The sequence below is a fragment of the Copidosoma floridanum genome, unplaced genomic scaffold, assembly GCF_036245765.1.
Source record: "Copidosoma floridanum isolate Cflo_tuat_1 unplaced genomic scaffold, Cflo_Japanese_pri ptg000013l, whole genome shotgun sequence".
Classification (NCBI taxonomy): Eukaryota; Metazoa; Arthropoda; class Insecta; order Hymenoptera; family Encyrtidae; genus Copidosoma; species Copidosoma floridanum.
The window spans coordinates 30,257,373-30,318,320 of NW_028321890.1; the positions used below are offsets into that span (position 1 = coordinate 30,257,373).

At 41.7% G+C, this 60,948-nt stretch overlaps 4 protein-coding genes and 1 long non-coding RNA gene across 5 annotated transcripts; all 5 read right to left on the bottom strand.

Moving 5' to 3' along the window:
* Window positions 1-30,547: 30,547 nt before the first annotated feature.
* LOC106640757 (uncharacterized) lies at window positions 30,548-37,710 on the bottom strand. Its single transcript, XM_089590801.1, has 8 exons — window positions 37,668-37,710; window positions 37,085-37,352; window positions 32,756-33,041; window positions 32,505-32,682; window positions 31,894-32,041; window positions 31,469-31,794; window positions 31,118-31,221; window positions 30,548-30,957 (listed from the first exon to the last, which is right to left on the bottom strand). Exons 1-8 carry the CDS (start codon window positions 37,708-37,710, stop codon window positions 30,727-30,729), a joined length of 1,584 nt encoding a protein of 527 aa, XP_089446927.1. The 3' UTR covers window positions 30,548-30,726.
* A 1,714-nt stretch (window positions 37,711-39,424) lies between these two features.
* On the bottom strand, window positions 39,425-45,203 carry LOC106640759 (cilia- and flagella-associated protein 43). The gene is made up of 9 exons (XM_089590802.1): window positions 44,983-45,203; window positions 44,458-44,752; window positions 43,558-44,372; window positions 42,049-43,460; window positions 41,567-41,946; window positions 41,173-41,508; window positions 40,588-41,106; window positions 39,978-40,532; window positions 39,425-39,754 (listed from the first exon to the last, which is right to left on the bottom strand). Exons 1-9 carry the CDS (start codon window positions 45,201-45,203, stop codon window positions 39,425-39,427), a joined length of 4,863 nt encoding a protein of 1,620 aa, XP_089446928.1.
* Window positions 45,204-51,611: 6,408 nt separating this feature from the next.
* On the bottom strand, window positions 51,612-52,182 carry LOC149375003 (uncharacterized). The gene is made up of 3 exons (XR_016292975.1): window positions 52,089-52,182; window positions 51,798-51,984; window positions 51,612-51,710 (listed from the first exon to the last, which is right to left on the bottom strand). It is a non-coding gene; the product is annotated as an uncharacterized LOC149375003 (long non-coding RNA).
* Window positions 52,183-52,538: 356 nt separating this feature from the next.
* On the bottom strand, window positions 52,539-53,558 carry LOC149375004 (uncharacterized). Its single transcript, XM_089590803.1, has 4 exons — window positions 53,456-53,558; window positions 52,964-53,100; window positions 52,712-52,867; window positions 52,539-52,592 (listed from the first exon to the last, which is right to left on the bottom strand). Exons 1-4 carry the CDS (start codon window positions 53,532-53,534, stop codon window positions 52,539-52,541), a joined length of 426 nt encoding a protein of 141 aa, XP_089446929.1. The 5' UTR covers window positions 53,535-53,558.
* A 2,005-nt stretch (window positions 53,559-55,563) lies between these two features.
* On the bottom strand, window positions 55,564-59,608 carry LOC149375005 (vascular endothelial growth factor receptor 1-like). The gene is made up of 10 exons (XM_089590804.1): window positions 59,527-59,608; window positions 59,276-59,431; window positions 58,901-59,200; window positions 57,694-57,794; window positions 57,459-57,609; window positions 57,118-57,342; window positions 56,911-57,049; window positions 56,332-56,479; window positions 55,923-56,254; window positions 55,564-55,855 (listed from the first exon to the last, which is right to left on the bottom strand). Exons 1-10 carry the CDS (start codon window positions 59,606-59,608, stop codon window positions 55,564-55,566), a joined length of 1,926 nt encoding a protein of 641 aa, XP_089446930.1.
* Window positions 59,609-60,948: the final 1,340 nt, after the last annotated feature.

Sequence of the window (60,948 nt, forward strand, 5' to 3'; positions counted from 1 at the left end):
CTCGCGGTTAATTGCCTCCTCTTACTTTTTTTTGCCACTGAGCTTCTAATGCCTGTGTACGCTTTTTACAACCGGAGACGGTGGAAAGTAAAAGAGAGGGCTGTACTATATTAAAAGAAAAACAAAAATTGTCTCGTTTTTATGGGGATTCGAGAGCAAAGTTATTATAAATCCAGTGTAACCCTGAACGCACGACCGTCCCTCACATGATGCAAATGCGCATTGCAACAAAGGACCTCGAGTTCATACCTAGTTGATCAAATAAATTTCATTCAAGATCTCGGAGGTGGCAATCACTCACTCGCGGTGAAATCGGATGCGGAAGAAAAGCCATCGGCCGTCGGCTTCCTCGTGCACGAGACAATACAAATACCAGGCGCGACTCAACCATCCGAGTCGCACAAGCGCCGAGCATTTTTTTCTCTCAACCTTCTTTTACGAAACGTCGGCCATCAGTAGCGTCGCGACCGACAAAAGCGAAAACAAATGAACTGCCGCCCAAACGAGGAAGCCGCGGGATTCCCGAGTCGCGATATGCCGTGGGGGGGAGGAAAAAAAAGGTTGGCACGGTAATGGGGGCGAACAATGGGGGTGTACGCACGCGCGCATCGGAGAGGCCCACCGAGGCGAGCGAGAGCGAAAGGAGGGAAAAAAAAAGGAGGAACAATTAAATTAAGCCGAGTAATCCACGCGCCCGTGCATTGGCTTTTCCCACGAACGAGGAGACTCTGTCCGTCACACGCGGCGGTCTCTTCCGTTTCCGCTTCCTAAATATATACATATATACCTACGCGTTCTCGCTGCGCGTGTGTATTTAAGTAGCGTTACGAGCACGCTTGAGCAAAAAAAAAAAAAAAAAAAAGGGAATGCGAGCGATTCTTGGACGCGATTGTACGCCCTGGATTAGCATCTTTGCTCTGTGTATGGTGCGGCGATGTCGCGGCCCCCCCCTTTTTCGACAGAGGGGGAGAGCGCACCGTGACACTTGGGAAATACATAAATACTCGTGTCGCTGTAATTAGATGGATTTTTGAATTTCAAATGCGACACCTGCACCTTCGTAACGTGGGGAACAGTCGGTAGCCAGAGTGTCTCCAACTGCGTGAAATAACCTTTTCGAAGTGGAAAAAATTAAGTAGACGCGTTCATTCAACTCATCGGAGGATGAAAATTCCTTTTTCAGCCTCGGAATAAGAAAAAAGTCCACGTTGGTTGACGCAACGAATTTTATTCGAGGACACGCCGGCAGCACCGAGTACAAAAGAAATGTAAACACGGCAAGGCCCCGCGGCTATCGGATCCAAGGATCGCATTGTCCCTCGGCGTTCTATCGCATAATACGTGAAGAAGACACGCTCGAGCGTAAAGTGAAGTGTCTTTTTACGGGGATTTCGAAGGGAGAGGATGACCGATGGCACCGGGAGCCGGGAGATACAATACCTCGTGCACACCCAAAGTGAAAGAGGAGTCACAGTCCGCGTGATGCGTGGGGAAGGGTGGGGGGGGGGGGTAAATAGAAAAGACCTGGTGTGCGGGTATGTGTCTGCAATCCAATTTAAAAGCGGATATCCAGGCGAGATCTTCACGATTTCTACACACGGCCGCAAGACACCGGAGCCCGCCGTGCGTGAAATCATATGCAATGTCCAGTCACGGGCGGCACCGTTGCATCGTTGTAAATATATACCGCTACCGTTCGTCGCGTATATACATAATATATTATACATATAATGTACAAGGGGGGAAAAGAGAGATAGTTTGCTGGTGTACTGCTTGGCTATCTCGCCTGTAGGTGGCGCCACGTGCTGGAACGCTCTTGGTTCCCCTTCACTTCTAATGTGCCGCTACTATTATATACCCGCGGTATATAAGTACTTACTTATTATAGGTAGCGATGCCGTCGGGAAAGTTTACTTTGTAGACGGTATACCTCTAATGGCGTTGTTTAAAAAGGAAAATTGGATTATACAACGTTTTCGCCTTCGCTCTTGCACCTCTTAGTGTTTTGATACTATTGTCACAATAATTTCAATTTTCTCGCGTTCTTTTAGTCTCCTTTTTTACTCCAGCGCACATTACAAACGTATTCCATGGACTTTTCCGCACAAAATGTTTCATCGGAGGAAAAGTCTCCTCCACTCCTTTGTGTGTGTATCATGACGTACAAGGTACAGAGAAAAAACAAATGAATTGTTTTATTTTCCTACCCCTTTCGCATAAGTATATGTATTTACCTACATTATAGTCCGACAAGTCCATCCTGTCGCCGCAAAACCGTTACCTCCGTGTAAGTACATGGATATATACTTATTGATGCATCTCTCGATGCCGGTGAAGGCGCGTGCCGTTTATACACAGCATATTATGTTTTTCGCAATGCATATATGCACACACACACATACGTGCGCACGACCGCACGCACGTGAGTGGCGGCCGAACTGTTTGTAAATTTCGCGCGTCTCTTTCGCAAGGGGAGAAGGAAGGGGAGATAGGCAGAGATTAGATTTGGTTGCGCGAGGCTTTGCTGCTACTTATAACTGCTACTGTTTCTACCTACATGTACTACGTGTTTCGCGTGTACACGTATACATTGTACACCATCTACGTGGTGTCCGAGCGTTTTGTCAGATAACCGCACCGATCCAAGTGGACAATGATTTTTCGAAATTTCCGCGCGGCACGAATTAACGAGCGCCGCTGTGCTGCTTGAGATATAATATCGAGATTGTTATATACGATACATGTACATTATGTCCAGACCAATATGCAAATGTGTATCAGTCATATTTATAGCCTTACAATGGGTGAGATCGGTATTTCGCGATTCCCCACATTTTTGTTCTTTTTTTTTTTTTCGAACAAACCGAGCGAACAACAGGTTTTTTGGAAAATCCTCCATTTTCATTTCTTTGATTCCGAATCGATTGCAGCCCCAACCGCTTGGACACGTATATACGCAACCGCAGAGTGCGGTGGCAAACAGCTGTCATTTAAATTTCCGTTGCCTACACGCGCGCTAATAACACCTGACGGGGGCTTCAATAATTAACCGCGTAATGTTCGCGCTTGGCAATTCAAAACCGAACTTTCACGTCCCTCCACACGAGTGCGTGTGTGTACGTGCAATGCAAGCGTCTCTCCTCGCGACCCGAATTCCACTAATATCGCTTCAGCCGCGGTGATCCTCTTGTCGCGCGCGTGACGAACCTACACACCCGAGCCCCATTGCGAGATTGAAAATTTAGAGTCCCGTGTATCGTGTCTTTATGCGGAGGGGACTATGTGGACCATCGCTATGCTCGTTTACGTAACGAAAACAGTGGCGTAGCGGAGTTTACTCGTTTCGCGGAATTTTTCAGCTAGTCCGTGTGTTGCTCCCGAAACGCGTTACGCGTCCCATAGAAAAAAAAAAAAAAGACGAGCTTGGGGGATCCTCTTTGGGTAGCCCGACGATATTCATGTACGGAGAGCCACGGGAGGCGGGTCCCTTTTTGTGTCTCGAAACTTTTTCTTTTCTCTTTCTTTTTTTCCCTTCGTTTTGTTTCTTTCGCGTTGGCTGTGTGCGACGCCGCTGTCTTTCGGGACGAATGAAGGATCGGTGCTTTTTTGACTCGCTGCCGCTCCCGATTTCATCTCAGTCCCCGAAAATAGGTCAATTTCGACATATCTCCATACCTCGTGGCTCATGTCTCGGATCTTGATCTCGCGATCGGAAATAAAATCATTCGTTTTTTTTTTTTTTCAAACACATCAGTTTGTAAACGCATAACCGTTTGAAATTGAAAAGTATCATCCGTCACGATCGAGAAAATAACAATCACACGCGGAATAATCAAAGGCTACTTTTTTTTTTTTTTTTTTTTTTGTAAGGTATATCGGGAAAAATCTCCACTCAGCATTAATAGACGCGTTGCGTAAGCTCGCTCATCGATTTCAAAATCCGACGCGTGTAACTCCTGCGAAGAAAAACTGGCGAATTTATTTTTCTTGCACCGGGGGGAAAAAAAAAACCGCCGTTTCTCCGGAGTTTTTGATCGGGAAACGCGGGAGAAGTACCCGGAGAGATAATATACAAAAAATCGTCGGCGCGATACGGCGCGTCCCGCGTCGAAAAAGCTCGGTGGTATGCGTAAACATTCACGAGAATGGAGAGGAGCGCGCGAGAGACAAACTTTCTGTTACACTTTATCGTGTATAATGTATACACTCGCGCTGTTCTGGCATCACAATCTAGTTTCTCCGTGTGTCGAGCTTCTGGCGCCCGATGACGTCTTCCTCTTTAAGCATCGGATGCCTCACCCACCCCTTCGCTGTACACGTGTTATACACGAAAGATTGCGCCTCGGTGTATTTTGGATTTCTCATTTTTTTTCTCTCCCCTTCCACTCAAAGACCCTCTTACAATTTACTTCTCTGTAGCCTCTCGTGCCGGATAAAAATAAGCCGCGTAATCGCGGCGTGCGTGTATCCAGCCTTTTTTTTCTTTTCTTTTTTCCGATGCCGTCAAAACGTTAGCACACGCCGAGGACATTCAAGTTAAATATTTACCGGAAAGTACGCCCGAGTGCCTGCCGAGGCTGAAAATAAATGCCGCCTGCGGGGGCCGGCCGTCAAACAAATTTACAATTTTTCATTCGACCGCAGATCTCCCCTATAAACACTTACACGCTCTTCCCACCATGTATATATATATTTTTTTTTTTTACAATTTGTTCGCAATTTTAACGCTTCCCAAGTATCTGAAGTGAATCCAACGCTTTAGTTGAACGCCGTGGTTAATGAGGGCTCTTTGTTCAATGTGTTTCAGGACTCGCAAAACGGCCTGGTGCTGGACCGATGGAGCATCTGCTCGGCTGAGGAGGAGCCGCTGGTGCTGCAGCAGTTCCTCAGATTCGCCGAGACGCGTCCGTTCGTGCAGCAGCTCCTGCTAGCCGCAGGTGGCGGCCCGGCCAACAACAACAACAGCACCAGCAACAACAACACCAACAACAGCAACGCGGATGTTATGTCACCGAGCAGGCGACCGTCGCCCCCGACGATGCCGCTAGCTCACCTGCCCCCGCCGCTGCACCTGTTGCACTGTGGCCTCCCACCCCCGGGCTCCCGACTCCCGCCACCCTTGCCCCCGCACTCCCTGGCGGCCCACCACCCGCTGCTCTCGCCGCCCAGTCCCGTCCACCACAAGCACCATCACCACCACAACCCCCACCACTACCCGCCGTCGTCCTCCTCCTCCTCGAGCGGTGGTGGTTCGGCCGTTGCCGCCAGCAGGGCCAGCTCACCGCCCCGTGGACTCGAGGCCGCCGTGAGTTTCACCTCGCCCCTCAATCGCCTGCAAAGCATGCAGCCCTTTGACTTCCGGAAGCTCGGCACCCTCGGATTGCCGGCTTTTCCCCCGATGCCGGCCTTGCCCCCGTCTACCGTAGCCGACTCACTGCTGTCCGCCTCCTCGCGCAAGCCCACCGGGGGCTCGTCGTCGCTCACCAACAGCAACCGGGGCAGCCACCAGCAACCTCAGAGCCCGCACAGCCCGACCGCGCTGAGGCCCGCTCCGCCCGTGGCCCCCGTCTCCTCGTCCTCGCTGGGCTTTGGCCACCCCCTCTCCTCGGGTGCTCTGCCTCCGAGCTTCCCGGGCCACTACCCGGCCTCCGTCATGACCAAGGCTGCCTCGGGTTTCGGCCCATCGAGCGCCGACGCGCGCAGCACGGGCGAAAAGAGCAGCGACTTTGGCTCGGAGGAGGACGACAACGGGGACGACGACGACGAGAACTCGGGCAGCGCCCTCAACCTCAGCCGGAAGGACAACTCGACGGCCAACTCCCACCACCACCACCACCACCACCACGCGAAATTAAGTGGCCAACAACAACAACAACAACAACAACAACAGCATCATCAGCGACACGTGGCGGTGGCTCAGCTGTCGCTGCAGCAGCACGCGTCTTTGGGCCGACCCCCGGGGGTTCCCGGGCGCAAGCCCAACTCGCCGACGAAGCGCCACCAGTGGGGCGCCTCGGCCAACATACCCCCCAACTTGGGGACGCCCTTCATCAACCCCGCGACTGGCAAGAAACGCGTCCAGTGCAACGTCTGCCTAAAGACCTTTTGCGACAAGGGCGCCCTCAAGATCCACTTTAGCGCGGTGCACTTGCGCGAGATGCACCAGTGCACGGTCAAAGGCTGCAGCATGATGTTCAGCTCGCGGCGTAGCCGCAACCGACACAGCGCCAATCCGAACCCGAAGCTCCATTCGCCCCACCTCAGGCGAAAGATCTCGCCCCACGACGGCCGCTCGTCCATGGCCCACGGCCTGGTCTTGCCCACCCCCTCCGGCCTACCCTTGCCCCCCACCGGGCTGAACCACTTGTCCTTCGGCACCTTCCCCCTGTTGACGCCACCGCCCGACCTACGCTCGCCGGCGTCGCTCTGCACCATGGACTTTAAGCATCTGGACCTCTCGGGCGCGCCTGTGCCCAGGTCCTACGAGGAGGCGCTTGCCCAGCAGAGGCAAGCGGTGGCTCCGTCGGTGCCGAGCTCCACGGCGGCCACGACAGTGTCCACTGGTGGGCCGCCTGCATACTCCACCTCAGTGGCCAACTCCAACAGTCAATTGACGGCGAGGGCGTCGAGTGGGTCGAATGCTTCGGCCGTCTCGCCCTCGTCGCAGAATCGATCGCTGACCCTGGACGGGGAGGATGACGATGACGACGACGAGGACGACGACGATGGGGGTATCGTGGTGGTTGGTGACGACGACGACGAGGACGACGGGATCCTGCCGACGCAGCTGGCGAGTCTGCAGCGGGGCAATGGTGCCGACCAGCCGGCGGATTTCAGTCTGGCCAAGCGGCCCAAGTTGTTCCTGAGCGATCACGGGGACGACGAGGTGGGCAGCAACGCCGACAGCAACGAGGACAACGAGGAGTCGGTCGTGGCGGAGCACCACTCGTTCGCGGGCAACTCGCACTCGATAAGCGCGGTGTTGAACAACCGGGGGGTCAGGAAGCGAAAGTCCCAGCACCCCACGAGGTGCGCCATGCCAGCCGAGGTGCACTCGTCCTCGACGGACGGCGACTCGTCCAATGAAGCGGTATTCCAAGACCAACCGGAGGACATGTCGATGTCGAGACTCGAGGCCAGGAAGAGCAGCCTCTCCTCGCCACTCCTCGCCCACAACGACTCTGGATCGCGATCGCCCGACTCGATGAGGGACGTAGCAATGGGAAACCATACGGAAAACAGCGACGCGCAACAGGACGAGCCGAGGGACCTGAGCTCACGAGCCAGCAGATCGCCGAGGAGCATAGCGAGTCCTGAGCCCAGGCTTGGGTCTTCGCAAGATCTGTCGGTCAAAAGGTCGGATAGCGTGCCACGGGAGTCGGACGGTTCGGATGGAAGGCGGAAAAACTCTGAGAAGGACTTTGACGAAGAAGCCAATGAGACGGACAAGTCGAAGGATGCATCAGAGCCAAAGGAAGGGGAGAACGAGGCTGGTGGCGAGGAGGAACGTGGCAACGTCAGGCACGCGAGCGAAGTACGCGAGGATACGGAGTCCGAGGCGGTGGTGGCGAAATCGTCACCGGCCGAGACAGAGGCCGAAAGGACGCAGCGTCAGCGTCAAGAAGGTGAGCCCCCTCTGGTTAGCTCCCGTGCCCCGAGCTTGGTCGGCGACCTATCCCTCGACTCCTCGAATGCTTTGCGTCAACTCGAGTCCTTGTCGCAGGGTCACACCACGTACGGCTCGGCGCGGGAGGAGCCAGCGGAGGCGGAGAAAAGGAGGATAAGGAGTGTATCGGAGACGGCGGAGGGAGAGGGGCAGGGGGAGGAGGAGGGGAGGCCGGCTTCGAGGTCTGGCCGTCGCTCTACCAGCCCCGCCAGCCGCACCAGTTCCCCCCCGACGGGGCAGCAGCTGGACAGCATCCCGGACAACTGCTCTCGTGGCTCACGCTCATCCAGCGCCTCGCCCTCCACAGCGGCCACGGATACGGACAATAGTCTCATAGCGTACGCCCGCTACGAGAACGGGGGCTTTGTCGCTGTGAGTAGTGGCCAGGAGGTGCCCCTCGACAAGGAAAACCCGCGACGCTGCTCCGCCTGTGGCAAGCTCTTCGGCAACGTGTTCGGGGTGAAAACCCACTACCAGAACGTCCACTTGAAGCTCATGCACCGCTGCAGCATCGAGGGCTGCAACGCGGCCTTCCCCTCGAAGCGCAGCCGGGATAGGCACGCCGTCAACACCAACCTCCACCGCAAGCTCCTGTCCACCTCGCCGACACCTCCGCCACCACCAGTTCACCTTCTGTTGCCCAACAACCCGATAACCTCCGAGGAGCCGGCCGGTCAGCAGCTGCCCACCAATCCCGTGCACGGCAGCCTGCACAACGAGTTCCTGGCACGGCTGTACGCGGACGCGGGTCCTCTGGCGGCCGTGTACGGTCCACTGCCCGGGATGGAGATGTCGGCGAGGATTCCACCGCCCCACCCGCTGATGATGGGTCCCGGTCAGCTGGGCTCTGGCTTTCCTGGGCTGTCCGCCTCGGCGTTCGCCAGCCACCTGGCTGGTCTGAACGGCCTGACCCACCAACACCTCAGCCAACTGAGCCAGCTGTCGAGGCTGGGCCACGAGCAGGACGGGAGGCGCGCCGACTCGCCGGATTCGCCGTCGAGTCTCGGGGACAGGGATGAGATCAGTGGAGGCAGCAACAGGTGCACGGTACCGGGCTGCGAGAGAATCTTCTCGTCGAGGGTCGTCAGGGACGCGCACTCGCGCGACCTCCAGGCACACCGGGATCTCCCGTCCGTCATGTCCTCGTCGAGCGGCGGCTCGTGACCTTACTTCCCGGGGCTGCTCCGGCCGCTCGGCCGGGACGACTATCCTGCACTGCTGTGATGCCAAAACCGTGAGATAGAGTTACGCCGATTTCATAACGACTAGTGAATCTTTCCTACTTCTTTTTTTTTTCTCTCTCTCTCTCTCTCTTTCTTTTTGTTTAAACTGATTCGTGCAATAAATCGTGTGATGTATGAGTGTCGCTGTATCTTGCGTGTGGATGAGAGTTCGATGATTGGTCGCGCTGGCCCCTGGCTTACCGGGCGGTCAGTTGTTCTGTACATATACACCATATGACACAATATATAATTATTATCGGTGTGTTTTTTATTTCGCGGCTGACACCCGATGGTAGTCTAATGAAAATTGTATAAACGATGTTAAAATTACGCTGTATCATATACACGAATGATCCTATATCGGTATGTCCGATTGCGCCCAGCTCGTTGTGTTGTATATGCAAATTTTGTTGGTTTTGCAAGCTTTGCGCGATCACTCGATGGATTTTAACGAGGCGGGGAAGATCGATGAGTATAAAAATAACACGAGTATCTCCAAAACGAGCGAGAGGGAGGGCCCCTTGTCTCCTTTTGTCGTCATTGTGATAACGTGAATCGTCTGTAGCAAATGGTGCGAACAAAAAAAAAAAAAACAAAAACAAAAAAAAGAATCAAATTATTCACTGTGTCTACTTAACCCATTGACTATACGTCATGATATATACATAAATATAAATTAGCATCATTCATTGTACATACTATACCTACACCTAATCGATGTATATCGCGTATTAAGATTGTTAACATTGTGTATTTGAATATATATATATATATATATGAAATAAACAACAAGTAAAAGATATCTCAGCGCAAAAAAAAGAAAATGAAAAACACGAGTGTCCGAGGCGACGAATCGACGCAACTCGCGGCGCATAATATAAATTAAATACAAAAAGGTCGTTCGAATCGAGCGATCGGTCGCGCGAGATAAACGCCGTGACGAAGCGCGCGGGCAAAGGCTATTTCGACGAACACGGCGCGTCTCCGGCCGCTCTCTCTCTCTACACCAACACAGGTACACACATTTATATGCATACATAAATATATATATATATATATATATATATATATATATGTATGTATGGAATGCACGCGAGAATAGATTGATTTTATTTATTGTTTCCATTATTGGGAACGCCCCCCTATATCGCTGCGCACCAGCGGATTAAAAGCCGAGTTAATCGAAACGAGAAAATTTTCTTCCTTGGCTCGACCGTATGTATCACATGCCCGTACCGATCGATCAATCGCTTTTTAATGCATCGCTATATACTGACGTTTTTCACTCCGTGTTTTCTTTCCTTTGGAATCCGCGAGGCGTTGCATATAATATATATATACGTATGTGGTGTTTGAAATTTATTTATTTATTTATTTATTGCGCGCAGCCAATGATTGAAAAAAAAAAAAAAAAGATGTTATTACTGTTTGTCGCGTTTACGTAGGATTATAGATTCGAGCGGATTTTCTCGTTTCGGTGAACCGTGTGTCATGTACTTTGACAAAACCAGTGCACAAAATACTCAAAGTGATGATGACGAAGAAGGACGAGTTGTAGTTAGTAGTATTAGTACATAAAAAAAAAAAAAAAAAAAAATATTTAAAGCGGCCAGTAGCGGGCGACTGCAGCCGCGAGCACGACAAAGCTTCCTCCTCGTTTTCACTCTACAAGTATATGTATACAATATACATGTATACACTATACAAATATATACTTACGTGATGTAAGGTTAAATCGAATCGGAAGGAAATCATATATATATGCACGCGTTGCTTGGAATCGCGCCCGATTTCCGAGCGCCAGAGCTACTTCGTCGCGTATATTATATACATGCGTATAGGGAAAAAAAGAAACTTTATAATATTATATCATCGACAACGTATTGATTGTAATCGATAATAATTAATAATGTTAACGATAACGAGTAATCATTGTAAATATGAAATCATTGCGCCTAGTTTTTATCCCCCCAAAACTCACTCAATAAGCGCACAAGGTCGCTCGAGCGAACGGGACGACCCTCTCTTTGATATACGTCATCCCGGTGACACAGGATTTTTCGCTCCTCTCGCGCTTTCTCGCTTAGATCGGCTGCACAGGCACCCGCACAAAAAAGTTCACGTATAATAGGGTCGGCGTGAAAAAGATGAGTGTGCCGAGATACGGAGGAAGCGAAAGGGTGGCCAGGGAGAGAGAAAACGAGAAAGATGAGTCTCGCGAGATGGCGTCTATAGGTATAGCGAGCGTATATAGAAATTGGAAGTCGCGAGAAGATCGATTTCACAACTATTAAGCGTTAAGGAGGATAGAGAGAGAGAGAGAGAGAGAGAGCGAAGCGAGCGAGAGTGGTATATATATATATATGTATAACATAATATCTGTGTACGATTGTAATTATGTATAAATTGAAACGCTACGATGTATTATATATCATAGATCGATTATAAAATGAACTTTCATCATTTATGAGAGAGATAAACGAAAAAGCAAATAAAATAAATCCTATGAAAATTGAACTTCTCTTCGTGTCCGTGTACTTGTTTGTTTCTTTTCATTTCCTTTTTTTTCCCTTTCATTCGTCCCGATAAAACACATTGCTGGGTATACGCGCGCACCTCCTTTTTTTTCCCTCCTCCTGCCCTACATGTAATTACAACCGGGGCACAAATTATCACCAGCCGTGCATCTCTCGTGTGCCATCACGAGACACCCTCTCTGCCTTTTTTTTTTTTTTTTTTTTTTTTCCTCCGGAATCCAATAGCCAGAGTTTTTTTTACTTCCCCTCCTGCCTCGAGATTTTTCTCCTCCCAGTGGCGATGTTTTTTCCCTCCGATTCCTCGCGAGACACTGAAATTGCGGAAAAAAGAGAGAAGCAGCGGAATACAAGAGCTGGAGGTAAAGAAGAAAACAAAAAGAACAGAGAGAAATGGCTGCCACGGCCACGCCTACGATCGACCCCGACGGTGCCCTCGTTTTTGCGCGTGCGAACAGCAGCGGCGGGGCCAATTCGGAGAGGTGCCCAATGATTTCTGAAACGGAAGGTTGCCGTTTGTTAATCGGACGGTCTGGCTTTTTTTCGCGGACGAGAGTAAGTATAATCTGTACATCTCCTCCATCATCCTACAGGAGTAGGTAAGTGAGTATAGGTATTATACTTTTGCAAAAACACACGTCAACCTCGAACAACTATTTCACCGACCCATCTGGACTGTGCGCTGTACTTAAATTGACAAAAAAAGTAGCTCATATTCAGATGTTTTAACGAACATCGACATAGATTTAAGTCAACGTAGGTTTGTGATTCAGGTATAATATAGCTAATGATTCGAAACTCAGGTCTTTGCAGCAATTGGGCTTTGACGCTCACATTCTGCTCTACCCAATCGAGCTATTCGCTAACCCACTTCTTGGGCCTAAATTGACTCAAGGATGATGATCGTTTCGAAAATACGTACCCTTACACGCAGAGTCGCATACCATATGAATCTTTCCACGTCGGAAGAATGTAAAAGAAAAAAAAAAAAGAGAGGGAACAAAAAAAAAAAAAAAAAAAAAAAAAAAAACACACATCTTCGACAATTATTTCGGCAGACAGTTGATGGCGACGTAACCTTAGGAAGGGAGCAGCAGGCCACGGTTACCCGGTAAATCACTTAATTGCACGTAACCTCGGCCTCTACCGCGACAAGCAGCTCCTGCGGCCCCCTCAACCTTTTATCTTGCGCGGCTTGCCGGCTGACTGCTTACGTGGGCTCCGGTGTGATGGCTCGCGCGACCGCACAGCCTTGATATCGACCCCCATCGGCCTCTTCTCCTCTCGTCGTTACTCGTTTGACCCCCTTTGTTTTTTCTTTCCTTCTTTTCGCGAAAGATATACGTAGTCCTGGTTTGAAGCATCAATAATACCTATACTTACGGGGCTCACCCGTCAATGGAGCAACAACAGCGATTCGTGCGAGAATGTCATGCAGTATAGCGTAGACGTACATTTGAGGGAAACCAGAGGATTCATTGGTGCTTTCGCGACAACAGCACTTTCTACAGCGAGAGGTACACTGAGCTCTGCAATTACGTTTAGTGAAAAAAAAAAGTTTTGTTACAATTACGGCATTAAACTGTTCATTGCGGACGAGCAGTGAAAAGAAAATCGGTATCGCGGCATAACGATTTTTTTCCGACTTTTTAGCATTATAATTTTTTAAATTCCGATTACACGATACAAAATAAATACTTATGATCGGTAATGATCGGTATGGATATTAGTTGCATGTAGCACCAATCGTCATCGGTACGAAAAAGTTTCACGTTCAAAATCCATGCTCCGAGCGAGAAAAAAAGAAAACGATCTCTTGTGCATACACATCCTCGTACACACTCGAATCGTACATCCATACAAGTAGGTACGAATGTCGTGTGGAAGCAAGAACTGCAAGACGGACGTATATATGTGTGTACGTATAGTTTTACGCCTCCCGGTGGTTGCACGCACGCACACACATGTTACGTAAGTATACACCAACCGGGCAACTGCAGCCAACGTTGAGGCAAACGGCGCAGATGACAGGTGCGCGCTGGCGTGGGAGAGAAGAGAAAGAGAATGAAAGACAGGTAGGCGCGCTTGATCGGCAGTGGCTGGTGGAAAGAAAGAGTGGAGGGAAAGAATGACGCACGGACAAGAAGAGATAAAAAGACAAGTGCTCGTACGCGAGAGACGAGGAGGAGGAGGAGAACGAGGGAAGGCGGTCTCTGGTTATCGTTGGCCGCCCATCGACTCCCCCGTATGTATATATACCTATACGCGCGCGCCTCTGGCACCTTTTAGCTCTCCTCGGTATTTTTACCTGCACGTTCGCTATACCCCGTGGTCTTTGCCTCTGTTGCAGCTGCCGTACCTGTAGAAAAACATATAGTGCTGAGTAACTGGAAATAGACAAACTTTTCCACAACACGTCTTATACTCATGACACCTCGAAAATACAATTTTTCGGTTTGTCGTACACGATCTTTGCAATAAATCGTTGGTACATTCTTGCAGTAACACAGGTTCACACAGTTCGATAGGTATAGAATCGTTTAGTGAATAACTCGTCTCCACTAATATAGACCATTCGTGGCTCAGGACCGAAACTGTTGTTGATATGTGTGTACAGCGATAGTAATGGTTGCTAAAATTACTCAAACACAAAAACAATAAGAAAAATTGATAAGTTTTTATTAGATAGGCATTTTTTTGTTCTTTCATTTTAAAACACGTTTGAGAAGATTAAATGACTATTTATACTCATTCGCAAATAAAAACAAAAAACCTCATTGGCGAGCGATGTCTTATTTGCAAACAGCATCGATGGACATTAAATTTCCATAATTATTCGACGACAGCAGACGCATCGTATACCCTAGAAAAAGAGTCTTAAGTATAGCAGTTGGCTCTCTACGCCAAGCTCTGAAAATCTCAACGCATCATGGTATATATATATATAATAAAATGCGATGAAACGTGTTATACGCACGGCTACAGTTGTGAGCCGTCAAGTTCGCCAATACCGAGCCCCATCATCATCAAGAGCTACCACTCGCGGTCCACAATGACTCCTCTGTCACTCTCCACCTCTTTAGCATTTTACCTGCCCTCTCCCTCTTACCCCTTTTAAATCATCAATTAACTGCCTCTCTCTCGGCGAGCGGCGAGCAATTCTCGCCGCTTTCTAAACTTTCCGAGAGCACCTTGGTATGTAGACACGCGCGAGATCACTTAAAGTGCGACATGCTCGATGGCTTCTTGCACGTAGCAGCTGCATCGTTACAATAAGCCATGGTGGGTTATGTACAGTTATTTTTTTTTTTTTTTTCATCAGCAATATGTATTACAATTATAGAGATCGGTAACTTTAGTTTAGAGAGACGAGACGAACGCAGATTAACTGATTGTTCACCAAAAAGATTGAAAAAAAAAAAAAAAAACGCAGAGAGCAAACAGTGTCCAATAAAACATCATCAACACGTACCTTTACCTCCACCTATATTTTAGCTCCTCCCCTTGTGTTTCGCCAATTTTACCTTATAGCGCGCCAGTCGCCCCTTAGTTAATACAGCAGCACGTAATAGTCGGGGTTCGTAAAAATCGCGCATAAAAACACACACACGAGCTATTTCTCCACCCGTGTGTGTGAGTTACACGCGCCGCCGTCGAAATTCGGATACAATTTCAAGGTGGAGACGCAGCCACACGTTCTCTGTTTTTCAGAGGCGTGTCCCCACCGTCTGTACACAAATAAAATAATAGTTGCACGGCCATAAAACTGCGTTTCACGCGTGTCTCGCGAGCTCTCCTGTATTTATCTATACGGCCATCGTTGAGAAGTTAAGAGCGACTATGCCCAATGGCGATTTCGAGCGAATGCGTTGCCACGTGATGCCCATTTTTTGACGATTTTTCGACAACTCGTTCAATTTTAAAAGTGAACAATCGTACGTAGATGATTGTCGATGCAGCGCCGAGACAATCAAAGTGAAATCAGTTCTATCAAACGCGCGCACGCACAAGCAAACGTGTAAGATCGGTTTGTTCTCAAATTAGCAATTTGCCGAACGATGCATCGCTATCGCACAAATTGGACTTTCTTATCGGCAACGCTGCGTGTTATACTACCAAGCGAGCGAGAGAAGAAAAAAAAAATTAGCGTATCACCGCGGCATCTGCCCACCTCCCGGCAACTCGAGTCGTTTCCAAAACTCGCGCCCAACAAATCGACAACCCCGAAATATCTCCCCCCCCCGTGACCTTATCGCCCGTAGCCCGATCTAAATCGAAGCGCCGCACGTATACACGCGTTATCTTTACCACTTGGTGTTGTATGGGTGTACACGGCTAAACCACTGGCGTCACTTCCTAATAGAATGTCGATGAGCGGGGCTTTTCAATTAGTGTATATACATACATCCGAATGAGTACTTACACCCAAGTTTGATCGATCCCCATCACGTATCGTTCGCTCATCCGCACTTTACGTGCACGTTTGTAAGAATAACACACATACAGAGACTCATTTACCACGAAGACAAGGGCCATAGCGTGCGAGTTATATTACAATGTGTACAGTAACACGGATAATAGTGGAGAAAAGAGCGAAAGGCCAGCCGGCCGCCGTCCATTTAATCAGCGGGATGAGGGCCCTACCGGCCGGCCTACACATATATATATACAACGGGTACACACAGGCTATACCCGTGAATATCGGCTTCTCGTATCTGCACCCGCTCGTCCCGCACCGCACGTATACATATATACCTACCCACACAGTGTCGGAGATGATAAAAATCTCTCACGGCAATTTCGGCGTCGCGCACATGTCACGCCAAGCTGGCTCCCCCTTTGCCGTTGGTTAGTTGCAGGTAAGGGAAAGTAAAAAAAAAAAAAAAAAAAAAAAAAAAAAAAAGAAAATAAGAGGGGCAGGATCGCGCGCTCCAGCAAATTAAGCACGAGATAGCTCGAGTGTGCGAGAGAGGGGGGATGGGAGTCACACGCGAGAAACGAGCAAACTGCCCCCGAGACGGGATCGGACGACACGCTAGTTGCTGCCGTTTTGCGGGAATCCTCGATGACGAATAAAAAAACACTCCTCCTTCTCTCTCTCTCTCTCTCGTCATCCTTTTTTTTTCCTTTCGTGATTTTCTCCCTGGGCTGGATGAATCGGGGATTTTCGCTGGCTAATTTATCGTTGCTCGGCGCTCCGTGATGGATCGAGGGCCGTTGTTTATGTTTTGTTTCATCAAAATACGTCTGATGCCCGATCACGAACATGCGTATCAAGTAGATAATGTGAAAAAAAAAAAAAAAATTCAAGTGTAATCCGTACGATTATATACCGATTTTTAAAAATCTTTCCGTCAAACCACTGACGATACCGATCACGCGATCGGTCGTCCCCGCGATTTTGAATGATCCAACGACGGCGATGACCGCAAGTTTTCCGCTCACGAGAACGAGTTGGTCCGCACGAAATCATGGGCGAGGTGACACACCGCAACGTTGGCCGATTTGCCATCTGTCCTTGCCTCGCAAAGGAGCGACGACGCATTGTCCGGGCGCGACAAGTTACGGCCATTGTGATCGTATCCCGTTCCATCGACCGCCGATATAATAATTTCACCCCTCTCGCGTGGACTCGTCCGTTCTTTTTCAGCTAGACTCCACGTGTGGGCCGCAGAGTCATCCCCGCTGGATTATACCGATCACGCGATCGGCTCGTCCTTCCGCTCCCGAGCGACGACGGGAGAGCAGAGCCCCTCCGGAACAAGTTCCCAGGATATACGTGCACACACACACACACATATGTACGAGGGGGGGGAGGGGGGCAGGAGTTGTGGAAAAGGATGAACGACGTGGCTTAGCGCTGAGGAGGATATCGGTTGCTTGTCCTGCAGATGGGCCTATAATTGGGGGCTGCACAATGAACCTCCTCGTCGTCCTTTCGCTCGGGATAATGTTGTGACTTTTTTGTTCTCGCGATCGAGGAGGACTTTGCGGTGGAATGTGGTTTTGTCCGGTAGCCGAATCTTTCGTGAGTCATATACTTCTTTTGACTTTTTTCTTTCAGCCGATCTTTCGCGCTTGTGACGGAGAAATGACGATCTTGCACGGTTGAAACCCTTGTGTTTCCCCCCCCCCCCAATTATTTTGTATTTTAGGAAACGAATGAGTACTCCTCGATGCAGGAGTTGCAAAGGATAATTAAAAAACAATCATCCCTCCGTGCTCGTCAACCGGCTACCAGTGTATAGTCGGATTACCCCCCGAACCAGCAAAATCTCGCAATGGCAATTAAAAGTAATCGCACTATCGAGTAAGGCACTTATTCGACACGAGCGAAAAAATCCTTCCACGGCTCTTTCACGCCGATTAAAAATATACAGGGGAAAGGACAAATTATCAAGAGCCCGCGCTCTGCACTCTGGTGGTCGTATAGATATATGCAACAGAGTCCCGACGAGAGGGTCAAGTATGTATACGTATTATACTTACGGCGGAGGGAAAAGCCCCGAGATATCTGCCGTGCTACAAATTGAGGTCCCCTAATCGGCCTAATGCATCAACAACCGGGGCTTTGACAGTAAAATTGCGGCGTGCGAGCGGTAGTCCTTTGGGTCCTCCCCTCCATCTCGTGCACTTTGGAAAAGGATAGCTGTACACGTCCGACGAAGGCCGATCCTTATCTCTCGCCACTGCACCGCATCGTCCATCTGTGTGTATACATCGTCCATATACATGGGGCCGTGCACGGAACTGACATCGGTTACAGTACAATACAGGTCTGTGCACTCCATTTATTATTTACATTTATTTACCAGAAGCACCCGAGAAATTAGGCTTTTTTTTCCACCGTTAGGAGGCAAGAGGGTTAATAAATCGACTCGCGTTGCTGTTTTTATTGCCCATCCGGGAGGAAGCTAAATATGCATGAGGAGCTCGAGCGCTGGGGAAAAATCGGACGAAGCCTCGTTCACTGTCAAAACTGTGGGCATTATGTCATACATACATTATTTATCCAAGAGTTTGCATTCTTCCGTGGGAGCAGACTCTTGAGGTATGCTTTTTTTTGCTCGAAGAATCGTTTGCTGTAAAGTTTAAGTATATTCACCGAGCCCGCGATCGGTATTGTTTCTCTCTCTTTTTTTCCGTTGCATTTTTTTCTTCCCTGGATCTTTGTTTTATGCTAAATTTTTGGCTCCGCGCTTTATTTTGCGAAAAGCAAGAAGAATCGTACGAGACAAGTGTCCATCCGGGCTGCACCTGCGTGATTTCTACCCGATGCGCTTCGCTGCAATTCAAATAATTATTAATTTACTTTGCAAACACCGGTACTACAAGCCTTACAGTAGGTAGTATAATTACCGCAATCGTGAAGGTGCATGCAACCTTGTGCCCGGGAGGAGCGTTTTTGGTTCATCGCGCGAGAAAGAGCCAGTCACCGTGGTGCAGCTCCCGTGGAAAAAAAAAGCTCCCGAGGAATGTCACTCACACTGCAAGGGGTGGGAAAAAGTTATTGGTGTATACATGTACGGGGTATAAGTAATTCCTCCGACAATCACGTAATTGGCTCGACTACGCGGTTATACGTATACTCATGTATATACATTGTACGGTAACTCTTGGAAGGCCCTCGGTCCACGAGTTGTTACCGGTATTTACTACTTTGTAATGGTTGGGCTCCGGTCAGTTCTCCCGACTCCGAGCAAGTGGATGGGCCTCCGCTGTACAGGTATACGGAAGATGAAGGGGAACAAAAAAACATGCCAAACGATGACAACGACGGTAACTCCTCTTGCTCCGCTCTACCCTCTTTTTATTTTCTAAAACTAGCAGAGCTCGTTGCGTGATTGCGCGTTTCACTTTAAATATCATCGTTCTCTCTATTTGTAAGCTGGAATATTATTAAATAGTGTGCTCATGGCTTTACTTATACATACACTTGTACTGCAACGAGAACGAGACCGGAGGACAAGATTGAAAAGAAAAAAAAAAAGAGTGCAAAAATCCTCGTGGAATCCGGTCGGCGTAAATAATTTCACGCCAAGGTCGTCCCCCGCACACCTGTCCCTTCGACCTCCGAACGTGTACCCCTGAAGTATATGTACCATAATATAAGGAGGGGTCAAACTTTCCCTCTCCTTTTCACTCTCACCTTTACCCCCCCCCCCTTCCTTAGGTATACGAGCACACAACATACGTGCGAGTTGTTTTGTACCTCCTCCTCCTCCTCTCTCTCCTTGATCTCTGTGCTCGATTCTTTTTCATACACGCGAGGAGCTGCACGTGCGATGCTCGATATGCCCGCCGGTTAAACCCAACGACGGCGACGACCAAGGGACGACTGGCTGCTATACCTCCGGAGGTGCGCAAAATTAACGCCCTACAACGAGCAGCTCCGTCGAAGGACGTGAGCCTCGTTTGCAGGTGTGTCCACCCTATACTCTCTACGTTGAATGTCGTTTCGCGTGGCCGTGCGACCTGAAATTGTTTGACGAGCCTTTTTTTTTTTTTTGCCGATTTTACTCGTGTCACGTGTAATTTTATCGTCAATAATTATTGATTCAAAATTTTTAACACGAATCGTCCTAAAATGGCACAAAAACGAGCATACCGATCTTCCGTACTCCACGACGATTTCCGTCATCCCGACTCCGTCCACTTACCTGTACGCTATTACAAATCTAAATATTTCCAGAGAGAGTCGCGAACTCGAGAGGGAGGCGGGCGTTGGTAATGCCCGAAAATTGAGATGGGCCGCCAAGACGACGACGACGACGTCGTAGACAAGCACAGAGGAGGGGAAGAGAGCGGCGCTCGCCCACCGATGTATATGCCTGCGCCCATATAATTTCCCCGGACTCTCGCAATCTTCGGAGCCACACAGAGCTGACCCTCCGCGCATGGACACCTAATCTCGTTTTAATGACGGGGTCACGTATACCCGACCCACCTGGCGTAATGAAGTGTCAAATCGCTTATTCCCGGTGGGCGGCGCTCCCCCCCCTATTCCTCCTTAAACGTGTGTATACGTATATACCTCTGCACTCGGGTGGATTTTAATTAACAACTCGCTGGTTTTGACCGCAGCGCCGGCAACAACGGCATGAAAAAAAGACCCGAGTCCCCCAGCAACCAGTGTACAATAATCATTATTATACCTGACGGAGGGACGCTCGCGTCGTCTTTTACGCGCATTGGCGAAAGGAGGGTGAGAGGAGAGACCTCCCGAGTGAGAGTAGCTTTCGTGTGCTCATCGTATGATGGGCGCGTGGAGGCGGACTGCGTTTGTCATCCCTCTCTTTTCTGGTCTGCGCCCACCGTTTGACGGCTCGGCCGTGTTTGGACCTCAGAGGGAGAGGGCGGAAACGCACCGGGGTACCCTTGGCTATTATTCCCTCCAAGTGAAAAATGCATTCACCCTCCCTCCCACCTTTTTTTCTTCATGCGCTTTCGTATTTTGTTGTTGCTGCAATTTCATGGTGTACGCGTACATAAATACTATACACAGCAAACGGCTTTTGTACTTGGTCCACTGTCATACGGATCGCGTTGTTCCACGGTTACTCGCTATCGGTCAAGCAATGGTTTTTCATTATTTTTCCCTTCTTGTCTTCCTGCACTCGCCATCATCATGATCTGTCCGGCCATGAAAAACGTCATATCTCAAAGCTCGCGCGAAACTGCAGGATTTTGCTCTGCTCTTTTTCAAAATTCAATCCCACACGTAACGATACGTGTATCCTGAAAACTGCACAGGGCGTTTACGGTTGATCCCTGTAGCTCTTTTGTTGCAAAACAAAAAAAAAGAAAAAAAGAAAAAGAGATACGTACATACACAAGACCCTTCCATTGCAAATCACACAGCCATGGGTAATCACGTGCAAATAACACCGGCAAAGCTGCATTCCTGTGGTGAAAAAGCAGTAAAAGGATAAGTTTTGTGATACGACCTCTTTTACCACCTTTTCTTTATATTATATTGATGTCTAGTCTAACGCGGGATAGACATATGATGGAGCAACGATGAGTAAAGGGGTACGATTGTCAACTTCAATTTCAGAGGCTATACTTTTTGGATTTGAGAATTTCCTTTTTTTCACGTCCATTGGGATATCTTTGCGTTGGGCACTGTTTTGGTTTCATCTACATTTGGTGTTTAATGATCATACCATCATACGGATACCTCTCCGTTTGAGCTTTTGCTTCTTTGTCACTGTGGGGCGCAAAATGAGACAGTGAATCTTTTGATGTATGAATGACCAAAGGGAAAAGAATACCTAAGAAAAGTTCTTGTTGATTTAAACAAACGGATATCAAATATATTTTTCGTACCTTTTTCTACAGATGAAATTATTCCTTTTTGTTGTATGCGATTTCTATGTATGTAGTAAAAAAAAAAGAAGAAAAAAAAAAAAACCTACCACGTGCGTCAATCTCTCGTCCCCGTATAGCGAATAAACCATCATTATTACCGGATAAAAACCTCGGAATGCGTGAATTTTCACGCCACTTCAGCTGCAACGACTCGCCTAAATCAACCACCGCTCGAGCCTTTTCACATAAATGAATGTATATATGCACGCATGTAATGCATTAGGGGGTCTCTCGAGTCGAGCCCCGTCACCTGCTAGAGCCGCGGCTGTAAGTCTGTCTTTACGTATATAATAAGGGGCTCCATAGCGTACAGTGCAAAAGCCGCGGGGTCGTCCATAAATATCACCGGCACTCTTCCTATCAGCAATATATACACACCTAGCTTCTCTAGGGGTCGCGCTCGCGCAATCATCTTCCTATTCACTTTACGAGCTTCCCTCCTCTCTCGGCCATCCTCGTGGATACGTGTGTATGCATGATGGGTGCAGTGATGGTAAAAAAAAAATCAACTGAATTACGATGAGGGATGAGGTTTCTTTTTTTTTTTCCTACAACCTTCTATTACACGGGCTTCTCTTGGGTTGTGCAGCCGCACGTCGTGTCCAGCGATTGCATTTCGATTAAAAGGCTCGTCGCGTCTCTCTGCTTTTAGTGTTGCAGTGTCTGTTGGAACGGAAGGTAATAGATTTGCTCGGGTGATATAATTATTGTAATTGCACGAGGGCCGGTATTAGCATCAGCGCGCATAGGTGAGAGAGGCTGCTACGATGTGATGTTGTAAGTCACGCTGGGGAATTTTTTGTTTACTTGCAGGTCTGGGCGCTTTTAAATTTTTAGTGTCTTGAGAATTCCATTTTTCATGAATAAAAAAGTCCTGGAAAATTTACAATGAAGCTGGGAATTTTGTCGGTTGCTTTGGGTGCACTTTGATTGGGATAACTGTGTCAATTGTTGTACATGTAGAACAAAAAATTCACAAAAAAATTTTATGATGCTGTAAGCTAAAGTTACGAATAAAAGTATGATGTTTTTTTTAAATAAAAATGGAAGAAAAATAATATCTTGACACCGGGACTAAACCAAAAAATTATATTGGCAACTTTTCTACATTTTGTCATATTTCAATCTCTGAGGAAGCAAAAAAAAAAAAAAAAAAAAAAAAAAAAAAGTCAACCCAGGGAGACAGAAAGAGCCAGAGTAAGTAATTCCATTCCCGTATTGATTACCTTCGAGCAAGGAAACTTTCTGAGCCACGCTCGACCGATGCTGAGAAGATCCACGAGTCATCCACTGCTGCAACGAGCCAGCGCAACAACTCGCGAAAAGATGTAACAAGTAAATAAAAGCCAAGCTCATCGCGAACGCGCGCGTATCCACTCCTCCTCCAAGCAAAAGCCAGGTGTCCATGATTTTTCGTCCGCTTCTCGACTACGTGCACACTTATTTCTCTCTTCCCCCCCCCCACGCCCCCCTTCGCTAGGCGTCACGTATCTATCGATCGGCTCGCGGTGTAAATACACCCAGACGCGAATCCCCTCGATCATCGACGCGCCGAGCGAGAGAGCGAAAAAGGAGCTGTACATGGGCACACGAGAAAAGGTGGAAGGTGAAATACGCGCAGGCCCCCCCGCGCCCCCCCTCACTGGTCGTTTCGCGCAAAATCTCGGCCGCCATTAATTTCAGCGCCAACCGACAGGTCACTCGACTATAGAGTATATATAACACGGCCCATTATAGATATTACGGCGGGGCTGCGCCTCCTCCCGTAAAAGAGGGGGGGAGGAGGAGACGGGCCGCATATCCGCGACTGACCCCGGCTGCTGTTGCTGGGAAAAATGAGGAGAAGATGGAGAGAGCGAAAGGGGAGAGCTTCGGGTCGGACGGAGGAAATAACGGCGGGACGACTCTAACGTATTACCCCTCGTATCAAATGATAATAATTATCATTGTTGTTGCTGTTTGTTTGTTTTGGCTGCTGCTCTCTGTATCTCCATCTTCGCCTCTCCGCATTCCCTCCCAATATATAAATACACACGCCAAAGTGCAACACGATCATTTCAGCTATTTCCTGCTGTATATAGTTCTATACCTCGCACGCGTCCTTTTTGTTATCGAGAGGTGTGTGTGTGTGTATACAAGCTCTTTTTTTTTCTCTCTACACGGGGATGTGGATGCATTTTTGCGCGCTAGTATACGTGCAATATCGACACACACACACGTCCGAGCGTGGCGGGCAATTTATTTCGGAATTTATTACCGATGACCGATAAATCCGAGCGTGTAGTGCTTTTTCTTTTTTGCACCCTCCTCCCCTTTTCTTCCCTCCCCTTCCTTTAGCGAGCCCGAGTGCGCGTATAGTACACAATATGTGGGTACAGGGGATATTTCTCTATCTTTGGAACTCTCGGAAAAAGGGTGGGTATCTATCGAATTGGGCTCGTTATCGCGACTCAACGTGTGTACCGCGAGCGTTTTCCTCGTCAGAGTTTTCTTCGACATACGCACTCGTGTGCTAATTTATCAATTAGTACTTTTGAATTGGGGTGGTGTAAAATCACGCCCTTTTTTTTTTTTTTTTTAAATATAATATGCAAGTGCAAATGATTTCTACAAAGTGCTTGGGACACTCGACACCGATGACAAATCGGTAATACTATCGGGATGAAAATTTTCTATCCCTCCCTCTCTTGTAATTACACGTGGGTAGGGGCTAAAACTAATTTACCCTTAGGTACGGGTGCCTTTAAACAACTTGGCCGAGAAAACACGTTTTTTGACCACCGATTCCCGAGTGAAAGGTCACGTGTGGCAGATACAAGATACGAGCGGCTACTTGCTCGGTGGAAAAAAAAAAAAAAAAATAAAGTAAGATACAGGATCCCCGGTACCCCGACTGCTGACCACTTATCATCATTACTCAACGTCCCGTGGCATTTAAAAGCACACGTTGCAAAAAGTACCAATATACATGTATAGGTATGTATCCCAACCAACCATGTACACACATTTTTTCCTCGTACTCCTCCCCATCGTAGTAGGTGGGTGGGGCAGTGTACGGAGAAGGAAAGTGAAGCCACCCCGCAATAATACCCGGACACGCAAAGCTCCACTCGTCTCCCCCGTGATATGCATATCATCCGCGCTTGGCGGCGCTGATCTTCCTTTTTTTTTTTTTTTTTTTTCGGGTTCACGGGAGGATGGGGGATATACGCCACACCATCGACTCGCGGTTCTCACGTTTGCGTGCACACCGCGCGCGCGAGACATCGTCTTCGAAACAAGAGAAAAACACGAAAAAGGCCAACCAAACTCTCTCTCTCTCTCTTTCATACACACACTTATATTATCGTCCTGAGAGAAGTTAAAGTTGCGGAGCTCCTCTCTTGGGAAGCCGGGAGCTTAAATACAGGTCACGCGCTTGTGGTCGCGCGTGTTCATATCGGCCTTCTCTCTTTCAAAAGGTACTACTTACCTGCGCACTTGAACGACGGCCGGGGTTGTGTTCCTTTGCTTTCGTGACTTTTGCTCCCTCGTACACTTTCGGCCGATTATGTTTAGTAGCGGTAATTATTGCTACGAAATCATAGTATACACGCGCTCGCTTCGAGAGAAAAACGCTTCAGCTGAAACTTTGCTCGGGAATGCGCTAAAATAAAAAATAAAAAAATAGACTCCTTTTTTTTAATTTCCTTATCAGTGACGATTAAGGATCATACGAGTTTGGACTAATTTATACGTACATTTTTCAACCCAAGTGATCGATCGTCCAACCGATCGTTGCTTTAAAAAAAAAAAACAAAAAAAAGATCCACCTCCCTACCGATCCATTAATCAGTTTGTGGGCGATAATCAATAAAGATCAATAAAATGATAAGTTACACCTGATGCGACCGAGTGAGTCATTAATTATTATATTGCGCGAAAAAATGTGGTAGCATCATTAAACGAGAGATAGAGAGAGAGAGAGAGGAAGGGAGAGGGGGGAAGAAACAAAGTGTATTTCATGATCGTTTACCCGTAATCTCGGAATCGGTAAAAAACCACAGCTCCCAGGCTCACGCGACGAAAAGGATCCGCCGCATTAGAAGATTGCACCCATCGCTGTGAGAGCCAGCTTCGATTCCGTCCTCCTCCTCCTCCTCCTCCTGATTTTTTACCTTTTTTTTCGGGAATGGACCCTTGAATACCAAGCACGGAGTCGAGTGATGGGATCCTTGGGTTGGGCGAGAGAAAAAGACAGTCCGTGCACACACGCACGAGGCAAGAGATACGGTGGGAATCATCGATCGCGAGCCAAGGGCATGCAAATTGCTGGCTAGCCCCGGACCATGTATACGTACATATATATAAATACACGCGGTCGCGTTTTTTCGAACGAAAAAGGGCACGGCTAACGGGGCGCGATTACCTTACTTCGGGTGCCCATATATACCCCTATACTTGCTCATTTAACTATAAAAAAAGAAACAACAAGAAAAACAACGCTTTGGACAGGGTATAGGATGTACATCCATATCCATTACTTACAAAGATGCGGGCGTTTGAAGCTTTGAACTACTTTTAGGCGAAAAATATCGATTTCAGAGCGAAGCCTCTGCTTCGTGAGTGTTTGTATAACATACAAAATACATAGTCGAAATGGCGTCAGAGTATCCAGAATTATTCGTAAAAAGTTGGCAAGTGCCAAACAGCGAATCATCTCGAAGAACAAATTTTACAAATTTTTTGATCTGTAAATATTGTCCATTTCACGATGTTTGATACGTACACGTATAAACAAGGTACGCGTGCTTGCAAGCTAATCGGCTGATATTCTCTCAGGAAGGTGCGTGGTGTGATGGAAGTCTTTGGAATTTCATTATCTCGAGTGGTATGTTATGGGTGCACGCGTATAGGAACACTTACTCCTTCGATTGGACCAGGTATTCGAAAAGAGCAAGAAAGCTCTCGGGTACTTGTCATTCACGCGTTTTTCAACAACAATTGAAAAAAGTAATTGACTTAACACCGCTCGGTTTTCGATACTCTTGCCGGTCAGCTAGTGGGCACATAAGTTTACATTACAACTGCGCTGGACACAGCTATGCAGTAAAATTAAGGTTGAGAGAGAGAAGGTAAGCACAAGATTGTACAAAAATGTAGTGCAGACGCACTCGAGCCAAAAGCTCCGGTGTCCGCGTTTGTATACCTCCTATAACGTACTTGTGAGCTTCAGGGCAAAGTGCAGCGCGCATCCCTTCGACTCAAGTGAAATCCAGCGAAAACGACGAGGGTGACGAAGCTTTCCCTCGCACAGTACCCCACCTATGTGGTACGTATATACAAAAACTTACAATTTATCTATCGTGGAACGTTCGTTTTATTGGCCATCTCTTTCGGGGGCTATACACACGTACACGAGGGTACAGACTGGCGAACAAAGGTAATGCTCTCGGGAAATGGGGTGGAGGGGTTACCGTATGTATGGTAATGCTACCACTGTCCAGCTTATGTATAGCAGGGGGTATAAACGTCAGGGTCTCGTGTATGCGTTCGGCAGCCCGTGAAAGTACGAATAAGACCGCGCGTGTATATACTTGCGTGTACACATTGGCTGGCTGGCTGGCACACGTCCGCGCTCAACACATCGAGTATGCCATCGGGTTTTCCGCTTGTCGTCGCTCTTCGACAGGGCAGAGAGATCTGCCTAATGCACCTCGCGTCGACTTACGTAGCTTTGTGCTTGTAATGGGCATTGTGCTCGTCATCGGCAACAATTTGACTCGCTATGTTGGTCATATTATACTATTTTTTTTTTTATTTTCAGCTGAAAAATTATGGTTTCAATAGGAGTAAATGGACTAGTAAAAAGTTCTACTGTGTACAATTCTCCCAAGAGAAAAGAAAAAAAACTATTTTGTTGTAAACAATGGTGTCCTATAATTATTATTATTACGTGTTTGAAAGTGTTGATATTATCATGTTGTTGGTACATAAATACACTTTAAATCACCAATTTATCGGTGTGCATTTCCTAGAACCCATCACCCAAGCTCTTTCTTCGTGAATTTCAAAACTCCTCAATCACTACGTAATTTTTTTTTTTTTTTTTTTTTTACGGCCATCATAAAGAAAACAGTCGAGTACAGTCGAAAACGGGAAGCACGGAAAAATCGTAAAATCCCGAGTCGAGCACGCGCAAGTGCACTTCGTCACCCGCGATAACCTGCCACCGTTCTGCTGTCCATCGGCCGTTCGAGTATTCGTTCCTCTTAACGTTGTGGTCCTCCCACTTCTTTTTTCGCTTCATGTTTTTTGCTGGGTACTTTTGGCCCTTGGCAAAAAAAAACAAAAAAAGAAAAGAGAAAGAGAGTTTATAGCCCAAAGTTATCGTGGTTCTTTGTCTCTTTACGGTCACTGTTGCACCAGAGAAAAGTGTAAAACGGGAGAAAAGAGAGGAGGAGCGATGTAATGACAAGGTCTCGCAGCTCTTGTCCTGCCTTTCTGCCCGAAGCTTTGTTTTCTCTCGAGCGACAGCCCAGCAGTGACGGTAAGACAAAGAGACTCGCTCGTTTTCCTCTGCCACTCGCGAGCCACCCGTTGTACCCTTTACTTTGCATTTTCTCGCGCTAGCTTTTTCCCCAGTTTTTGTGCTATTTACTGAAACTTCGCGAGCATACCGTTTATCTTTTATCGACAGCTCCCAACAGGCGAAGCTATTGCCCAACGAGGTACGAGTCAAAGGACTATACGGTACCTGTGCCCTATGGATGAAAAACATGACACTTTTATAATTCGGTTGGAAATCAAATCATGGTTTTGATGGTGCTTCCGACACAATCACTCTCGCGTTGCGTGTATTATTCCAAAAGACGGACGAACGCTGATTTCAGAGTGCGCGAAATTCCGGTATCCCTTCGGTAGTTGAGCCGAGAGTCATATTATACATTGCAAAATAAAATCCAGGACACTGCACCCCGGCGTATCATGTTCGCAGCAAAGGTAGTAATCAACGCAGTAAGCCCACGAATGAAAAGTAAGATTGTGCAAGATTCAATGTCGTTGTAGTTGGTGGACAGTTGGTAACCTTCAAGTCAAGTGTTTTGTTTTCAAAGATTCCTTCGTCGCAAGCTCTACGTGCATAAATCGATGTCGAACGACTTGCCGCGGCATCAAGGAATGCGAAACCATTGTTCCGAACGACAAGCACTCGGAAGGGTTAAAGTACAAACAGAATGATGGTATACCGCCAGAATGCACGGTTAATCGATTCGTGTTGCAAATCGAGCTTAAGACAAAACAATTTCAGCTTTCTTCGATCTCGATGTACGGGATTCATCGTTAAGAGCACACGATTTTCTTCGGAGCGACCAGAAGATTCGAAAACAGTCTGACCAAGACGAAAAGGACGGGATTGTCAAGTGAAAAGAGGGAAAACCACCTGCGTACAAGTTAGGTCGAGTTTAAAAAAAAAAAAACGCCCAGCCGCATCATGTAGTTATCATTTCGGATCGATGCCAGTAAATAAAACAATACGTGAAAAAAAGCTCAGTATTGTTAAATGGCAGAGTGTTTGTATGAGGTTAGCAAAGAGCGGTGGCACATTACCAGATTGGCTCTCTCGCCTCCGCGTTTTGCATTCACGGGTCTTTTACATTCATGAAGTTTTTTTACGCGGCTGATTTGACTACAGTTGCTGTGAATGCGTGTTGGGCCAATGAGGCAACGGTTCCTGCTCTCTATAAACTACGACAGCTCTCTTGTTCTCTCCCGATTTGATTTGCATTGATTGGAGTGCTCCTTTTTTCCTGGTCTCTCTCTATGTATATATACGTATGTACGACGAAACAAATGAAATCTAGTGTAGATAGCCGTATGGGCTTGTTCTGGCGAGAGCGTCTCGTGGCGATTTTTCAAGCTTTCGGCTTCTCGTTTCTATACTCCTCCCCCGTTTGTTGGGTAAAATAGACAGCTCGAGACACGCAGGATTATTTGAAAATTGATTTTTACCAGAGAGCCCAAAAAAATTTTATCCCCCAGTTGTGAGTAAATAATTTGCGATTCATTTCAAATAATGTTAAGAAATTCGAGTAGAATCACTAAAACTGATTACAAGCTTACCAATTCTCACTTTATCATTATGGATCCTTTATATTATGTGATTGTTGCTCTTACCTCACGAATACGTCATTCTATTTATTCTGTATCGGGGAATTTCTGTGCAAAAAAAAAAAAAAAACTTGAGAATCAATTTTATCATATTATTTATACCTTCTCTTACCTTTATGGAGCAAATTTTTTTTTTTTTATTGCGTTCATACTCTGATTTGATGAAGACTATGGGATTTAAAAATTTTGTAGTAATATCTCAATTAGTCCGAGTACTAGAAGAATTTAAGTAATTAGCTAACCTCTAAAATAATGCAATTTTAGATAAAATAACATAAAACAACACACTAAGTCAAAAAATAAAAATTGCAGTGGTGCAGGTGCATAAATTTATAGTTCAAAGTTAAAAATACTTATTAGTTTGATGATAATTTTCGTTCGAAATTCTTTGTCAAATTATTACTTTTTAGGGCTGATTCGTATTATCATCGATTTATACGCTAATCCACGTAACAATTATTCAGCTTATATTACCTTCAACTAATAATATGTAACATCAAAGAATAATTTTAATGCCTAGGAGTCGATATTTATTTCATTCACACGTTTTTTTTTTAACTTAGAAAAATTTTATCCATGAAAAAATGTTGTATTAATTTATGGAAGTTAAAACAAATTATTAAATTTTGTAACGCCATTATTGATTTTTGTGTCAATTTTACATCATAACTATCAAATCGTAGCATAAATCTGTCCACTTGTTATATTGGTGCACACCATTCACAAATTATACCTCAAATCAGCCCTACTGTCGAGTACAAAGTTTTCCGAACGATTTTAGGGTCTAATCAACGGCACATGTTACATTTAGCCAAGATATGTTGTTCTCGGATGCTATAAAATCCACGATGTTGCAATGACCGTTGAGACTCATGTAGGCACAGACCGTGTACAAGGCCATCTCTAACTCGGGTGACGTACCAAGCAAGATGCACATCGTTTTCGTAGGCAACGATTCTAGAGTTTGATTTCCAAAGATTTTGTAGAAATGAAACGTAATCGCCGTGTTTTCTCCCTAGAAACATAATGCAACTATGTTAAACAGCTTTTTTTGACTAAAAACAAAAATAAATCAATGTAAGCGAAAATCAACGACACTTCGTGTCGTTTTAAAAAAATTTTTTTGTTTTGTTTTAGAAATCCATATAGGTTTAGACGGCAAAAGGCAAACTTACATTGTAACTCTTCAAACTCTGCGTCATCATCGGACTAACATTTTTAACCATTTTTTGTTTTTTCTCTTCTAGATGCATGGTGATCCAGTTGCTGAAAGTCCGGCCTAGAGAAATACCAACTTAAGTTTAAAATTTTTTACATCTTTAAAATAAGGTATGGGATCCTTGCATGTGTCCTTATTATTAATTATACCAGTGTACATTTTTTTACGAGACAAAATGAATGATTGTCATAAAGTTTGAAAACATGCGCTGACACAAATTCCCAGAACAGGTACATCCATCTCAAAAAAAGTATAATTTTTTTTCCTGCCAGAGTTTCCAGTAATAAAAAGATTTGGTATCACGTACCTTTGGAGTAGTCAGGTGTAGAGAAACGAGGTGTGCGATGTCCAAAGAAACGATGTACAAAAGCATTGTATGGCTCAAACCACAAGTTGCGCAGAGATTTCTTGTACTCGTCAAAGTCATTTTTGACGAAGCCTTTTTCGCCGAGAAAGCCCATCGCAGTCGAGAGTACGGTGGTGTTGAGAAATGTCTCAATCAGCAAGTTTTGGTCATTGAGCTCCACCTTTGTTTCGATTTTCTCTACCCCTGATTTTTGGTAGTACTTCTGGTAGATCGACAAAAAGCTTTTGATCGTTGGAATCTCAAAAGCTTCCGGCTTCACTGTGTATCTATTAATGACAACGAGGGCGAAAAAGTTGAAAGTGATTATGTTGAACCCTTAACCGATTCTTAAAATAATATAAGAATGAAAATAACAAAATGCTTACCCGATAATGTAATCGATAGGCAGAATGCCTGTTTCAAATATATCGATGTATTCAAAGGCATTGTTAACGTCATTGTTTAATAGATCACGAAACAAATTGGTCAGCTCCTCTTTGGTGGTTAATACATTTTCGACTTTTACTTTTGTTTCTGCAAAAAATAGAAAAAAATCGCCTAACTAGCTCGAAAAATTGTTTAGTTCAACATCAAGACGTGACGTTTTCGCTACAAGTGACATTTTATGGATTTTCCATGATCTGCTGTAGTCGTAAAAATTTAAAAAATTTATGTGTTATGCTGCATTTTCAAAAAGAACATCATACGAAAATATTATCCTGTACAGTTTATACTCTGTGATACTACTAGTATATATTCAATGCGTACAATTATAACGATGGTTTTAATAATATATTTAATAATGTTCAAGTGATGATTTCTATCTTTTTACTTTCAAGTCAATCATTGATTTATTATTTTTCGTGAAAACTTTCAAAATATCACTTATATTATGCTTGGCATTCATTATCATGTGAAGTAAACTTAAAAGGATCAGTGTAACAATTTTATGTACAAAATATACCTACGGTAAACAAAAAAGACCTTAGTTACTTACCTTCGTTTATATCTTGAACGATACTGTTCTCCTCTTGTTTCCCATCATCCATCAGATTTACAATCCATTCGTCATGTAAAGCCGAAACTCTAGTATTGAAAATATTATTTGCAGAAACGAGTCCAATGAGTACAACACTGTCACCATTCCTTTGAAACAAAATGTCCCCGTGCTGAACCTATGGAACACAAAAGTTGAATAAAACTATTTTTATCGATTTTTTGGAAAATACACATGCACCCAATGTTTACCGTGTAAAGATCATCATCAGCGATGCAAAATCTCGACCCTTGCAACAAAGCTGTGGCTAAGTAAGCTCTCTTCAACTTGTACTCACATACTGGTTTACTTGTTTCCAGGACTATGCTAAATCTAACTCTGGGGCCACCCGATGATGATTCACGTCTGTAGCCAACTAGCATGATTTCTGTATTTTCGTCAACTTCATTGAATTTGAGTAGATTCACGGCTCTCACGAATGGACTGAATTCCACTTTCCAGTTCAACCGCACGACGGCTATGTCATGTTCATCGGTACTAAAAATATTTTAAAGACTTGCATTAGTTTAAAAATCAATATGATTGTCAATAAATCTCTTACTCAAAGTTGTAGTCCGTGTGAATAAAAGTTTCATTTGTGCGGATTATCTTTGCCTTTTTGTCAACGTGTGAATTGCCACCAACAATAACATTGGGTTTATTTGAATCAAAACGATATAAACAGTGGGCGTTTGTTATGACATATTTATTGTTGACAAGTGCTCCAGAGCACCAAAATTTTGAACCGCTGGCCGTGATTGTTTCAACCAGTACGTAGAACGGAAACTCTCCACTTTTAATAGGGTTTCCTTGGAATTGGGCATTGGTTACTTTGAAACAATATATTACAATTTTTTAAATTTCGTAGTTTGTTTTTATTGATAGATTCAACTCTGCGTTACATTATGTGAAGATTAATATTAATTCAAGTAAAATTTTTGCATTACTAGTACGATCATCAAAATTAAATATTAAATTAACAATTTTTTTTACAGAAAATTCGAAACTAAAAGTACTTACCTTGAATCACCAAAAGGACGGTAAGAGTTTTTAAAAGACCCATCGTGACGAAGAAAGAAGATAGAAATGACATCCTTCAACTTTTTTGTTTGAAACTCAAAGTTATACAATATGCGGATCCTTAATACTCATTTGTAAATTAATTGTCAATACTTTATCGAGGATTTATTTTGTGATTATTTATTTTTGAAATTTTTTCAATAAAACATACTATAAAGTATTAATTTAAGTATTAATGTTTTAGAAAATTATAGGCCACAGCCATTGGTTGGAAAATATTACAATTGTATATACTTCATCAGGTGATTCTTCAAGATTAAAAAATTTACTATATAAATTAATCTGATATAATCGAAATGTTAAACAACAATTTGTTAGATCTTCAAAAAATTCGAGAAACTATTGGAGCATATAAATTTCGTTGACCACATAACCTATCAAAGATGAGAATATATTATACGGTGTATAATAAATTGTAGTTACTAATATATCATATATTATAATTTATCTTTACGGTGTCACTGAGAAATTTAATTAAAAAGCAACAAAATATTATTTACTTACAATCATTAAAAAAAAAAAAGGATTTATTCTTAATACAAGTTACCTTGTACGTTAATAGAACAGTAATCACTGAATTTACTCTTGGCTATGTTACCTAAAAAACGATTATATCAAAAATCTTAACTCAATATTTTTTGCAGATAGTAGCTTGTTCAACAACACTTGCTTTGTTTTATAGTGAGTTGTCAAGTTTATTTTTATTTTAACTTCTTATACTATTTATTTAACTTAAATTTCTACAAACTTAAACACACATTAGCTGCTTGCTACACCTACATAATCATACTTAGAAAATTTTGTCATGAGCTAAAAAAAAATTATTTTAAACAAAGAAAAACGTTATCTGCACGGTGTAAAGCGGACGAAGTATATGTATTTACTGTTAAAATCGTTTTAGTACTTATAATCCGTGTCAAGATAACAGGAGTTCATAATATGACAGTTGACATTTGTTCAGCAATGGGTTAGTGATAAGCAATGAATTTATCAACAGTCCAATGAAAACTTGTATGCACTAAGTTGGAGGAAAATATCCGCAGTGGGAAAATGGAGGCCGGTAATGCGAGAAACTTCTTTGTAAAACTCTTGTGTTAAGAGTAATTGTACTTACCTAGGTAAAAAATTTTCACTCTGTTGATATTATTGTGTTAAAAAAGACGATTCCTTAAAATTATGGTCCTACTTATTACATTATATTATAAATAACTTAACTCCAGAAGTCGAATTTAATTAATACCATGAGTTTTTAAAGGCAATATCTAAAAAATCACGCCATCAATAAATTTTACATACGCATAATTTAAGGTTTGCATCAGATTAGTTCAAACTGTCCTTGGTTTGTTCGTAAGTAATTGTTGTTTCAAAGAAAATTACGCTACTTGGATTTCTCAAAAGTTAGTTTTAACAACGCACTTGCCATTGTCCACCCATCAGCACGCTCAAGTAGACGAAAGAGAAATTCAATGTCTATTGTATCTTGAATAAATCATGATGAGAAATTAAATTCACAAGAATGATTCGCATTCACTAATGTGATAAAAAAAATTTATCTTATTTATTGATGGTCAAGGGGAAGAGTGAAATAGAGAAAAAGTTTCAATAAACAATTTCAAAAATTCATAATTTTTTATCAGTGGTTATAAATGCCTTCATGTTATTACTTTTATTACACTTCATTTTTTTATAAAATGCAATAATCTTTTAAATTTTCTTTTTTTTTTATTTCTATCTCTCATGCATAACATGCTTTTTTACAAGACCAGAATAAGATGTGTAGTGAAACACAAGTGGAAAAATTCAGAGAAAAAATTTTACAAGCACTCGTTGAAAACTTTTCTCTTGGAAACATAACTTCAAATGAATAAGAGCCATAGCTTTGGTCAATATCTTTTTTAATAAGTTCTCGATATCACTAAATGTAAGGAATATAGTAAAAATAATGTTCTGTTTAGTAGACTTATGAAAAAATAACGCCCAAAGAAAGTAATGAAATTTAGTTTGCACCAAAAAGTTGTTTAAAGTTGATAATTTTTTTTTAACAGTTTGAAGTTACGTATTTTTAGCACTTAACAGAATTACAGCTCCCGTGGAGCAAATTTGAATAATCTTCTAAGCTGTCACTTTTCTGAATTCTAATCTGAGCCATGTCATTTGTGAACTAAGTATGTTTCCTGAATAATTTTTGTACTTAGCCCAGAGGATATCTTGTCAAGTAAGTTACGTAGTTCTCAGTTTTTATAAATTTCAAGACATTGCAATGAACGTAAGGATTCACGTATGCACATATCGTATATAAGGCTATCTCTAACTCGGGTGGTAGGCCAACCACGATTATTCTCGGTTCGTACATCTGTGGTGTTTTTTCAGTATCCCTGCAGATATATTTGATCAATACCCCTCTAGTCACCTAAAAACATCATACAGATTCATTACAATTTTTGAATAGATAACGAAAGAGACTATACAACTCCTTCTCAGTAATTGAAACATTTTTAGTTTCAACGTTTGATGCTGTGAAGAAAAATATTTTTTTATTACCTTCTATTTCACTGTACACTTTTTTTTACAAGTTTACAAGCGATTTCAAAAATGAGCAAAGTTTACATGGGTAAAAAGTAAAGCGAGGAAATGATAATTTTTTTTTTTTAATCTGAAAAAGATCTAATTATCCTTATTTAAAATATAATTAAAATTAATGTTTAATAATGAAATGTACATTTCTCTAAACTCAGCTTGTGTTTTTACACAGCTTTTCGAATAAACACTAAACAAAATTTAGAACTTGCTAACAAAATTTTTTTCACGTAAGAGGAACTCACAATTGTTCATTGCTTAATTTAAAATTCTATTTACAAATTATAAAATTAACAAAACCAACACTTACCTGGGAATGTATCGTTAACTATGCCATCAATCCATTTGTCATGGTGCAACGAAACCCGAGTGATGAAAGTCTTGTTCCTAGAAACGAGTCCAGTAAGTACCGCACTGCTACCATGTTTTTGAAACAAGATGTCCCCATGTTGAACCTAAGAAGTATACATAATTTTGAATAAATCATTTGAACCACTTGTCGGTAAAACGAATGCACATAAAACACTTACCCTGTAATACTTGGTGTCAGAGAGACAAAATCTTGATTCATTTAACGGAGCTATATTTAAATAGGTTTCCTTCAGGTCGTAATGACAAACATCTGGATTTTTTATTACAACTTCATAATATCTTACTTTTGGACCTCCTGAAGATTCACGTCGATAGCCGACCAACGTAATTTTTCTTAAATTAATTTCATCGGTTTTAAGTAGATCCACGCCCTTTACAGTTGAGCTGAATTCCACATTCCAATTCAATCGCACGGCAGCAACGTCATTTTCATCAGTACTGAAAATATTTACCATTTTCAGTTAGGCTTGAATTAGTTTAAAAATCAGTATTATTGTGAATGAATCTCTTACTCAAATTTATAGTCCGTGTGAATAAAAGTTTCATTTGTGCGGATTATCTTTGCCTTTTTGTCAATGTGTGAATTGCCACCAACAATAACATTGGGTTTATTTGAATCAAAACGATATAAACAGTGGGCGTTTGTTATGACATATTTATTGTTGACAAGTGCTCCAGAGCACCAAAATTTTGAACCGCTGGCCGTGATTGTTTCAACCAGTACGTAGAACGGAAGCTGTTCTATGTTAATTATTGCTCCTTCGTATTGGGCACTAGTAACTTTTAACAAAAATATATTATTAACTATTTAATTGTAATAATTTATTTGCATTAATTGATTTTCTTTTAATTTATAAGTCAGGATTGCAGCGTAATAAATTTTTTAAAAGTTCAAAGGATAAATTGTGTTGTTATTTATTTACTATTATTTATTTTTTTTTTTTTTAGTAACTCAGTCAATTTTACTAAAAATAATGATAGATTATTTTTTATAACTAACATAAAGCTAAAATATTTTTACACAAAAAGAATTCCAAGTATAAGTTATTAGCTTAATAATTTCATTAGCAGAATATTTCAATAAATAGTTCTTACCTTGAATTACCAAAAGGGCAGCAAGAGTTTTTAATAGAGCCATCCTGACAAAGAAAGAAGGTACAAATAACATTTATTTACACTGTTTATTTTTAACTATGAGTTATTGTTATCAATTAAATTTATATTATTGTATTGAAAATTTGTTGTATTGTTATACGTTATTAAAAAATGTTATTGTTAGAAAGTAACATAAATAGTGAAGTGATATTGATACTATCATCATAGTATAAATACGTTTAACAGCAAACATTTTTAATGTTTATTCTTTATTATACGTAACTAGGAAATTATTTAAGATTTTAATAGTTATAATTAATACATTTTATAAATCTTATACGTGCATATACTCTGGATACGTACATTTTTGTTTCCCACGAACACAATAGAAGACAAGGATGGATTACTTGAGTGAGAAGCGCATGACGTATTTTATCTATAAACAGACATTGTTATTAAACCTGGTAATACTAGAACATGAAACAAAACATGTTTTGATATCTAACGGTTAAAAAATAATACTGGACACTTTTTTGTTCATCACTTAACAATAAATAACATGGATGGAATGCTTTAAAGTTCTGAGGTTATTGGGTGTCTAATAATTATAATAATCTACTTAGAAAACTAAATAGAATTATCGACTAAACTTTGGTGTAACTTGTAACTTTGGTGGAGATATGTAGATTACACCTTGTAGTTTAATAAAATATGACTCATATTTATTAATCTAAAAATAGTACCCTTGTACAAAGACTTACCTTTTGATGTCCAGGATTATAACAATATATAATAGTTTATAGAACAACAGTTGTTTTATTGTACTTGGAGTTTAAGGTGTTGATTTTTATTTTTTACTGTCTAATGATGTGATGGAACATACGTGAATCGTTACTTATATTTAAATAAAAACAGTAAACTTTGGTAAAAATTATTTAAAGTTGATCAAAAATAATTATTTAAAGTTTTTAAAAACAAAGAAAAAGCGATATCCGTGTAGTTTGAAGTCGTGAAAGCAAATGTATGTACGATAGAAATGATTGCTACATTTGAAATTTGTATCAAGATAACATTAGTTAATGACATTATAATGGATGTAACGATTAGTCAAGGGTTTGCAGAAAGGTTTAACGAAAATGTGAAATGCTCTCCCTTTCGTTTAAGCTACGATTAGAAACAAGGACTTGTATCTTTATTCCAAAGGTTCCCACCTGGGAATGATTTTTCGAGAATGGTGGACTCAACGGCTCCCTTACAGCCAACGACATGAGCTGAGAATCCAAATAAATATTTTAATAATTCTAATAATTTTGTGACAAACTGTGATTACCCATCAAAGTATTTTGATATCATTGTAAGCATAAGCATCCTAAGAAAATAAATCGTTCAAATATATATGTACGTTGTCTGGTCACCCTGATTTTTCCTTCATCTTTAATAGATTAATTTATTTTTTGACATATTTATGGTTTTTGTAAGTTATTTTTTTTGTGTTTTTTAATTTTTACTTACATTTTGTAGTGTTTTGTTTATAACGTTAGAGCTTACGTTATATTTTGAATGAAAATTTTTTTTTTCTAATTAATTGTTTTATACATCGTTTCATACAAGTATGGCATTGGAAATCAAAACACCCTTACTAATAACAAATATTAGTGTATATTATAAAAAAGCATCAACAGAATTGAATTCTACAGAGTTTTTTTAAAATATTTTTTTATTTCTTGAATTTATGAATATAATAAAGGCAAAATTATTTACTCAACAATATCATGGAATTGGATCGTGAACTTTGAAGGCTGATTTGCATGACAAATCATGATTTTAAGCTGTTTTCGCATTTTCAAGATCTGATCGTAATTATTTAGTAACTTTCTAGCCACCGCAGATCTTTTGGCAAAAATCCTGACTAGTGTATCTTTGAATTCTCTGAATCTTGCTTCGGAGTCGTATTCCTTATTTAACTCCAGCTCACACCTGTCGACGTTCAATCTGACGATTTTCTCGTCCAGCTTTTTGTTATTTTGCTGCATACACAACACTTCCTCGCTAACGCTGCTCAGTTTCTCTTCCCACTCTTTCACGAGCTGTTGAATGCAAATAAAATTAAAAATGACCAAATTCGCTGGTACTTTATGATTAAAGTTTAATTTATTATGCTTGTAATACTCATCAATGGATTCTTCCTTACAGTATTTTTATTAAGTAAACAAAAAAAATTCTAACATTACTTAATATAGGAAAGTATTGTTCTTTTGAGTGATTCGATGCGTAATTTTAGTAAAATTGTAGAAAAATCTCCGGACCCACCTTCTCTAGATTCCTGCGCTTCCCCTCTACGCTTCTCTGCAACTTCATCTCCGTTTTATCGTCTGCCTTGCCGATCCTTTTCCTCCTCAGGTACTCCTGAACCTCCCTCGTCACGTTGGCCATTCTCACGTAGTGCAGCATCGTGGCCATGTGATCCATCCTCATCCCCATACAGCGGTGCTCCCACTCCTCGAGTAGGATACCTCGGCTGAACTCCAGGTTGCGCTCGATCTCGCGTATCTTCTTTCCACCCGCGGTGACGAGCGCCTCGTTGACCCGATCAAGGCCGCGCCGTGGCACCACGATCGCGTGCTGCAGATCCCGATCCAGACTGCCAACCAACGGCTCGTCCTCCACTTGACCCATTTTCAAAACCAGTTGCAGCTCGGTGTTAAGGTCAGCCTCGGTTCGCTGGACGCGTGATTGTTTCAACTGATCGCCCATCGACGCGATCGAGACGTGTAACGACGACTGCCGGAGGGACAAGCTCGATACGATGCTGGCTGCCACTCCGAGATTCCGCTCTACCGATCTAAGCTTCAGCTCGTGGTCGATCTGGCCAAACGTTCGTGGAATTATTGGTTTGGCCGATCTATCGAGGATGAATTACCTTCAGACGTCTCAGATGCACGAGGCTTTCCCAGTGGGGGGTTTCGATGGACTGGTGCAGGGCAGCAGGGTGGACATCCAAAATGTCCAGGTGTCTCATGTAGTCCAAGCCTTCCGACGTCACGTACGGCAGCTTCACCCTCGACTTGATACTCCTACCTAGGTCCAGACCCTCGATGGCCGAGGTGTTCTTCAAAGCGACCCGCGGTCGCCTCCTGTACTGCTGGAACAGCCCTGCGACGGCCTTCTTCCCCAACCCAGGGAACTCGCTCTGGGCTTTCTTCTCCATCAGCTTGTCCCTGGACTGCAAGTCTTCGTACTGGCTCAGCAGCTCCTGCTCCACGTTCTTGATGGTTTGTATTTCCTCCTCGATCGTCGCTGACTCTTGGTACTTTGCGTTCATCCGGGCTTTCACTTCGTTGGCTTCTTTCAGCTCGTTCAACCGATGTACGTGACGCACATAGTACCGCACGTACCGCAAATTGAGTTGCTGTATCGCCGACTCCACTTGGATTTTCAGCTGAAAGCGCCACGTGGAAAAGTAGCTACTACCTCGTTCGCATTTTCTCGAATCTTTGATACTCACCAAGTGAAACTCCAAAAGCCGCGAGTTGAACTTTTCAATGCTCTCGTCGAGCGTAGCGTTGACCTTTGCGTAGTCGGTTCGTAAAATTGCCTGGTATTTTTGCCGTTGCGTCGTTAGGTGGTCCAACTCTTGTTGGTACGTTTTGACCGCGAGAGCGTCTCCCTCCGTGTAGTCATCGGGTGATTTTCCAATGGCCAGACATTCGGGTTTTTCCGGGTCTTTTTTGATTATGTCCTCCCAGCGAACCTCCAGTACGCCGTCCATCATCGCTTGCAATGCTCGCTCGCGAAAATCATCTGCCAGCCTTGCCAGTCTGGCTCTCTCCTCTTCTGCCGTCTGTGTGGGTAAGTTTTTCCTCATCACTCGATTCTAGCTGTTCCCTAGGGTAACTCACCTGTTTGTCCAAGATGTCTTGATAAGAGCGCGTTACGTATGGTCTCGTGGTCAACTCGCGATCTGTCACTTCGACAATGGATTCGGGTATCTCTTTCGCTTGCCACTCGGGATGCGTGGCTTTTGTCTCGACGTACTCGTTGAACATGGACTCGAGCTCGGAAGCAATGAACAGAACCCGATCCACGCGCTCGTGGATCAAGCTCATCTCCCGCTCCTTCATGGATTGAATGTCAGCAAAATGCTTGTTGAAGTGCTCTCGTAGTCTCATCGTGTCCTTGACAATATTGTGATTGTCGCGCACGAATTGCGAGTAAGCGTAGATCTTGAATTGGGAACAGTAGAGAGCACAGGGTTCGATGAAACGGTGAGTTGTCATACCTGCGTTCATAATACGGGAGTAGTAATTGTACGTGCAATTAAACTGTGTTTTGGTGAAGTTTTGAGATAATTCTTCATCTTCTTGTGCTTTGTGTACCTTACCTTCGTAGAAATTTCTGAAAGTCTCTGGTTCGCCTTCATGGGAAATGTCATCGATAGCTGGTTCCGTACTGTTCCTTCTGACTTTGGACTGCTTGTCGAACTCAATCCTGAGTTCGGCATCGGTACGAGTGTCCCAAGGAAAAACATTATCCTCGCCCGTCAACTCGACTACGATGTCGCGCAAAACCCGAGCGTATTCAAAAACGTCCAACGTCTTGGCACTTTCCTTGGACATCGCGTAATTGGTGACTTCCGTGTCGTCGAAAATTCCGAAAATCGATCGACCCAGTATTTTCTGGGATTCCCAGAATTTGCTCCTGATCCATCCAGAGACCCGGTCCATCTCGAGCATGTTGAACCCCAGCTCGTGCCTGACCTCTTCGCGCTCGTCCTTTGCCCTCTTGATCTTTTTCTCCCGGTAGACGTTGTCCAGCTCAAACGCCAAGGTTGGTAGCTTCTTTGATTCAGCAGAGATCTCGTTCTTGTCCAACAGATCGACAACTCGATTCTTCAGGGCAGTAAAACTTTGCACCAGAGACTCTTTCTTGTCAGCAAAGATTTTGGTTTCCTCTTCGATCCGTTTTTGCTCCTTCCACACGGTCCACGGAACATTGGGCGATTTTGTGGAGTCGTCAAAAATCCGCACCGGCTGAGATAATACCTCTATAACCTTGGTACTCAATTTTTTCTTATCGTCCATTCTAGCTCCGTAATCGTCAAAGTCCAAACGGCCAAATTCTTGCAAATTTTCGTATCTATCATCCAAGACTGGACCAACTGTGGACTTGTGGTATCTTACCGCGACCAGAGAACCATCGGCACCAAGAGCTACCATCGAGTCACCAGTTGAATCGATGATTACCTTAGATACGCCAAGGTCGCTCGGATGGTGAGTCATAATGCGCGAATGGTGCCTTTTTTTGGTCACATCCCTAACGACCACAAGACCATCAGCAGCGCTGGTGACGAGCCATTTTCCACTTATAGATATTTCTATTTGCCTCACGTGGTGCTCAGCCGAAGTGACATCGGACAGGATTATGCTTTTCCAGTCATTGGTTCTGAAGTACGTCAACTTTTTGGTCAAATAAGGTGAACCAACAAAGACGCCAGTTTCACTGGGGACGCAGTGCAATCGTTGGTAAAAGTTTGAATGAGGAAAGATTTTCAGGGTGTTCTGGAACTTCGAAGCGCCACTAGGGAGAAAGTAGAGTGACAGCTTGTATCCGAATTTTGGAACAACTGTCTTGCTTTGGAGAACGAAAAGTCTCAGGCCCGCGTCTGTGTCGAACAACATGACGTCGACCACTTTGGAAGCTACGTTCAACTGCGCTACGATGCTTATCGCTTTCGCACAGGAGACGTCGAAGAGGAAGCACGACCCAGTGATCTTTTGACAAGTTGCTAGGAATCTGGAATACGAATCGATCCAATGAACAATTCACGTGATCGGTTTTTTCACCATTGACTTCTCAAACGAGCAACTCTTACCGGTTCTACTACACGAACCTTCCAGAGGTCGAGAATTTCAGGAGATCCAGCGCCTGCAGCTGCACCCAACAGCTTCCAAGTACCGCCGGCTTCCGACAGTTGATGAAACTCACAAACGACACCTCGCCCTCATCGGAGCCAACTACCACGAGGGGGTACTCCGGATGCGACAGTACGGCCGCGGCAAGTCCCCTGAGCGCCAGAGGAACCCTCGAGACCTCGACACCCACGTCCATCCGAATGACCGAGAGCTCCATGGAGCCATCCATCGCGACAACGTGATCGTCCCAGGGACGTACGAAATCGACAAATCGATACTTCCCACCGACGAACTGTTTCTCGGCCAGGCTCGCGGGCTGCTCCAAGTCATCCACAAAGTTCACCTGTACAACGTGACCTTCGATGGTGACGAAGAATACTCGATCGTCGCGGTACGGGTGTGAGGTGAGGGCGCAGGGGTGCGTATCGATCTTCTCGAGCCACACCTTGGCCCAAAAATCGGCGTCGCGTCTGCGGTAGTAGCAAATCTGGCAGAAGGTCGTTCGCAGCACGATTCCACCGCGATACCAGCACACAGCCACCGGTTCGATGTCGACGCACTCGACACAGCGCTGAGACTGCACGATGCGTCTGAGGCCGTTGCCCTTCGAGTCGCAGAGGTAAACGTGTCCGTCCCTGTCGACGATGGCCAGGAGGTCGTTCAAGTCCGGGCACCAAGCTACGTCCTTGACGGGCTCTTTCTTAGGAAGGACCACGTCGTTTTCGTGCATAAGCACAGTGGAGTCGCAAATCGTCGCCTCCCAGGTTATTAGCCTTCCCGATTTGTTGCCGATCTGATGAGTCGTTTGGTTATACGATGGATCTCAAATCATGCATTTAATTGTCAAAATTGGAAAGAAAAATCCCATCCAATTCTACCTGGGCGACGAACAGTGGTGTCGAATAGTTGACCCTCAAGGTTTGGCCGTACTCCTCGGCGTCGTGGATGGGCGTGTGGACGCTGGCGATCTTCTCACCGGTTCGCCACGACCAGATGCTCAGTCGGAAGCCGAACATCGAGCCCAGGGACACGAAAAAGTCCCCGGCAAAGACGCTGGCCAGGTACACGTAGCTGGTGCCCTTCAGGCACTCGCTTATCTTCGTCATCGATGGGTAAGCGTAAACGTGGATCCGAGGCTTGACGTGTTTATCCGCGAAGGCGAACACTTTGTGCCTTGAATGAAAAACGAAGAATAACAGGACACGCTAACTACCGATCGGGGATATCAATTTGCCGATCGCTAAGCGGGCACGACGAGATAGTCCCGATTTTCGTCGCGATAAAAATGCACGACGTCGTAAATGAGAGAGAGAGAGAGAGAGAAAGGAGGGGGGGCAGGGTCCCACAAGAAAATCACTTAGCCTCCCTTCATAGCTGCGTTTATTGTGTACTCGAAGTATTACCGTAAGTGGCCAGCGAGGCACGAGACGCCCGAAGCCATGGCGTCGTCGGCCGGACGGACCAAGCGCAGCCTGTTGGTTGTTACATCGAGGAAGACGAGGTGCAGGCCCGCCGAGCACCAACCGAGCACGTCCCGGCCGATCCAGGTGACTTCCGATAAACTTCCGCCACCACGTAGCCATGCCGTGCGCCAGACTTTCTCCTCCTCCTCCTCCTTCTCCATCGTCTCTCCTTGCCGAGTCGAGCTCATTAATTATATGATCGGCATGAAATTACTTAATGACCCAAAGGGCCCCTCTTCCTTTTCTCTCTAAGCTCTCTAAACGCTCCCTCTCTCTTCGGTGGTATACTGCACTCTCTGTATATATATACAATCGAAGGAGTAGGTAAACGCTGGCCTACTATCGGAGTCTTGGTGCGCTCACGCGTCCCAGTCAATAGTATGGTTATAGAGAGCGGGCGATGTTCAAGAGATCGGCTTCTTCTTCTTCTGCTGTGCCATGCATGACGATCATAGCGAAGTTAGCTGGTGATGAGGATGATTGCCGATTTTCAAACACTTTTTTTATTTTCTCTTACATATACATGGTATTTACATGCGTGACGTGTTAATACGCCTGTATAACGTTTGGTGATCGGTGGTTACTATGGTACACGCTGTGGGAGATAAATGGGGAGGAGCTGACAAAGTTTGGATTTAATTAGGCCTACCGAGTCTAATTGACAGTGTTGGGGACGATCGAAGCGATTGGTATGGAGTTTGAGGGAGAACAACGCGTTTTACGCTGTTTCGACTTTCCCAAGGTACATTTTTGTGTTTGATACCGATCAGTTTGTATTTACCGATCTTGGAACGTTAATTTATTAAAAGGGCATTACAATTAAAAAAAAAAAAAAAAAAAAAAAAAACCTCTTGGTATACAGGTACACCTGCACACAAACAAATCAAATTGAAACGCGGTGGCTATCTAGAGGGAGAGAGGGGAAGAACGGCCTGTGCATCGTCAGCGCCATCAGCAATCATTTATATATCAGCATAACGTATCCATCATCTCCCTGGCTCTGATGGCAGGATCCTCTCGGAGGCGTGCGCGAAATTACAAAGACGCAACAGATCGAGGTGCTTCGCGGAAGTTCCCAGGCCATGATCCGACTCGGGCCCACATATGCGTGTCGATGTTGATACGTGATGATGATGATGGTGATGGTTGATGGCTACCTATCATACGTGCATGTGTATACGCGCGTACAACAGTAGTGGATGAACCTACTGGGCTGTGTGTCTATGCTGGGCGGGCTCGTGTACGTATAGGTATGGAGGGGCAGGGGGCTGCAGCCGTAACCGCTGAAAATAAGAGGAACGAGCGGGAGGGATAAAAAAAAAGGACGACGAGGTCGATGTGAACGAGAACGAAATGCGCACGGGCACGTAAAGATCGGCCGTGGAAACTGGAAGAATCATCGCTGCAAAAATGTGGTAATCGTCGTTCGGGCACGTAAATGTTTGGACCTCTCTCTCTCTCTCTCTCTCTCTCTCTCTACTACCGATCTCCCTTATGTTGCCCTCTTACTTTTTTTTTATCTTTCGCAGGGAAGCGACACTTTTTTCCTGCGATGTCCATGTATATTGTCGGGCGCATGATTCTCGGGCGCAGTTACAATTTTCGCAATACGCGTTGCTCATGAAATCTGTTGGAAATCGGCGTTCAACAAACGCACAGGGATCGCACGATTCTTCAAACACGTAAGAGATTTACGTGTAAAAGAGATGGCTATCCATATGGGCCTGTTAACAGGAAGAAAAAGGAGCCGGGCAACGACAAGTGCGCAGGAGAAGAATCTCTGCCTCAATTGTATACCGATCGCGCGTTACGTTTGCCGCGGCTGCCGATCGCTCTGTGGGTAGTGGGCAGTAATATCACGCGTACATCTCCTCTGTGCACTTCTACATCGGGTACTTACACGCGAGAGGAGTACGAGGGGGGGGGAGGTCCAGTATTGGTCGATAGAATAAGAGAAGCTGTATCGGCAAAAGGGAGTACGTAAGGGAGGAAAGAGAGAAGTGGGTAGTTGCACGCGCCGCGCGAGTGTGGGAACATGGCAAAACAGGGAAAGAGAGAGATAGGGTCGGCAAACGGCGCGGGTAGCATTTAATCAGAGAGCCAAAGAGTCAGGGGCTACGGTGTACATTACACACGCGTATATGCGTATACGTACAAAAAGGGACGAGCAATGCAGTTATATATATGTATATGGTACACACGCAGTTGGATTTTAGTTTATATGCTTGGGTGGCTGCTGGAAATTGGCGCCAAATTAGTAAGGAGACGAGCCATGCGGCCACGGCAGCCCTGTACTTCGATGCCTTGGGCTGCGTGACGCGAGACATTAAAAGTAACCTCTGCTCTCTCTCCTCCGCCCATAACACACATACCCGCACCTTGTACGATTTTTACCTCCTTCCTCCCTGCACCGCCACCATACCTTATTCCTTGACCTGCTTCATCCCCCTCATCATCAAGTTTTTATATATGTGTGTGTGTGTGTGTGTGTATGTGCAGCCTCCTCGCAGTCCTCGCTCTCATCTCCACCTACCGATACTCACTTACCCCTCTCTTGCTTACTCTTGTGGAGCGTGTGGTATCTCCTTTACTCTTGGTCGCGCGCAACAGCAGCTTAGAATCCTCTTTCTTTTTTCCTCTCTCTCTCTCTCTCTCTCTCTCTCTCTGTCCGCATGTATGGGTGTAATCACGGTGCGCTGCAGAGCAAAAGGACCAGAGCTGAACAAGGAGGAGGAGGAGGAGGAAGGAAAAGGAGGTTCGCACAGTACCTACTGGCGAGCAATTGACGCTGCGCGACTCTCTGCGTGATCCTTTTTTCGAGAGGAGGGCGACCTTTGCTTACCTCCAATGGGATGGTAATTTCCCTCACTTAACCCCCGACACTCGCAGAAATTGTCTGAGCTCTGAAACATTCTTCTTCTTTTTTTTTTCACTCTTCTTTAATTTGCGGTCTCGGGCTATACAGGCTCTTCCCCCTTTTTGTTTCTACGGTGTCCTTTTTTTTTTTTTTTTTTTTTTTTTTTTTTTTTTTTTCTGTCGAACGAGAGCTTGAATTCTTTGCTTAGTCGGGTAATGCGATTTGGTTGAGTGTACGGACGCTGCATGAATAGGAAGATTAAGAAGGAATGAAAATCCATACAATTAATACATAATACAAAAATTTATACATTTTGTAACCCATCTCGCTCTCTTGATCGTATACTTTTACTTGTGTACTGGCGTTTATTCCCTTTAAACTAAATGTGTTTGAAATACGGTCACCAAATGTATGAAAATCACAAAAAATGTTGTTGCATTTTTATTGACCTGCAAGTGTATAAATGTACACTCACACCGCAAATGCAAATTCAAACTCCAACTGCTTGAAAGCTGCATCTGGTTTCTCGTGTACAAAATTCGTATGCATTGAGGAAATCACTCGGATGTTGGGCTCAATGCAACCCAAAACTACCCCACTCCTCCTACAAATAGTTACGTAGAGTCTTGGAAAGCATTAAATTATCTGTCCCATCTGTAATTTCTAAGCCAAAAATAGAAGAAAAAAAAACCCTCCAATCACGAGCTCGTATGCAGTTAATCCCTGCAATCATCAATCCCAGGCTCCAGTCTTTTTCCCTCCGTCTAGGTCAACGACCAAAATAGCCAATCTGCGCGCACACGTACTCAGACAGAGGCGACAGCCGCGATACAACAGCTGCACTTTGGATGCGGAATTACAGCTTCGAAATTATAGATGAGCCGAGGGAAACAGTAGGTATAGTAGACGAGGACACACGACGGCAGACAGCACATCGGTGGCCACGAAAAACGTTTAACTTCGCTAAACGTCGAATTATACCAAGCGCACACCACTTTATTGCCGTTTCTTCTTTCCTCCGCTCCTCTTTGAATTTTGGACATCGAAATAATGAACAGTCGTTGTCGGAGCTGTATTGCACTGGGATATCGTCACAATCAGAGTCACTACAATAAACATTCATAGTTTTATAACAAAAACGAAGTGCACTGTGGCGGACCTCCCGAACCTTCATAGGTAGTGAACATATACATTTGGTGCCATAGCCATATCCTTTTGTAACCTCCAATGCTAACACGTTGAGAGAATATCTTGAGGTATTGATAATTAAAAACATAAATATGCCAACCTACGCCCACGCACACCCTCATTACTACTTTATTTAATAAATTATAACTATTATTTTTTAGAACATTCCGAAATTCGTAGAGTTTATAACAATAATATGATTTTTCCAACATGAAAAAAAAAAAAAAAAAAAAAAAAAAATTAAAATCGTCGACTGAATCGAATTTTATTCTTTAGAAGTGATAAGTATTTCAAAATAGAAAAAAATCTAGATTTACCATAATCTATTAACTTAATCACTAAATATGACATGGTATACATATACGCTTATTTACCTAATATTTTCAAATTTTATCTAAATGCATTTGGTTGGAGGAAATTTTATAATAAATCAGATTTTCTGCCATAAAGAATACTTTACGAGTTCTTGAACATGGGTACATTCGGTACTTTATAATAATTATCTAATAAGTTATTTGTTACTATGTATTTGAATCCGCTTATTACGTAATACTAAAAATAAATATTGTAGTACCTTTTTCGAAGGGAAAAACTTAAATCCAAAATGCTGATGAAATTGTAATGAACATTTAATGTGATTCAAGTAGTGTTTTTCTATGAGTACTATACATATAAGCTCGAAATTAATATATATTAGATAAGAATAATCAGCGTCTTACATTACCAAAAATCAGCAGAAACCAAAACATTAAATAAATCTTTCATCAAGAATAACTTCATAATGAAAAATCATACATTATATATTATTAGCAAAAAGTTATTGTAGATTAACTACTGAATTCCTAGTAACGATAGTAATTACCCATTATTACAACATTTTGTGATTTTTCTATTTTTCCAAATCGATTTTCAGCAGTACACGAATAGTTACCACTGCCACTTTCTGAGAAATATCTGATGATCAATTTTTGATTATTGTCCACAACACCAAACTGCGGTTCCGATATTTTTAGTGGCACACCATCCTTAGACCACGTAATAACAGGTTTTGGCTTTCCATTAACGTAGCATGACAAGTAAACGGGGTTTTGAGCATCATATGATAACCGTCTAACTTCGGTATTATTCATATTAACATGAACAAAACTAGGTTTTTGTGGAACTGTAGATTAAAAATGTATCATTGTAAATTCAGTGATGAATAACGAGTGTACCAAATGAATGTTCCTATTAATACCTGTAATCTTGAGAAAGTACAATTTTTTGTTTCTATAAAAATAAGCACCCGTTGCTGCACAATAGTAAGTCTTTGCATCAGATAAACTTACATTATGGATCGACAGAACAGCGCGAAGAGTAAATGCAGTTTTTATTAAAGTAACACTTACTTTATCTGAAATTTAGTACAGAATGAATTAAGCAGAAATTTGGGTAAACTATCCAGCAAAATTTAAATACTCTATGTTTATAAAATAAATTAGGACCAACCAGAATTCATGATCATTTCATTGTTGCCATAAAACCATTCTACTGAAGAGAATTCACGTATCACACCAGCACATGTTAACATAACATCATCACCTTCAAATATTTCTTCCTTTAACTGAATTATTCCGAAAGAGACGTCAGCTAGTCCATCTTCAAAACAAATAAGCAGAAAAGTATACTAAAAAAAATCGGTATTTAACGAAAAATAAACACAAAATGATTGTTGAAATATAAATACCGGTAAGACGAATTTTTCGTGAGAACGAAACGGAATCATAACTATTGTGAGCTGAACAAATAATAGTCCCCTCTACATCTGGGTTAAATGTTACTGTAGATGTAGTTATGTTACTTTGCTCATCTGCTTTTTCATCCTGAAACAATTAAATAACTAATTAAGTTGTAGTTTTTTTGTTTCGTCGAAACGTTCATTAATAAAAAATAAGAATGTAAAATGAAAAAATTTTCAACTATATAGATAAAAAAACCTGTAGCTTCACAGATTGACAATCGCTTCTGAAATATTTAGGGCACTTTTTGTAAATCCACGTTACATTACACTTTGGATAACAATAGGATTCGCAAACAAACGTTAAACTCTCATTAAAAATGTAATAAGATTTTACGTTGGTGTTGTGGAATATAACTTGTGGCTTTGCTTAAAAAATATATTCATTATTTTAATGACTATCAAAAGATTAATAGTATTGTTAATATTAATAAGCATATAAGTATTGCATTAAAAAATACCATAAACTTCTTCGAGAGTAAAGTTTAAGTACTTTACTAAAATGGTATTATTAGCTTTAAGAGTGTAAGTTCCTTTATCTCTTTTCTGAATATATAAAATTGAAAGTTCAATTTTAGGATATGAGTTTAATATATTACTTCGAAAATTCGAAATGATTTCGCTGCCATTTCTATCAAGCCTGTAAAATTGAAATTTAATGTTAGTCTTATTACGAGAAATAAGATAAGGGTATTACGTTGCAATAACTTGTGCAAGATAAAAGTTACCATGTGAGCTTTGGTATTGGATAAGCATCAACGTAAGCTGTAAAAACAATCGAATCACCAATGACGCTTCTTTTTCTTTCATGATCAGACGTTAAATTGATGAATGGGATATTTGGATCTATTAAAATGACGTTAAGATAAATGTATGGTTTTGATATTTTAGAGGCAACAAAATATGGAAAAAAACATGCATTTTGAAACTCACCGTAAATGCGGACATAAATACTGTCACTTGTGGTTTCATTAAGTGAGGATTTTATTTCGCAAGTGTAATTGCCCTCATCATTATGAGTAACATTGTTCAGGATAAATTCAGATGTTACTAAATATGAATCTCGTTTTGTAATACTTTCGTTTTCTTCTTCAACAGGATCCAAAGTTTTGCCAGAAGTCTAATGATAGCAAGCAAAAAGTAGATAATGATCATATCAACAAAACATGAAAGATAACATAAAAAATAGTAGATAATTTAATGACTACATATACTTGTATTTACCAAATTTTGTGGATTTTTCCACCATATGCTGTAAAAGTTAACTTCTTTTCTAATTCGAAACTGGCATTTTATTATTAATTTTGAACCTTTAGTGACTTGTTTCGGTCCACCTATTTCTATGTTAAAATTACTTATACAAGCACCTTTTTCGTACAGACGAAAAATTATTTTTTGTGATGAATTATTTCGATTCACCTTACAAGTATACATTTGAAAAAATGAAACCCTTAAATGTGTCATAAGATAACCAACTTTGGGATCAAAACTTATGTTTCCACTGGGCTTGAGCATCTGGCATATGGATAACAGTGTTGCGTGAATTAGAAGTTCTTTTGTATCCATAATAATTTAATCGAGAATAGATTACCTTGTTCTTTATTTTAAGAGTCACTTGAAGGTTAGGGGATGTTGTACGGCACGGAATAATATGATAACCCATGCAACCAGCTGTTAAAATAGGATACTCATATCCCTCGTAACTTTGCACGAATGCACTTTTGTTGGCTATGTCAAAAAAGTTTGATGAATTATTGATACATTTTATTTGATTTAAAAAAAATTTTTTTTTTTAGAAAAAGTAAAAATTTTTTCCTACAATTAACGTAAACGTAAATACAACTGGCATTTGGCTCGTTGTAAGGATTATATACCCGCATTACTTTTATCTTGTTTTCATTAGCGCAACAATACCAGCCAGTATCACCGAAAACGGTTGATAATTTCTGAAACGTCCAACTGCCGTTTTGATTTTGGATAATACTGTGTTCAGATACTTTTATCTGTTGACCAGAAAACAATTTATGTTAACCATAATTTTCTAGATTTATGTTTCTATTACTTAAATAATTGTAAAATTATGAAATAATAAGACTTACATAACGAAGTGTATCGTTTACAGGATAGTAAAAATTAACATTTCTGACATTGGAGCAAGTAATTTTGAAAGTTTCTCCTTCGTTTATCTCTAATGTAGTCAAATTGGGGTGGATTTGGGGTTTATGTCCACTGCAACCTATGTTGTAGAAATAGAAAAATGTTAATGTTAGTAAATGCTATATGCCTGCTGTATTTTTAACACTTTACGTAAGAAATTATAAATTCTTATGAAGACACTTATAAAAATATGGCTGGTAACGTGGACTTATCGATTAAAAATTATACACGAACTAGTATGTGACGATGAGAATAAAAATTTGACGACGGAACCAATTAACATAATCTAAATGACCACGGAATATCGATTTCTGTAAAGATGGCTGGCAATAATTGAACCTAACACTTTGGCTTTAACAGATTAATTAATTGACCATACATCTCACTACAATGAAAACTAGTAGACATTTTTTTTCCATACGTTAAATACGTACCTAAAATGAATCCAAGTAAAGAAAGTAGGTTTAGCCACTGAATTACTGACATTATATCATGCCATTTTGTCTGCCTCATCTTTGCACGCTGCCGAAAGTCTTCAACTTGTTTTTAAGATAACTTTTCATAAACTAAAGTTTGAGAAATACGCAGGTCCGTGTAAACGTAGATAATTAGCAGTGTATAAGTTACTATCCACCAAAAACAAGGAATGTATGTTTTTAACGCATTATTCAAGAATATACTAGTAGCGCAGCTGAGTTCACTCTGTCTTAGGTAGTATAGATCTATAAACTGCCGTCCACTTTAAGTCACAAACTTATGATGTGCCTATTCGTGGCATCCCCACTACTCTATACGTTTCAACATTTTGTACTATATTGAAGAGGTCACTTTCAAGTGTAACTAATTGGGGTCATTTTCGTTCATTTCTAACGTAGTTAAGTTCGGATAAAGTTGGGGTTTATGTCCGCAGCAACCTAATGTGTGTAGAAATAGAAGAATATTTTTTCCAATGAATCTTACATACCTGCTCTTTTTTTAGCTCTTTACGTAAGATATCAGTCGCATAAAAAATTAAAACTTGATTTTGCATGAGCTCGTTTGAGACAATGAAATAAAGAAATTTGATGAAAATATCAATTAAAATATTCTTAATTGCCTGCAGGCTGATAGTGCGTATTAACGATTATTGTAAAGGCTGGGGCGTTGGCTGGCAACAATTAAAACTGCAACTTTAGCTCCAACAGGTAGAATAACTGATAAGAAATAACACTACCAAGTATACGAGTAGATATTTTTTTTCTTTTTATGAGTTATATACTTGGTTATGTACGTACCTAAAATTAGTTCAAGTAAAATAAGTAGTGTCCGCCACTGAATCACCGCCATTTTATTATGCCATTTTCTTCGATTCATCTTTGTGCGCTGCCAAGGGTCTTTAACTCGTTCTGATGACAACTTTTTGTATATTTAGAATCAGCGAAATATGCAAGTCAGCCTAAACGTAGACAATGAGTAGACTGTAAGCGATTACCCACCAAAAATCAGGAATGTAAGATTCATAAAGTTACTAGTAGCACAGCAGAGTTGAAACTTTCTTGGATAGTAAAGATCTATGAACTACCGCCGGATTTAAGTTACTCAAACTTATGCCGTCTCTGCTCATGGCATCTCCACTACTTTATATGATTATTCAAATATTAAAACTGTAGTGCTACTTATCAAACTATTTCATAAACGGGACAAATAAATTAAGATCTGAGATGGTTGCATACCGCAGGTGCTAGGTATGACTTTTGCGCTTTCATAACGTTAAATAACTTCGCTGTACTCTGAAACGGGAGTTACCCTCCTAAATATAAAATAACTTTAGATGAAGTGTCTAATAAATGTTTTCATCGTAAAAAAAAAAAAAAAATTAATAAATGTAGTGGTAACATGGATTTTTGCAGCTCATGCATTTTCTTATTTTCATCTTATGAGTGATTTTTATCATAATCTTAATGTAAACTGTTTTAATCCACACTTTATCTCATTTAGAAATGATGGAATACAATTGAATAAGTTTTATTCAATTTTAAAAAAAGTGTGATCGTGCTAGTATGTGTATTAAATACACGTGTTTTTGTAATCAGTCAAAAAAAAAAAAAAAAAAAAAACTGAAAGGACATGTTACTCATGTGTCGTAGCTATGATATTATTTGCTGCAATCGACAGAATAAATTAACTTTATTGATCTTAACTGTATTTTGCAAACAGACAAGATGCTGGTAAAAATCAGAGTTTGAAAAAAAAATTACTCAACTTCACGTTAAGGATGCAAGAATTTGTGAATGTCGAAGCGTCCGAGGCTGATATCATTTCATACGCAGTATGAGCAAGTAATTTGATAGGATATGAAAAGTTTCAACAAATAGTTCATTAAATTTGAAACTGTCGTCTGCTATTTTTTTCTGTGTTTCAGAGGTTTTCAGATTCCAAAAGTGAATACTATGTTAGAGACATTTGCTTCGACATCGGTGTATTCGCATTATCGTTTTGAGTAGGTGAAAAATAAAAGCTATGTCATACATGAGAATTAAGTTGTTCTGATAATGGTTGGAATTCAGTTATTTATTACGTTCACATACAATGGTTTCGCAAGATGTGGCAATGTGTTGACGTAGTCGTGCTGAGGTGATACATGTGTAAAGTTATCAGGAGATGCCATTTTAGACAAGTAATCATTTTTTTCTTCCAAATCATTTTCTTTGTTTATGTTCTCGTATGTATGGTACAATTGTAAAAACTTTACTTTGATGCCATCGTCGAGAAGTTTTCCAATACTTTTACTAAGGTCTGTGAATGATGGCCTTTGATTCGCATCAGCCTTCCAGCAGTGAAGCATAATATCGTAGCTAAAATAAAGTAATGAGCAAGTTTAAAAACAATTACAAAAAACAACTGTTTCTCTATTTCACTCACATGTCTTTGGTAGCATATTCAGGCTTTTCCATTCTATAACCGTCGATGAGTTTGTGATACATCTCCTCTTCATCCATTCTTGGGTATGGGATCTCAGCAAAAGTAAAAAATTCCCACAGTACTACACCAAAAGACCAGACATCTGATTTCGTTGAAAAAATTCGATATCTAATAGACTCTATGGCCATCCACCTCAGGGGCAACGGATCTTTGCTCTGTTTCTTGTAAATGTCATCTTGATATATCTTCTTCGCCAAACCAAAATCACAAATTTTGATGATATTATTATCTGCTAGTAAAATATTCCTCGCAGCCAAGTCGCAATGCAGAACCTGTGTTGTTGATTGATAAAGTAATTAGGTACGTGTGTGATAATGAATACAACTAATGCTTGAATATCCGTATATACCTTTCTTCGAACGAGGTACTCCATACCATGTGCCACCTGAAACGCCCATATTAAAAGATCCTGAGAGCAGAGAGGCTTGACATTCCTATTTGTATAGTCACCGTTGTAATTAGTGCGCCAGCCGGGTTGGATGTAGTCGCAGTTCATACTTATACCATTGTGCATTATTTGACCGCTGAAATTACAAGGATTAGTGTAATAGACACTGAATTTATTATTGTTATGTAATTGACTATTTCCGAAGGCAACGTTAGAATTATTATTATAACGGTAGTACGTAAGGAATGACTTTATCTACTCTAAGACTTTATTTTTATTTCCTAGAAGGAGTCCAAAATGTTGGTCATGAATTTAGATTTTTAGTTTCTATATACAAATTGGATGCCTGCTTCCAATATATATGTATATATATATATATATCTTTTATTCTACAAAAACAGAAAAAATTCGAGGTTTTTCTAAAACTCGACTCGCTCAAGAACAACTGCTGAAATAACTCAATTAAAATGTGGTAAGCTTACACAGTGTGGATGCAAAGTGAGAACTGATCAAGTTTTGATAAAAATAAGAAATTTTAACCTTTTTAATCCTTTCTTAACGAATAAATTTGTTCTACCATTAGTCACATGGATTGGATTAATGAGGTTTTCTTGATAATGCCGTAAATAACTCTCTAGATTTCCAAATCTACAAAACTCGACAATAACTAAAAGGTTACCTAAAACATTAAATAGTTAAATAAAACAAGAATTACTGTTTTGATTTGAATAACTATTACATCATTACCGCTGGCAATATTTTTTGTGCAGGCACCAAGGAGATTTACAACATTTGGGTGTTGTCCAAGATGACTCATTATTTTTAATTCTCTTGCCAGAGCATAAATATACGTTGATTCAGCATTTTGTCGGACCATTTTTACAGCTACAGTAGTAGAAGACTCGTTGGGACAAATCCCATAAGCTTCTGCCTTGTATACAACTCCAAAAGCTCCACGTCCTAACTGTTTTTCTTTATCAAAAAAAAATTCACTAGTTTTATATAAATCAGTCATATTAATTGTTGTTAATGTTTATTATACTAATTGCACATCAAATTGGTTTTAGAATCAGACTAAATTTTCGTACCAAACTGTAATTTTTCTCTGGAAAACTCCCATTTTTTGTCGTACGGAAGAAGTTCTGCTTGATCGTCCAGAGTTAGTTCTGAGCTTATTGAATTAACTGCTCCATCCTCAAAGTTTGTAAGTCCAGTGTGAGACAACTTTTCTGTGACCATCTGTTAATTATCATTAGTAAAATTGTATGTAAAATAATCATAAAGTTTAATTTTCATCTAATAAGTTATGGTTTAAACAATTACCATCTTATGTTGTATTTTCAGGTAAAAGTAAAATGAAAAAAAAATAATAATTATAATTAACCAAACTGTTATTCCAATCCAAAACAAAGTCTTGTCGAGCCCTAAAAATTAAAATCAACCATATTATTAACATTCTTGTGTACAAATTCATGATCTATTATGTAAAATTGTAAAAGCATAATGTCATAAATTGACTAAATTACCGAAAAAAATTATTTTTCAAAGATTTTTCTGTTTCCAAAGCGATTTTTGGTAAAGTCATGAATATTTTCTACCACCACCTTCTTACAGATATCGTACAATTTATTATTTACTGTTATTCACAAGACTACACTATTCTCTTAACAATCTTATAAGAGTATTATTTGTTAACCACGTAGTACAAAGTTTTGACATTCTTAGATTTTTGAACAGTATTTGCCAACCAAGTCAAAATTATATTATTTGCATTAACGTCAATAAAGCTAGGTTTTATAACGTATTTTTATCCTATAATAACTTTAAATCATACGTCTTACGAATGAATGTTCTTATTTACAACCTTCAACCTTAAGATAATATCTCGTTTGTTTTTATAAGAACAAGTAATGCTGTACAATAATAATTTTTTTTTGGCTTGCTAGACTTACGTTATGTATTAACGGAACAGCGCAAAGGGTAAATGTAATCTTTTTACGAGTGACGCTTACTTTGTCTCAAACTAAATACAAATTTGAAAAAAAACAATATTGGCCAACTAAGGAATGAAAATTACTTCATTAAAATACTTCTTTTTTTGTCTATACAAAATTAAAACCAACAAAAAAAAAGATTTTTAATCAATCTTTTATCTAAAATTATTTTTTTATGACGATATTTTCTACATTATGCTACAGACTAGAGTAGAAACATCAATCCTGTTATAAATGTCAATTGATTTTGCATTGTTAAAGATTTGAAAAAAAAATATTATCGACCAATATAAAAAATTATATAAGTACATGTTGCAAAGTCAAGGGAAAAAGTATAGTTTTTATTTATTTGAATATAAAATCGAGCTTTTACTGCAAGAATTAAAAAGATCATGATTTACTTTGCCTAGAAATATTGTTATTGCGGTAAAGAAAGTACATTGTTTTCATATTTATAACAAAGAGTTTTCATTGATGTACTAAGCTATGCACTTATTAAACTAAACGAACATATTTTTAGGTTCGACAGTCATTACCTATTATGACAACTTTTTGTGATTTTTCTATTTTTCCAAATTGATTTTCAGCAGTACACGAATAGTTTCCGCTGCCACTTTCTGAGAAATATCTGATGATCAATTTTTGATTATTGTCCACAACACCAAACTGCGGTTCCGATATTTTTAGTGGCACACCATCCTTAGACCACGTAATAACAGGTTTTGGCTTTCCATTAACGTAGCATGACAAGTAAACGGGGTTTTGAGCATCATATGATAACCGTCTAACTTCGGTATTATTCATATTGACATGAATAAAGCTAGGTTTTTGTGGAACTGCAGATTAAAAATGTATCATTGTAAATTTAGTGATACATAACGAGTGTACCAAATGAATGTTCCCATTATTACCTGTAATCTTGGGAAAGTACAATTTTTTGTTTCTATACAAATAAGTACCCGTTGCTGCACAATAGTAAGTCTTTGCATCAGATAAACTTACATTATGGATCGACAGAACAGCGCGAAGAGTAAATGCAGTTTTTATTAAAGTAGCACTTACTTTATCTGAAATTTAGTACAGAATGAATTAAGTAGAAATTTTGGTAAACTATCCAGCAAAATTTAAATACTCTATGTTTATAAAATAAATTAGGACCAACCAGAATTCATGATCATTTCATTGTTGCCATAAAACCATTTTACTGAAGAGAATTCACGTATCACACCAGCACATGTTAACATAACGTCATCACCTTCAAATATTTCTTCCTTTGGCTGAATTATTCCGAAAGAGACGTCAGCTAGTCCATCTTCAAAACAAATAAGCAGAAAAGTATAATAAAAGAATCGGTTTTTAACGAAAAATTAACACAAAATAATTGTTAAAATATAATTACCGGTAAGAAAAATTTTTTGTGAGAACGAAACGGAATCATAACTATTGTGAGCTGAACAAATAATCGTGCCCTTTACATCTGGATTAAATGTTACTGCAGATGTAGTTATGTTACTTTGCTCATCTGCTTTTTTATCCTAAAACAATTGAACAACTAATTAAGTTGTAGTTCTTTTGTTTCGTCGAAACGTTCGTTTATAAAAATATTCATGTAAAATGAAAAACTTTTCTATGACGATAAAACAACCTGTAGCTTAACAGATTGACAACTACTTTCAAAATATCCAGGACACTTGTTGTAAATCCACGATATATTACACTTTGGATAACAATAGGATTCGCAAACAAACGTTAAACTCTCATTAAAAATGTAATAAGATTTTACGTTGGTGTTGTGGAATATAACTTGTGGCTTTGCTTAAAAAATATATTCATTATTTTAATGACTATCAAAAGAATAATAGTTTTGTTAATTTTAGAAAACATATAAGTATTGCATTAAAAAATACCATAAACTTCTTCGAGAGTAAAGTTTAAGTACTTTACTAAAATGGTATTATTAGCTTTAAGAGTGTAAGTTCCTTTATCTCTTTTCTTAATCGATACAATCGAAAGTTGAATTTTACGATAAGAGTTTAATATATTACTTCGAAAATTCGAAATGATTTCGCTGCCATTACGATCAAGCCTGTAAAATACAAATTTGATGTTACACTCACTATCAGCTATCGGATTACAGTATAATGATACGGTAGGTTTTGCAAGACAAATAGTCACCATGTAAGCTTTGGCAATGGATATGCATCCACGTGAGCCGTAAAAACTACTGTGCCCCCGATGATGCCACTTTTTTTTTCATCATCAGACGTCATATTAATGAACGAGGTATTTGGATCTGTAAAATTTATGTTGTGATAAATGTACGTGTATGATATTTTCAAAGCAAAATAGAAGTATCCAAATTACACACGTTTTTATTAAATTTAAAAATTTACTTACCGTAAATTTGAACATAAATACTGTCACTTTGAGTTTTATTGAATGATGTCTTTATTTCGCAAGTATAATTGCCCTCATCATTTTGCGTAACATTGTTTAGAATAAATACGGACGTTACTAAATAGGAATAACTATCTAAAATATGTTCATACTCTTCTTCAACAGGATCCAAAATTTTCGCGGAAGT

Bases quoted from the DNA above. Each gene is read 5' to 3' on its own strand.
- LOC106640757 (XM_089590801.1), bottom strand. From the start codon at position 37,710: ATGGCTCTATTAAAAACTCTTGCTGCCCTTTTGGTAATTCAAG. The intron at 32,683-32,755 runs GTAAACATTGGG...TGTGTTCCATAG, and splicing joins CTGATGATGATCTTTACACG to GTTCAGCACGGGGACATTTT. The intron at 32,042-32,504 runs GTAAGTAACTAA...TATTTTTTGCAG, and splicing joins CGTTCAAGATATAAACGAAG to AAACAAAAGTAAAAGTCGAA.
- LOC106640759 (XM_089590802.1), bottom strand. From the start codon at position 45,203: ATGGAGAAGGAGGAGGAGGAGGAGAAAGTCTGGCGCACGGCATGGCTA. The intron at 44,753-44,982 runs GTAATACTTCGA...TTTTCATTCAAG, and splicing joins TGCCTCGCTGGCCACTTACG to GCACAAAGTGTTCGCCTTCG. The intron at 39,755-39,977 runs GTGGGTCCGGAG...TGCATTCAACAG, and splicing joins AGCGCAGGAATCTAGAGAAG to CTCGTGAAAGAGTGGGAAGA.
- LOC149375004 (XM_089590803.1), bottom strand. From the start codon at position 53,534: ATGAGGCAGACAAAATGGCATGATATAATGTCAGTAATTCAGTGGCTA. The intron at 53,101-53,455 runs GTACGTATTTAA...TCTACAACATAG, and splicing joins TTTACTTGGATTCATTTTAG to GTTGCAGTGGACATAAACCC. The intron at 52,868-52,963 runs GTAAGTCTTATT...TCTGGTCAACAG, and splicing joins TAAACGATACACTTCGTTAT to ATAAAAGTATCTGAACACAG.
- LOC149375005 (XM_089590804.1), bottom strand. From the start codon at position 59,608: ATGTTAACATGTGCTGGTGTGATACGTGAATTCTCTTCAGTAAAATGG. The intron at 57,343-57,458 runs GTACGAAAATTT...TTTTTGATAAAG, and splicing joins CAGAGAAAAATTACAGTTTG to AAAAACAGTTAGGACGTGGA. The intron at 56,255-56,331 runs GTATATACGGAT...TCAACAACACAG, and splicing joins AGTACCTCGTTCGAAGAAAG to GTTCTGCATTGCGACTTGGC.